This window comes from Melitaea cinxia, chromosome 11, assembly GCF_905220565.1.
Source record: "Melitaea cinxia chromosome 11, ilMelCinx1.1, whole genome shotgun sequence".
Lineage (NCBI taxonomy): Eukaryota > Metazoa > Arthropoda > Insecta > Lepidoptera > Nymphalidae > Melitaea > Melitaea cinxia.
Window position 1 is genome coordinate 13,952,750 of NC_059404.1, and position 72,089 is coordinate 14,024,838.

Below are 72,089 nucleotides of genomic sequence, written 5' to 3' on the forward strand. Positions count from 1 at the left end.
TAGCACACAAGGACTACCTTACAACCGTTCTGGTTCAGATCGGATGTATTGTACTAACTATAGTTTCTGGGCTAGAGGTTTGTCCTTGTGTGTCTTCTCATCGTCCTTCGTAAAATACGCTGTCGATCCTGATTGTTCTCTTAAACACCTAACAACGATTGCTGATCTCGATAGGGAAATTATCTGCCAACCCAGTTGACTTTGGTTTCTTACAGGCCTATTAACGTACAGGCCTTGTCCTACATAAGACGCTGTTACTTACAAATTATTATTTAGAAATATATCTTTCTTATCCTATCAAATCTGCAACAAAACGTGTCTATAAATTATTTCCTGCATGCGTAGTTTATGCAAAGACGTGTACGTAACGATCGCTTTTGTGTATGTTAAAATTGTTCATTATAAAAAGTAAAACTAACATTACGCAATTGCTTATAATCGCGCATGCAGTAATACGAACGTCCGGACGATCACTAAGGACAAACGGGTGCAGAACGAAAATAATTACAATAGCGACGCGCATCGCTGCGTCAATATCAATAAAGAAGCGCTGGCGACGATTAGAAATGTAAACCGTTCGATCAGATACCCCTCATACAGTTGCGCGATTATAAACTTTTTTTTCATATAAAATAAGGTGTAAATTACCGTATACTTTGATGGTTATAACGTACTGCAACGCACCATGTGTTACATTGCAACGGTCAACAATAATTACACACGATCTTTACGATGTGTGGACGCGTCTAACCGTATACAATTTACATGTGGTGTCTTTTTGAGATAAATGTTTTATTTGAAACGAGTAACCATAACCATCTCAATTTACGTTCATTCGTTAATACTACGCGTCTATTATATCTTTTATATAAAATTCTCGTGTCACAATGTTACTTACAATACTCCTCCGAAACAGCTGGACTGATTTTTGATGATTTAGTGTATTTTATAGAAATACTAGGTGACCCAGCAAACGTTGTTTTGCCACATATATTATTAACACCCTTAACCCCCCTGTAACTTAGGGGTATGAAAAATAGACGTTGGCCGATTCTCAGACCTATTAGATATGCATACAAAATTTCATAAAAATCGGTCCAGCTGTTTCGGGGGAGTATGGTAAGTAACATTGCGACACGAGAATTTTATATATAAGATATATCTAGGTCGCCAAACAACCGTACGGCTCACATGATGGTAAGCGATTACCGCAGCTTATAGACGTCTGCAACACCAGAAGTAACGCAAGCGCGTTGCCGACCCTATCTTCAATGTCCCCCAGGTGCTCTGTTCACCTTACTCACCAACAGGAGCCCCACAAAGGTTGAAAGCAGTATTATTTTTATAATATCCGGTATATTTATATATACCGGAGTTGTATATTTATTTGAAAATATTGTTACAAAGAAGCTTTTTGCGGTAGCTTCAGACTTTGTGGTGATTTATTAGATAGTGACGTAGCTGCCGTTTGTGCGGCGCGCATTCTCTCAATCGAGTTTGTCTTGTTAATTGGAGAGCAGCAATGTCGCTCGCTCCACTTGTGCTTATTGTTTGCGCCTTTACACTTTCTAAAGTTATCTTCGCTTGGTATCTGTCTTTAATGATCCTCAGCATTATAAAACTCCCCTGTACCTATCTGTACCTCACTGTTACCGCGTTCATGTTAAGGTCGAAATCGTGGCTCGTATCTTTTCAGCTCCATAGTAATTATTCATGGAAAGATACTGAGTTATAAGGGACTTTAAGCTGTTTACCAATTTGACTTTTACAGTTATTCGCTTTATTAATATTCTGCCATGGTTAATGTATCGCGTGTGAATATTTGCTTCCGAAAAAATTAATGGTTCTCCCCAATGATGTTGAAGAAATTAACATATTATCTATTCTGCTATTTGTATTACCTTTTATCACAAGTCGTTAAAATTAATATTGGCTATTTGATATTATCGTCGCGTAAAATTAGCGCTAATAGACCAAATTAAATTTGAATGTTTTAAGTTTTTTTCTGAAAACTTGAAGATCTTAAAGTGCTATGATTCATTTAATCTGGGATCTTGATTCAGTCAAGATTAACCCAGATTTTTTCATTTTCAAGCGTAGGAGAATTCTAGTTAACGTGATTTACAAACATTGTGGGCGCGCGTCTCTCTTCTATTGTTATGATTGTTCCAAATTTCCAACTCATTATTGACCTTAATTTGAGTTTTTTGATTCAATTATAGCATTTTATTGTAGATTTTACCTTCGGGCGCACCCAGAGCGAACATCTATCGAATACCTCTCGTATAATTGCGGTCTCCTCGGAGTTCTAATTCGTGACTCACGGTCTAGTGAAATGGCACGCGGTTCATGATCGCGCTGCCTCTTTCAATTATGGTGCGTGATATGACTCGTAGAGTATTGTTCCCGGCTCGGGTTTGTCACCGCGTCACACTCCCATAGCGGTCGCTTTCACCTTCTATTATAGGAGAAATTTCATCACGAAACTTCCATTTACGTAGGAACGTTCTCGCCACGCTGTGATCACGCACTGTGTTGAGACTGATGGCTCCATGCATGGCTCTTGACGGCTCCCAATATGAGAACGCATCGTTGCAGTGTCGATAAATACACAATCATTATATTGTCACACCACCGGTGGGTACGGCTAGGTAACGGTTCACGGAACTGGGACACAGCGACGTACATAATCCTATTATGAGCTCGTTAATATAATCCCGCTTAGAAGTTGACCTGAATATGCAAAACAGAAGAACCATCTTTACTTTGTCGTTTCAATCAATCTTTAAGGTATAAATAGATCCCAATTACAGTGTTGTCAAATTATGACACACTTTTCGCTCACCGGTCTCATTCACCACGCTGTTCAATCTTCATCTCTACGTACACTACTTAGTTTCCATCCGATAGTTTCAATACTTTGTAAATGCTATACAAATTGCTTGTATCAAGCGTATATGGTTATGTACCGCTGTGGGCATTAATAAGCAACATTTAGTTTGTATGAATCGTAAACAACGATAGATGACCGACAGAACTTCGCCCTTGAGACCTGCTCGTTAAATAATGAGGACAAATTATCCCATTAGAAGTAAACGTCAGTCGAACTAACCGCTCGTCGAATTAAGGACGATTAATAAAGCGGATGCTCTAAAACAGCCTAATAAGAAAATATGTTTTCGTCGATTATTATTATTATAATCGTTAACTCCACTTAAATACGACTTCTGTTCTCACGTTTATAAAGGAAGTTATGTCATGCATAGTTACGTACGTGGACAAAGAATAAAATAATCTTAAGAAAATTTTAATATTGCGCCATTAGAAGATTTTCGTGTAGGTATTCGACGTACATGATTAATTATGTTTCAAGTACTCGAGCCAGCGACGTCGTTGCTAGCGAACAGGTGATGACGACGTGGACATATGTATGTAGGCTACATAATATGTTTTATCAAAAAACTTGGGCTTAAAATAACACATGCGGCATTTCGAATGCTATTTTCTTCTTACTTTTGTTACAAAGTAACATCAAGTGTAATAAAATATTATACATTTTTTAGCCAAAGATATACGCTCGAGCATAGAATAAACGCTGAGTTTGCCAGAGCGAGGTACTTAAATTACGTGATCACAAATGTCCAATTTCCCGGGGACATTGCCGAGCGATGTTATCACTCGTGGGCGTTGTCACGATAAGCTCCATTTCTAAGATCTTAAGCTCGTTACACATACACTGGCATTATTAGAGAAACTGTACGTGTAATGAAGTTCGTGCACGTCCACCAGTCGTGGTTCGAAGTTAGACCACATTGTGACGACACAATCGTAGTGGTAGATTCTCTGGAACGATAGCGCCGCGGAAATATTAGTCTTTAGAGAACGTTGTGACATTTTAAAGCGCGTTATGTCTTTTTTCTACGCGGCCCGCTTAGTTAATTTACTTTCTGAGCCCTTAATTGGTTTTAGCTGTCCGCCTCGTATCGCTTTTACTTAAATGCCACTGTGCTTGAATTAATTTACTAAGTTATGCAAGATAATAAGACCTTTATGTATTTTAAGGCCGCATAAAGTGGAGATTTTAATTCTTCATAACTGCTACTAGGTAAAGTTTAAATGATTTCTTGTGTTTCGCGCTACAGTATTTGTTGTTATAATTAATTTGATAATTAATTTTTAATGATAGTAAATTTTCGCTAGATTTTTGTAGCACTTTGTATATTGTTTATCATTATCATTTATCAAATATGGATACCATGTGTACGATTATGTTCAAGGCATTATCCAAGACCTTTTGATATGTGAAGTGTTTATGGTTAATACGTAGAAGGCAGAAACCCGAATAAATTCACAAATTACTCATGTTCTAGTCATCTTAAGGTATCCAGAGCTTATGTGCTTATATGGTCTGGACTCTACTAAGTGTGCTGCCAAATACTACCAATCGTGTTGGTTTGTTGAGGTATACTTACTTATTCAATCTTTACTGTAAAAGAATTACCAAGGACTAGACTAGATATTGATTGGAAATAAATTTATATTTCGCTAGCTGACTCGGCAAACGTTGTGTAGCCGCTAAACGCTATTTAAAAATAGGGGTTGGTGGTAGAAGGGTGAAAATTTAGGGTTGTATGTATTTTTCAACGCCAAATCATAATAAAATAAAAAAGCAAATAATTTATCTAAAAATTAAAAAAAAATAGGGATGGACTACCCTTAACATTTAGGGGGATGAAAAATAGATATTGTTCGATTCTCAGACCTACCCAATATGCACACAAAATGTCAAGCCGTTTCGGAGGAGTTTAACTACAAACACCGCGACACAACAAATTTATATATTAGATTATATCATTGAATATTTTAAATAAAAAATATTAATTATAAATAAATATTTTAAGTAAAGAATATTAATTATAAATAATCTCTTCTAAAGGCAGTCCTATACCCAATCAAACCTCTCTATAGACTCATTACGTACAAAAATTTTTTTTATAAATAGAAACTTTTTGACATACAAGTAGGTACCAAGATGTTTAATTTAATACGTTTCGTATTGAAAATCACTCGTGACCCGAGCCACTGAATATTACGAAATGGGATGAAGCATCAAGAATGATTTACGGTTCAAGTGGCAAAAACATACAACCCGTATATAGTCAAAGTCTTGAACCGTATGTAAACGTAACCTCGTTTCTTTATAAGCTCCGAGACTCTCCATATATATATTGCTTATCAAGGGCGTAAAATTCTCGTCTCATTAATATGAAAATATGCTGAAATCGAATAATTTTCCCTATTGCATGTATCGTTATATCGTGTGTTAAGATTGTGTCTCAGGTGCTTAGCGGTTCTTGAGGTAATATTTTTCGAAAATATTACTTGCATTGGTATTGAGAGTGGCATTAACATGAAAATATGTCTTTTAGCAATTCGACTGCCTTTTCGATGTTCTTTGGATTGGAAGGTTTTAATAGTTAACTTAAGCCAATGGTTATACGGACACAAACTCTTGTTAGTACGTTATAATGAGTTTACTGAGAATTATTGTAGTAATTTGTATTTGTGAATCATTTATTGCTCTTCTTCACCTACGAAATCAATTTGTTGAACTCTTTAGTATATAGCCTGGTTATTGAAGAGATAGGCTATAAAATAATTATGCTTATCGAGTTAGACGTGAAGGAAGATGTATAGCTATGTCATGCTATAAATGATTGAGTCGTAGGACAAACTAAGCAAAGTTTGGTAAATACCGAAACTAAGAGCAGTTGAGACTGAGCAAAGGTTCTTAACAATTTAATTCACAATAGAAAGGACTAATCCATATAAAATAACATAAGCGTATTATTATTTTCAGTTGTAGATAATTGTGTTTGTGTACCTACGTAATGTTTAAAATAATTTACTTCCAAGAAACCTTTAATACATGTAATACGAGAATATAACAAGGAACTAAAACGAGTATTTATAAGCACGTAACCTAACAAATCTTTTAAATATTGCTGTATCATCAAATATCATTTAATGTCAGTCTCGCTCGTAGACAGATAATACTAATTACACGAAATAAAATCCACTCGAGCAATCAGAGCGTGTTTCGCATATTTGCACAATCCCGCGACCTTGCCTTAATCAGAGCAAAAATAATATCGGATACATGTATATTAGTATGCATTTTTTCATAAGACGTAGAGCTTATGACCTTGAAGGCGTGAGGGCTTGCATCGTTGATTTTTATGTTTCGTCTGATAATAGCCAATAAACAAAAATGTTATACTGAAACTTCAAAATTAACAATAAAAAACTGCGGCAACAACAGTATGCGCATTGTTGCTATAATAAAGAGATTTTTATTGTGATATCTTTATTAAAATATTTTATACATTTTGGCAACTTTTATATCGTTTAAAGCTGTATTTTTATGTTAAAAAGTTGTATCAATTGAAGTTCTACTACCATTTAAATATAAAATTATTTTTGATATTTAATATTGCTTTAGATTTAAATTTTAGTCAGTTGCATATTAGGGAAATTACATTGGTTAGGTAATAGTTATGTAATAAAATATGAAATAAATATCTTAGCTCTATATTTTAGTATTAAAAAAATATTATTAACTTTGATATTTACTTTGAAATAAAAATAATTTAATTTGTTTGTCTAAAACACATTTTAGTATTATATTTTTTTATTAGTGCCTTTGAATTCAATATATTTCGATTTTTTTTTTTTTTATTCAAGGCTCATCAACGCAAGGTACACAGCAAACTATCTAGCGTACGTACATTATGTTAAAATGTTCGTGTACCCGCAATTACAGATGGGCACAGCATTTACAATAATGACGCTCGAATAATCAAGCAAATAGTAATACATATTTTTACAATCAGTCACATTTGATTATGATTGTACAATAACGTTAGCAAAGTATCAAAACTAAAAAAACTAATATATACTATACTATATATATATAAACTAATATAAACTAACTAATATATTAGTACAATAAAATTATTCTAGATTAAAAAGAATTTACAGTTGGGCTAACTTAATAATTTAACAATTTCTTAGATCTTTAAGACAATGATTAAAAAAAACAGTAATAATAATTATAACAAATAGAGAACACAGAAAAGATCCAAAGTGCAACATAGTCAATAAATGAACAACTGTAGTTTTTTGATTAGTAACAAAACAATAAACAACGAGAACAAATATCTAAAATCTCAGAATAAACTATAATACATTATAAAATTAAGAGAGCCCCTCCATATGTCAATAGATATACACAATTATTATAAATTTCATACAATCAAATAATAATAAAAACATTAAATTCACAATCGTAATATTTTCAAAATGTCACAACGTGTTCACAATAATTAATGACCAAAAATAAAAATAATTGAAGATTAAAAGAAGAAAAAAACTTATTTACGGCTGATTTTTGATGATTTCGTCAATAGTAATAATTAAAAATAAATTTACATCTATTTTTTATCAAGTTATATAATAAATAAAGTATACCTGCAATCATTTGTAATGTCGGCTTTTATGATAAGACTAAATTACAATGTCATTCTTTAAAATTAATTAATATATTATAATATCATTCCCTATAATTAGTTAAAATTAAATATAATTAATTAAAATCAAATAATTAATAACGTCACATTATTCTGACCATTTCAATTTAAATAGAGAATAAAACACAAATTAAAGTTCAGCTGATTTAGATCAAATATTAACTGTTCCGATTTATAATATTTCCATGCTTTAATCTTATCTTTTCAGTAATAATAAATTTTTAACCGACTTCCAAAAAAGGAGGAGGTTCTCAATTCGACTGTATTTTTTTTTTATGTTACATCAGAACTTTTGACCGGGTGGACCGATTTCGACAAAAAATTTTTTTTATCGAATGGTGGTATTTGGTCCCATTTGAATTTATTTGAGATTTAACAACTACTTTTCGAGTTATATCTAATAATGCGTTTTTACTTGACGCTTTTTGCGTCGACCTACGTTGTATTATACTACATAACTTTTTACTGGATGTTCCGATTTTGATAATTCTTTTTTTGTTGGAAAGGAGATATCTCTAGTTTAGTACCATTGAATTTTATAAAAATTAATAAAATTGGATTTTTTTATTATAATATTTTATAATTTTAAAAAATTTTACCATTGAATTTATTAAATTGATGATGGGATCCTAGAGAAATCGAGGGAAACTCTCGAAAATCCGCATAACTTTTTACTGGGTGTACCGATTTTGATAATTTTTAATTTAATTGAAAGCTGATGTTTATCATGTGGTCAAATTTAAATTTGATCGAGATCTAATAACTACTTTTGGATTAATCTTTGATAATGCGTGTTTACTGGACTATTTTTTCGTCTACTTACGTTGTATTACTTGTCGATATAATTGAAGTCGGTTTTTTTTCGTTTGCCTGCAACACAATTATTAATTGTAAATAAACAAATAGATTCGAGTAAAATTTCTTCATCGTCACTTCAGCCTATCGCAGTCCACTGCTGAACGTAGGCTTCCCCGAGTTCGTGCCAGACATCCTAGTTTTCCGTAATCCTCGTCCAGACTACAGTAAGTTCTTAAACGCTAGAAAAAGATTAATTAGCGAGAAAAAATAAATTAACATGTTTAGTTACGGACGTTGTTTTAATAATACATGGTACGTTTCGGGGTTTAATTAAAGTTTGTTTTACTATGCCGTACTGTAATTGATTCACAGCGGAGAGAATATGTTATCAAGAGAAACGGTGATTATTAGTTGCTTGTAATAGCAATGTGGTCCGATATCGTGTAAGAAGGCCTAAGGAGATCCCGCAAGTGCAAGCGTACTGACCTAGAAAAGTAAAAATAAGAGGCCTATGCCCAGTTGTGGGATATTACATGCAGAAGCGTATACTCTGTGTACCTCGTATGTACCACTGAATTCTTGCACCTAAAATACATAACAAATTTGTTCAGATCATATTTACTTTGCATTATTTATTAAACGTTACAAAAATAAATCATATTAAATGGTTATATAACTGCGTTTGCTCGCAAACGAAAATATCGACTTCAATTACATCGAAAACTAAATACGATGTAGTTTTTCAATAAAACATTCAATTGAACACGCGTTACGAGGTGACTCATAAAGTACTCGTCGGATCTCGATCAAATTTAAATGGGACCACATAACAAGCACTAGCTTTTGGTCAAAAATGGTTAATCAAAATCCGTGCCACCAGTACAAACTTACGAGGTAAAACAAAAAAATACGGTCGAATTCAGAGCCTCCTCCTTTTTTGAAGTCGATTAAAAAAATAAACGTTTCACACAACTTAATATTCAACTGTCCTTAGAATTAAAATTCTGTGATAAATATTGGTAATTACTCAACATGAACACAGACCCTAAGACTAGAACCAACGTCTCAGTGGCCTTTACAAACTTTAGTCATGAGCGGATGTAGAACCCGAACTAAACTATCATTATTATAAATAAATAAAAAATAAATAAAAAAACAGTGTTATTTGAAATAATGCAAAATATATAAATTTTTTGTAACTAAACTGTATCTATGTAGAATAATAATATTATGCTAGTTATGTTTCCTTATTTAAACGCTATTAAATTTAACTTGTAATTAGTAGGATAATAATAATTCAGAACTAATCCAGACACATGTCATTTATTAAATCAATTTATGTTTTTGTTTCGCAAATTTTTCATGTATATAATAAAAATATAAAAATAATGAATATTACGTACATTAAAATTTACATGCGATATAAAAGGTATACTTCGATTTAAAAACTAAATTCACAAGGAAGTGATTATTTTCTGTCGATAGAAAGATCGAGATTAAATTGTTATTAACACTACCGTATTGTTGCAAAACGTTTCAGGTCGTCAAAGTTTTTTTTTTTTATTAAATTAAAATAGATTTCTATGAAAAATTAAGTAAAAAATGTAAAAATGTACGAAAACATTTATTTACAACTTATATACATAAGCGGAGGTTTAATCATTTCATCGTATGCCTCACTGTTTAATATTTCAGTGAGCGCAACTAGAAAGTCTTGAAAGAATTTTTGCATATAGCGTTTCGTGTAAGCGGAGCCTTGCAAAATATCCATTCACCCATATACCATAGCGCTCCACATCTCGGCGAAATAATTCTCGTCTTTTGAAATGCACGTGTAAGCGTAAAATGAAAATTAATAAGAAAGAGGTTTTCGTACGTTTTGCATTCACTATAGTCACATGTATGAAGTTACATGACCCATTTCAGTACTAAATGTATTGATTAGTCACACACTTGATGGCCTAGATTACGCGTTATACAGTGAAATATAATGACGTTTTTTATTGTGAGTTGTAACTTCTTACTAATCGATGTGCATTACTCACCGCATTAGTCATAGCAATAAAAACTATGTTTTCTTTATACTACTACTTTTCGTTCATAGTTTTTATTGGTGTACAATGTCTTATCTATTTTTGCGAATCCACCTATATTTTTAGAATGATAGGAAGGGTGATGTGAGCGCTGTCTGAATTTGCTGATAACAAGTAATATAATATATACCTATATGCTTCTTGGCAAACGTAGTGTGGGACGTCCTCCGGCCCGTTGGACCGACGATCTACGTAAGATTGCCGGTGTAGGCTGGATGAGGATTGCGGAAAACCGGGATGTCTGGCGCGGAGTTGGAGAGGCCTATGTCCAGCAGTGGACTGCAATAGGCTGGACTGACTGACTGAAGTAATATAAATAAACAAATATATCCATGAAAAAAAATAACTTTACAGCTTTAAAAAAATGTTGTGTAGATATATCCAGCATTTAAATAAAAATATTTTGACTTGCCGTTTTAACCTTACAAACATGACACAGTAGTTTGCAACTTCATTATACGTGTACATACATTTCTCCACTATCTCATAACTGTTGTCGTCATGACGTTACTACATACGACCATAAATCAAATTAGTCCTGTCTCTTGTGTTCTAGTTTTTCATAGCTAATCGATCACGGCTAATCCAGGTAATGGCCGATAATAAAGACGACAACCGTTAAATGTAGGACACGTTAGAAAATTGTTAGAATACTAGAAATGTTGTGTTTTTCTTCGATGATACCTTGTTGGTGCTCTGGTTACTCTGACTTACTGCTGCGTTAACAGATTCAAGAGCTTTTTAACAAATACTCTAAAACATGTGTAAATGTTTGTCTTAGTTGAGTATGATACCCTCATTAATTCTGGTTAATTTAAGTAATCACAAAATTTAAGTATCACAAAGTATATTGTGCTTCAAATCCGTATTTGAAGTAGGGCATGGCAGGATATATCCTGCTCAACATTTAAAGCAGCCCAACTGGGAAAGTACCCCACCTCAACCATACAGAAGATCAGAGCTAAATAAGACTGTTTTTGAATTAGTGTTGTATTTCTGTGCTAAGCAAAGTAGCCAGAGCTCCTGGTGAGCGTCGGGGGTAAGTTCTGCAACGTGCTTGTGATGCTTATGGTGTTGCAGGCGTCTACAGGCTTTTTTTTATGTCACTAGGTCGGCAAACAAGCGTACGGCTCACCTGATGGTAAGCGATTACCGTAGCTTATAGTCACCTGCAACACCAGAAGCATCGCAAGCGCGTTGCCGACCCAATCCCCAGTCCCCCCAGGAGCTCTGGTCACCTTACTCACCAACAGGAACACAATACTGCTTGAAAACAGTATTATTTTGCTGTGATCTTCTGTAAGGTCGAGGTACTACCCCAGTCGGGCTGCTCCATATTTTGAGCAGGAAATTCCTGCTGTGCTCTACCTCAGTGTAAACAGGCTACGGTAATTGCTTACTATCAGGTGAGCCGTACGCTTGTTTGTCGACCTACTTGTTTAAAAATATGTATTTAACCTAATACGTGTATGAAATATATGCAAATTTAGTCATTTTTGTATAGTAAAATAGGAATATTTTTAAAAGATACACCAATATTTAATCTATGATAGTAATCAACAATCGGATAATATTTTCTTTACTATAATGTGTATTGTACATAATTATGTACATACCAGAAGTGCAGAGCTACACTTTGTTCGTGTCGCAATAAATGTCACTATAACAGACACTTCTTCGACAGGCAGACTGAGTCTATTTCGAGAATGAAATGTGCTATTGATTTTTTTATCGTTGATTGGATTTAATAGTTTATAATAATGCAGAAATAGCGCGAATGATTTTCATAAAGTTCCGTAGAATGAAGTACATAAAAGAAATTTGGTCCGCTCGATAATACAATCGTAATAAAGTTGCCTTAGAAATAATACATGTTTTATGTTTAATTCTTTTCGTAGAATTTTACAAATAATAATTATATTTTAATACGAGACAAACTTGAAGTATTTTATTCATTCGTATAAATACGTAGTATGTAGATACATTATGTTAGATATATTTGTCGATTAAAACGCGTTAGCGCAACGGTTATAGCACTATATATTGTGGCTGTTGCGCTGGCGATTGCGGGTTCGATCCTCGTACAAGGCAACATTTGTATTGGCCATACAGATGTTTGCCGTTGTCTGGGCGTCTGTGCTCGTGTATTGTGTGTTCCCGGACGCCCAACACTGAAGTAAATCGTAGTGTGGGCCGTTGGGTATGATGCGTTTATTATATTTTATAAATATTTAATTTCATATACTTTTAAGTAATTCTATTAAATTTATAATTTTAATGACTTTTATGCTAGTATGCGCCACAGTCGGTTTCGCTATGTATATAATGTAGCCAATGCAGACAGCATATTATATCAAAAAACGTTATTTGAATGAAAATTTTTATCAAGTGACTAACTAAATGCAGTACATTATTCACAGTAGATATACCTATAGAGCTTGTAAAATCTATGTATCGTCTGTACGTAGTTAAAGCATCGAGTTCGTCCGGTAAGGTAGGTAATTAATAAACGAATGGTAGCTCTGAATACTTTTAAAGGTTGGTTCTGTTTTTAATTGTGTTAATTGTCATCGCTTAAAATTATCTGTCTGAGAGAAAAATGCCACCTATGTTAGTATAGCCGCCTAGTTAAAATAAATCTATACAAATAAATAAAATTGGAGTGTCTGTTTGTAATATTAAAATAACCGCTTTTTACGAGATGCATATGTGTGTATACACGGTACATATACCAAAATAACATTTTTTACAATTTTTGTTTGTCTGTCTGTCTGTTTGTTTCAGCTAATCTCTGAAACGGCTGGACCGATTTTGACGGGACTATCACTGACAGATATTAGCTAATGTCGTAAGGAGTTACATGGGCTTTTATTTTAGGAATTTATTTATTTAATCACTCTGCGAACTGAACAATAACTTTTTTGTTAAATTCCAAGTGGGCGAAGTCGCGGGCAAAGCTAGTTATTATATATAATTAAGTTAATATATATTTAAGTAATTAAGACAAAAAATAAATTTTATATAATTGTGTGTCTTTGAATCGAATTGTTTCTTTTGATCTAGAATTTGACTTAAAAAAAATTAAATGTACAAAGTTGGTATTTAAAAATAAAACTAATGGTTCAAGGATGTCTATTCATTCTTTAAATTTACTAGACTGCCATTTTATTGTCCCGTCATTACTATTTGAATAATTCAAAGCGATCATAAAATTCAAAATTTATCATAAAATTTAAATTTTAAAAAGTTCAATGTTATCACACGGAATATTTCCAGAAACTCGCAAAAAAACCTATCGGTTCATTCACTAATTGGATAATGGTTTAAAAATAAGTCAAAACGGAATTCCCTTAACGAGGTTAAAATTCATTTATTCTAGTGGCGAAATTGGAGAAAAACGATTTCACACTAGAGATGGGAATGTGCAATACACGGGGCTCGTTCAATAAAGTTTTTGAATTTTTTTAATTGTTACACGAGTGTAAACATCTCTAAAATATGTTTTTACTTATATGAAAAAAAGATGTCAAACCCGTAAGTCGTATATATTTTTATACTAATATGTATTACGATACATTAAAGTTTTGTTTATTTTAAGCGCTAATCAATAAATTTATTTTTGCGATTTCATAAATTCCTTTTTATTATTTCATTTGTCTTTGAACCAAAGTATTTTATAGTCTGTAATTTGTTACGCTACGATCGATATATAAAATATGAACAATTCTATAAACATATCTAAGCGGAAGGGATAATTCGAAACAGGTTTTGTGCTTAATAATTTGTTGATTAAAAGCTTACATATACATAAACATTATGCACGATAGGTATATTATATAAATTATATAAACTATATAATCATTATTAATAAAATATTTATACATCTTCTCAAGTAGGTAGGTAGGGGTCTATATAAAATAATACAAGTATTATGTGACCTCTTCAGTTCAACAGTTTCCTGTAATCCGCTGTACTGGGTTGTATTCTGGCTTCAGGCGACAACAGCCGCTTTCTTACCGTCTGGCAATAATGACCCGCAAGGTTGGGGATTAACCGGATTAGTTTCATGTTATCAATGGTACAAAAGATCTCTGTAATAATATTATGAGTATCGCATTTGTAACTTAAAGCGGAGGCTTACTTTACTTTGAATTTATTTTTGAATTTTTCGATGCCTAAAATAGTTTTGTATATAATTTTTTTACTGCACATTTTGAATAAATATTTATACGTTTTATATGTATTTATTATATATATATTATTCATATTTATATACATCTGCTATTCCGTTGCTACCTAAAACTGATGAAGTTGCTATCCTTGGGAACAGTCGGTCGTATGTGTCTGTTAAACATTTTTTTTTTCTATATTAGTATCATTAAGGGAAAAGTATAATGATGTATGTATTCACGATGCTTGTATTTATTTTGCGCGAAAAAATTACTATGAAATTTGATACCTCGGTAGTTGAGGTTCAAAAAAGACACAGGCTACTTACTTACCTTTTGTCTCGAATTCCAAAACAGGATTTACCTGTTTAAAACCGTGTGGCACCAACAGTCGAGCTTACCTCCACAACGGCCTTCAAGAGTACGCATAAATAATTCAAGTGTAGTAAACCCATTAATTAAGCTGCACATGTTTCTATCACAAACGTCGTCAGTAGCGCCGCACCACGATTCATACTATCGACGGCTACCAAGTCGGCTCCTGAATGCTAACGGGGCAGATTAGTCATGCGATGCACTTCTGTACTGTCGTTCACACGCGACCGAAGATCTCAGTCGAGATACCGTGGACTATAGAAGGACCGACGCGCGGATATACTTCGATGGCCGTTGTTCACCAGCATTGAGGTTTCATGCTCTAATCAATTGTGTGTTTGCCATTTGGTTACAAATTCCTTTCAATGAGTCTAGAGTTGTCTACGTTTTTAAATAAATAAAAATGTAAATAAACGACTCATTCATCGGCCCCCAGTAATATTAATTTAGGTACACCTGGGGTCCGGGAACACAAAGATGTAAAGCTAAAACGTCATAAATATTTTTGAATTGGACTGATAACTTCTTATATGCTGTGCTTGTCTCGTTATCATGTCCTGTTGTAGCCGAGGGCGCTGCGTGGTGCGCTTACTCGTCCGCTATTACGTGAAGTTTCATGAGCGCGGGTATCAATTTTCATTGCTTAAAATGGCTCATATTGCATCTCGGTTTTATCTGAAATATATTATATACCTTATCTAATACTATTAACTTGGTTCTACAACGAACATTGACTTAATGTAAAATACTGAAATTAAGATGATATAAACAAAATAAAACTTATGCAGGTGTATTATATCATCGATTTTAATCTAATGTTCTATGAATATGGGCACCGTATAAGGTATAATAGTAGTAGTGAGTATTATATAATTCCTTATAGAGTCTAAAGTCAATATATGTATGTATATATCGAAAATAAAACAGTTATCCTGACACTGACATTATACTTGTACCAATTAATTATTATTCATGCAAATGTCGTGCAATGAATATTCATTTATCTCTTTAACTGCTGAATTTATATTTGAATGATTGAACGGTGTGATGCGACGCGACATCGCGGATGCATAGTATACCTACTACACCAATCGAATTTCACCAATAAATACGTAAATACGTAAACTTGAAATGTAATTCATTCACAAAGTATGTTCATCCTTATATATCACATACACAGGTATAAAATGTTAACGTCTATAGTAACCAATACTATTACAAGTATCAATTTGTATATGTTTGTTCACTTATAATTGATTACAATTTTTAAATTACGTCGTAAAACTATACGAAATGAATTGGAATTAAAATAAAACAAATTCCAGTTTATTTATTATTCAATATTAAGACCAAGGAAATTATTTATTATTTAAACGTAACCAATAATGTCCGTATAGTAAGTATTCAAATTCCCACTTATTTTTATTCAAATCTAAGCACCATTAACTCAGCCGGTATCTATTCGTGATGATCTAAAAAACGCAACTATACTGTCAGGTAGAAGAGATCCTTTAATTGGTTGTCAATTAATAAAACGATGCAACGAAATACATTTTGTCCGTTTCTCAAGTTTTATGGTCTGCTACGCACCCTAATAGATTAGTTTTTTTTGTCATAACGAAAACGTTATGACGATGTTCTTTTTTAGAAAGGGATTGATAATAATTATACTATTTTTGTAACTTAGTCCCGGCATGTCTTATTTCGACTTTTTTACTTTTTTGTTAGGTCGTTTTTTTTCTTCTGCACTCATTATAACTCTAAAGGAAAACTTCTTATAACTCGAGGGTCGTTACCTTAACATATTAATAGGGACGTACATAATAAATTGAATGACCAAAAAAAATCAATACCCGATAATAACTCACGTGAAGCGAACGAGAAAATATTAAATAGAATTTATTTTCGTACAATCACATTAAAAGGTATTTAGTGTAATATTAAATCTAAACGCAACGCCCACACGATTCGGGAATCTATTTAGAGTTATAAGATGTGGTCGGATAGGAACAAGTTCCGTGCCATTACGAGAAGACGAATATTAATTGTATTTTACGACGACATCTGCGAGAAATGATTTAAACGATTCTCTGCCGGGTTACCTCGCTCGCTTCATACGAGTTGAATTCTCGAATATAATTTCAACATCGCATTAAATTATAAACCATTATTTAAGTGAAAACAAATTAACAATGAATTCAATTCTGAAATACAATCTCACCGTTGTGATACTTACACAGATATGACTTATCTGATACACGAGAAAAGTAAAAAGATATTGTATGCTTCCATTAAACTGTCACATGGATGCAAATATGGGAGATAAATGGCGAATAGCTTTTTTTGCGTGTAGATTCACGATAAAGACTCCGGCGCGGAGTGCAGTAGTGCTGTGTGACACACAAACCAACTGACACTTAAATGCATGTTTTACATACATACACCGCCTTGCTTTCCTACTCTCGGGAGCCATAGAGACGTTATGCTCACCGCCTTATTTAAACTAAGTAAGACATTGGCGCGGATCGCGATCAAAGAAAAGATTTAACGGAGATATTAACGACTTTCAGCCTTAATCGCATTGTTGGCATTACATCCAAAAAAAACCAAAATTAATAGCTCGCTTAAAATTTTTGATGGCCCTTGTAACTTTTTTGTGGTACGTCTTATACTGGTCGGTTGGTAAAATTAACGATGGCCCCCAAAAAAATAATTGAAAAGAATCGTTGGCTCAAAAGTACTTTGGTATTCATAGAGGGTGTGCTCTGCCATTATTCACACGAGAAATCTGTCACGTGGTTCGTTTATTTAAGTCTTTCATTATTTTTTATCGTAGTTTTTAGCTTTGTCATTATTTGAATAGAATATTTAGAACTATTTACAAGAAATAAACAAGAATAAAAATAGATTCACAGATATTATTTTCGAAGACATAAGAAATGTAACACAGGTGAAGTAAAGTTTGATAAAGCAGAAAATACCTCATCACTTCATCACTTCAGCCTAATACAGTCCACTGCTGGACACAGACCTCTACAGGTTCGCGCCAAAAATAGCGCGAAGTCATGTGTTTTGCCCATAGTCACCACGCTGGGCAGGCGGGTTGTTGACCACAGGGCTAGCTTTGTCGCACCGAAGACGCCCGTCTTCGGCCTGTGTATTTCAAAGCCAACAGTTGGATGGTTATCCCGCCGTCAGTCGGCTTACCAAGCTCCTAGGTGGTAGTGGAACTGTATTATCCCTTAGTCGCCTCTTACGACACCCACGGGAAGAGAGGTGGTGGCTATATTCTAACTACCGTAACCACACAGCAAAAATATACCTATCAGAAACTTTTACCTCGTCGGGTATCAATATGTTAGGTAACTATCTGACATTTTTATTATTAAACAAGTAGTGAAATATTGTTTTCTAATGTTTACGCGAATTTCACTCACTATAATGAAATAACTTTTATGGATTTTATCGCGCTTTATTAAGTTTTTTACATGCCCGACGCGACGTTTCGGATACTTTACAGTAACCATGGTCACGGGAAGACGGAAGTGACTGATTGAAATACCGATTCACCAAATATTATTTCGTAATAATGCAACAATATGTTGTTTTTCAAATTCAATCACTTTCTATCTTAGTATTAATTATTTCCTTTGTTAAAAAAAAAAAATTACACAATAATAATACTAAAGTCGATTAACTGTGGATAAGTAAGTATTATGTCATGTCAATTATTCACGAGGATATCGAACAAAGCCATTCGATACACGTTAATCGTTTCCAATGTTCCGATTGATTTAACAATGAGAGTCCTACATAATTTATGAGTTGAGTAACTCTCCGTAGTCACAGATGTGTTAGTTATTTGTAATTAATGACTATTAAGCGTTAATTGTTTTTAATTTTTAACGATGTTATTGTATTTTTTCTATGTAGGTATGTTACTGATCTTGAACTGAACTTGTTAATGAACCTTTGACCTGGGTGGCCCTTTTTCGATGATTTTTTTAATTTAAGAGCCATTTCACAAAAATCGGTAACAATCCGCGAAATTGTAATATTTTGACGTCGTTAATCTCAGTGTTGGATGCAATAATGTAATTTATATTCTTGAAATATAATAGAGCAACCTTTGTTGTAGTCCAAAGTCAGATCAGAATTTTGATTTATATTATGTGTATAAAATTATTAACCTTTTCATCAGCCTCCTCCCTGGGTAAACGGTCGCCATGTATACTTTGATGTCCTACTTTTCAATAACTTCTACGTTGAAACCATTTTAAAAAAATATCATAATATGTGGAATATAATTTTGTTGTCCACTATCATAGATTTTTATTCCATTTGTATCTCTATTAAACGATAAAAAAATTTAAAGTTACGAATATTTTCCAAATAAGTACAATTTTAAAAGCGATATTTCTCTTAGAAAACTAAGAAATTTTAACGAACTATCTTCATCAAAGTAAACTTACATCATTAAGGAATACAAAAAAAATAATTAAAAGATGTAATTATTTTTAATACATTTTATATTAAATAATAAAAAGATAGTATATATTGCCACGCATCAAGCCCGGTAAATCAGTCGAGCGCTAGCGCTCTTAGAGGTAAGGTCCACGCCAAATTCTGCGCAGCCGTCTCTTTCGCTCACACGCGCCAAGCGCCTGTTGTTATAGCGGATAAAACGCATTTGATACTTTCATAATAAAATATAAATAAAATAAACATATTACGAAAATGACTGTAAAATAATATAATGATAATTTCTGTAAACAAATGTATAATTTAATTTTCTTTTCTCACACTATCAATACAAATAGGCATTTCAATCTGTTTGTCTTGTTATTTGTTAATTAATATGTTTGTCGGTGTCGATGTCATTAAATGCTTTTTTATTCATATCGTAAATATTAGATTCATTCGTAAACTGAAAAAACTAAATCAATTTTAAAAAAAATTGTTTCATAAAATTGATTTTTTTAATTTTATTTTAAATTTATTGACTGTTGTTATATAACATACTTGAAATTTTTAACAAATTAATTATGTAAAAAACATTTTATACCATAGTTATAATTTTTATTATACATCAGAAAATGATCACGATGGTCTTTTGGTTGTCACACTATACGTACTAGCACAAAGATCGCGCGGCTCGTACGACTCGCGCGATGCGACCAAATTTACCTAAACTTGCAGAGCGTAAAATTGTGAAATGGCTCTTAAAGATGGTGCGTTTCATGTTGTCCCATTTAAATTTATTTGAGATCTGACAAGTGCTTTTTGAGTTATATCTAATAATGCGTATTTACTTGACTATTTTTTCGTCGATCTACGTTGTATTATTAATTTTATGTATGTTATAAAAGGGGAATAAACGAACAACTTTACCTGATATTTAAGTTGCTACTACTTTTACATCAAAAACCTTAGAGTTGAGGGAGCGTTGTATTTAGGGTTGCCAGATGGCAGGGAAATCCGGGATTATCCTGGAATTACGTGTCTTGCCCCGTGTCCAGGATTATATTTGACTGTCCCGGATTTCGAATACTACTAATTTTCTAGCGATTTACAAAAAATATTATCAATTTTCGTATATTTTTCAACCGACCGAATCGTAATCCTCGAATTGTCCCGGAAATGACTTGCTTGAATCTGGCAACCCTAGTTGTATTATACCTCATAAATTTGCACTAGGTGTACTGATTTTGATGATTTTGATTTAATGGAAAATGAGAGGCTTATCGAGATCTGACAAGTATTTTTTGAGTAATCTTTGATAACGCGTATTTACTTGACTATTTTTTCGTGTTGTATTACTTCTCGATGTAATTGAAGTGGATTTTTTATCGTATGCAAGAAAATACAATTTTTAAATAGTAATAATTTTTACCTAAAAATATTTTTCTATCTATATCAATAAGATATAATAAAATATCGTTGTTGAACATGACGGAAAAACTAATTGATAAATTTTAATTAAGTTTTTAAACACTATTTCTTAGAAACTTCTGTTGTTTAAATAATCGAAATCCTTGACGCTAAGTAAAGTTTTAAGAAATAACGGTTTTTTTAATCAGTTTGAGTTTTTAAAAAGAGATTTTGCTATTCTTTCTACTGCATATAATATAACAAAAAACGCAGATGAAATAACGAGTGTCGGCTGATTACGTATAAAACAAATGATTTCTGATTTCTTTTCGCGTTAATTGTGAATCAATAGTAATTTACAATTTCGAAAGCGAGCTTTCATAAATCATCAATAATTCATCGTGAAAATATTGAAGTTTAATTTTTACTTAACGAACAAATTTATGTAAAACCCCTTAACAATTTTGAGTTTAAAGTTGATTTCTGAATATTAAATTGTGTAAACGTAACATGAAACAAATTTCATATTTTGATGTACAGCTAAGCTTCTGTACATGTATGTAATACATAGCTAAGTTATTACGGCAACTAATGTTGAATTTCTCTGTTCCAGGTAAGAGATGCGTGGCTTTCGAAGGTACGATAATTTCATACTTAAGCTGTTCGGTGTAACAGACGATTATGAAACACGGGTTTATGATCTTCTATTCATAATTCATGAGCTTTTAATTAAGACATCAAGAACCGGAGGTATGTAATTTAGTGAAGATTTACTGCTTTTGTTGTTTTAATGTTACGTTTTTCTTAGTTTTGTAAGTATCTTACATGGTCTAGTTTAGAGTATGTGTGATTATACCGGCTTTTATTTTTTTTTTATTAAATCTTTTCTAGATCACGTATTCACTAATTTCTGTTTAATGGCCCCATCTATTTGAATAATTTTACACATGCAAGAGTTTCTGAAGATAGTTAAGTAAGTATAGATAGACAGATAGCTGGATGGGTAGTTGAACTTTTTACGATGTGACTTGCTCCTTATGTAATTTTGTTTGCGTAACAAATATTATTTATCCTAAAATTCGAAGATTAACTGGGTCCTGTAACATTATTTTATATGTAATATCATATTACTAAGTGTTTGTTTATCTGTTCAAGGTTTTAATTTCGGGAACTGCTAGTCTGTTTTTTTTTGCACCGGTACTTTTTATTAAGGTATATCTTTTGGTTTATACACAAACGTATGCAGTAACCCATCAGAACCATAATGTTGATAAGATAGCGTAATACTAATAGTATTGTCTCAATAGAAGTATGATTTTTTACTTTGTTCGTATCATAAGTAGTCACGAACGATAAATTAATCATGGCAATATCCAATCTAATTAATACCCGACGGACATCGCGTTACGAATAATATTTTACTTCTAAACGGATGAAATATAAAGATATTTGAGAGGAGGAACACGGCTCTCGGCGATGCTAATGCAATGATTTAACAAGTTAAGGAACTGACTGACTTAGTTACAAGTAACGAGCGCTCGAGGCGTCGCTAACACGAATAATTTACATTTGTTAATCGACCCATCTCTATAGCTTATTGTATTTACATCTTAAGAGCTCTTGTGGATAACAGTTCCTACTATAAATTTTTAAATGTATCAACTGCACCTTTGTGCTTCGAAACATTACTTTGAGTGGACTTTCGGTGAATAACTGAGTATATATAAATCATCTTTACATCAAATTTTTCTTCGAGTCGCCTGAAAATGAACAATTTGTTTGCCTTGTATTAGGCGATCACGGCGACATGCAAATATTTGTAGAATCAAAGTCACAAAATGAGTTGCTAATCTAAAGAGATAGAGATATTTAGGGAACGATAACATTAAAGCTGTAAACTGCACTTAGGTTCACTTCAGCCTGTAATACCGCTGGGCATAGGCCTGTTTCCCCATGCAGGAGAAGGACCAGAGCTTAATCTACCACGCTGCTTAACGATGCTGCTGAGTAACGATTGCTATCAGGTGTACTTGATAGCAACCGGGACCGACGGCTTCACGTGCTCTCCGAGGCACGGGGAAAAGACCCACATGAACTGCGGAAACAGGTTCAACTACAAGTAAAAATATGAACATAAAATATGAGAGTAGGTACTCGTACATATTATAAAGTGTAATTGTGACGTATCTGAGCTTCGAGTTTCTCAATTGTCCTAATTGTTGTACATTATTATGTTATATATTATTATTATGTTATATATTGTTTAACATATAATTTTGGAAGATCTTTTGAACTACTTAAATGACTAAACTAAAATTTTGAAACTCAAAGATGCACCAAGTAGCTTCAATTAAATTTATTTTACTTGTATATTTAAACAGATATACATAATTGTTACTTTCGAAATTGTTTTCGTTTTCGATAATCGTTTGCTAAAACAATACGACACGAAGATAGAATTCCGTCTCGATTATAATAGAAAATCACAATTTTCCAACCACGGGGTCGACAGCAACGCTTTCTAACTCCTAACTCTAAAACCGATTACTTTAAAAACATCTCGTACTTTCTAATGATTTTGTCATTGACTACTCTGAATAGGCTTTCACGTTAAAGGCAACATTTTTTTTTGCTTTCTCATTTGATTTTATTTCGAAGTGTTCGGAACTACGTTTGTAAACATTACAAATAATTCAATGTTTAGATATGGAAATTTAGGAAAATATTGCAAGTCACACATATTCTCCGACTGCTCTGGTGTAGTAGTGCGAGTGCCGTGTCGGCGGCGTCTAAACACCGACGGTCTCGGGTTCGATTCCCGCTCGGAGTGGATATTTGTGTTTATGTAAATATTATTTCTGATCTGGTTGTTAGTCCTTGTGGGTATTCCCACCGTGCCTCGGAGAGCACGTTAAACTGTCGGCCCGATTTTTATCATTTACACCTGGTAGTGATCGTTACTCATAGTAGGGAATATATCAGCCAACCCGTATTGGATGGAGCAGCGTGGTGGATTAAGCTCTGGTCCTTTTATGATGTGGGGAAAGAGGCCTAAGCCCAGCAGCGAGATATTACAGGCTGAAGCGTACACATATTCTCCGGACACAATTTTTTTACAAGTTGGCACGCAACCCGCACAGTAAACTTTAAATAGTCATCAATATATATATATATATTTTTTTATTTTTATTTTTTAAGGAATCTGGCCATAGTTGCTGTAAAGTATCCGTGGTCCCGTGACCATGGTTTCTGTAAAGTATCCGAAACGTCAGGTATTTAAAAAACTTAATAAACCGCGATAAAATCCGAAAAAGTTGTTTCATTATAATGAATGAATTTCGCGTAAACATTAGAAAATTATAATATATTTTTAGATTGTAAATTAATATTTCATGTACGTGGCCGTAGACGGATAAAAAAGTATTCATTTATAAGTTATAAAAACTTAATCAAGTTTTACTAATTTTAAAATATTCGTGTAAACATATATCGGCTCACTTTTTTATTAATATCAATGACATAATTTATATCATATTACATATTTTTTCTAACCTATACATCGATTTTTATCTCAAAATATTTAAAAAATATGGTAATGAACGCAGTCGTTATTAGATTTACTAAACTAGCGCAGGTCGACTCCGAAATGCTATCAAGAGTGTTATTCCATACTTCCGTGTATGCAAACTAAAATAAATACATATGTATTTATGTACGTGTAAGCTCAACCCAGATACAACATTTAAGCTAACGAGCTATATACATATTTCCTCAAGTTTCTGGTCCATTTTATTTAAGTAGTATGGTTGTATCGAAAATACAATTTTATGTTTTGAAATAACTGATTAATTTTAACGACATTTCGTTGAGAGGATTGGATTTCTGTTTTAGTCTGATAACGTTCCACTGATGAACAAAGGTCTCGTCCTCCATATAGGAGACGGCAGACGAGTTTTGTCCATCACATTGCTTCACTGTTAGTTGAAAATATCTCTACTACGAGTAAATGTCTATGATAACAACTGGGTTCAATAGCTTTATCGGGCTCACAAGGAACATTCAAGCCAGAAATGAATATATGTACAAATATCTTTCCCAAGCCGGAATCAAATCCATGAAGGCAGGCGTTAATATGTGTGATTTATTTCAATGTTTGAAAACTTTCAGTAGTATGGTGTGATAAAAATAAACATTTTTGCCTTCATTTCAGTAAAATTTTCTGCTGAATATTTTTTTGTTTCGTGTAGGTACAGAAATAAAATTGTAACGGGCTCGGAGTTTCGTTATGTGAATAAAATATAACGTCCATTAGTTTCACCTTTTTCAACGTGTACATTTCCAAACGAATATTCAAATATGAAATAGATGAAACATGACACAGTCAATGTGTTCTAGTCGAGCTGCTTTTTTAACCGACTTCCAAAAAAGGAGGAGGTTCTCAATTCGACTGTTTTTTTTTAATGTATTACATCAGAACTTTTGACTAGCTGGAGCGATTTCGACAAATTTCCTTTTAATCGAAAGGTGGTGTGTGCCAATTGGTCCCATTTAAATTTATTTGAGATCTAACAACTACTTTTCGAGCTATATCTAATAATGCGTTTTTACTTGACGCTTTTTTCGTCGACCTACGTTATATTATACCGCATAACTTTCTACTGGATGTACCGATTTTGATAATTCTTTTTTTGTTTGAAAGGAGATATCCCAAGTTTAGTACCATGGGAAGGAAACCAGGATCTGATAATGGGATCCTAGAGAAATCGAGGGAAACTCTTGAAAATCCGCAATAACTTTTTACTGGGTGTACCGATTTTGATAATTCTTTTTTTGTTGGAAAGAAGATATCCCTAGTTTAGTACCATGATAAGGAAACCAGGATCTGATGATGGGATCCCAGAGACATCGAGGGAACTTCTTGAAAATCCGCAATAACTTTTTATTAGGTGTACCGATTTTAATTATTTTTAATTTAATCGAAAGCCGATGTTTATCACGTGGTCACATTTAAATTTCATCGAGATCTGATAACTACTTTTTGAGTAATCTTTGATAATGCGTTGTTACTTGATTATTTTTTCGTAGATCTACGTTGTATTACTCGTCGATGTAATTGAAGTCGGTTTTTTTTTCGTTTGCGAGCAAACACAATTATTTCGTTTATTTTTTCACCTCTACTATGTTATAGCTTAATATTTTTTTCCTACGATCATCCCAATATAACGAATTTTAAATCCTAAAAATGCTACGAGATTTCATTTTTACCCCAAAGCAATAATAGAAGGCTTTTAGGTATTGAATCTTCACCACAATATTTTCACATATAATTGTACAGAGACAGTCTTGTTGCTGTTGAGTTAATATTTTTTTTTTAGTATAGTTATTTTGCTTTTTTTGTATAATTAAAATTGTAGTTACATGCGCGAAGCTAGGAGCCCCATGGAGGAGTAGTCTGGCCTTTTCGTTACTCCGTGACCCTCCAATTAAAGCGGCTGAAGGCACCCGCAGGGGTTTGGTCGGTATTTCACCCCCAAGTGCTGAGGATGACCTACGATTTAGGTAAATGGATTCCCCTGCGATACAAAATAAAGGATCCTATATTAGTTTGTGTGTTCTAATTTACTTACTATATATTATAGTTTACTTACTATATGTGTGTTAGTTCTTTAATAGGTTATTGTATAATAACCATATATGTTTGCAAATGAATGTAAGCTACAACCATCTTTCTGTAGTCGGATAATAATGAATACAGCTTCATCATCCAATCAGTCAGACGGATACTTGTAACGATATTATTAAACAACAATATGTCCTCGATATGCATCTCGTAATAAATTGAAAATCATCTCGATACTTCAGATAGCGACAGCGGCCTCGGACGCGTTCCCTTCGATATTTCATTCGTCGTTTCATTTATCTCCGTACCGCGATCACATGTCCGCTCAAAGATATCACCGTAGCTCTTGTTTTTTATTTCTATTCGATCGCTGTACCTGCGGGTGGCTTATCTTAATCTTTATGTTCCTGATTGATCCTAATATTCTTCATTGATAATAAAGATGATAGTCAAAAATATATCAAGGTCGTTTTTTTATCGATATTTTAATAGGTTTTCAATCAATTATAATGTGGATGTTATATAATACCATATACGTTTACCTGAATTTTTCTTTAAAGTAAAATAAAATATAACGTCTGTTTCTGGTTTGTATGGGTCGTGTTGAGCCAATACTAACGTTATTTTACGGGCTTATAAAAAAATTATAACGCGTAATACGACTACGCGTTGGCGCAGCGGTCATAGCACTGGCTGTTACGCTGGCGGTCGCGGTTTCGATTCCCGCTCACGACAGACATTTGTATCGACCATATATTAGTCATGGTCTGGGCGTTGTGTTAATGTATTGTGTGTGTTTCCGGACCCCTAACACAGGAGAAAATCCTACTGCGAGATCCGTTGAGTGTGAAGCGTTTATTAATTCTAATTCTAATTATAATATATGCTTTTATTAATGTTCGATTGTCGAAAATCGAAACGTAACCGCAAGCTTAATTAAGTGTAGCTATGCATTAGTTGATTAGTATGTCGACACTTCCTGTCCTTGAAGCGTCAAGCTCGAAGGGATTTACAAAAAAATTGTAATGTTACACGAGCACTTTCACCGAGGTTCCCTTGGTCGGTGAAAGTCTGTCCTTGAGTCCCTGTGAACAGACGGACAATACATAATGATACAATGTATACATATAACGATGCATGTACAACTCGTAATGCGTTAGGCAACTCTCTCTTATTACTCTTCGATGGTTTTAGATTTATTATTGTGATTAAGATAGTGATTCAAAGAAAACTAAGATGATTTGAGTGTATTTGTCGTTGTATAAACATGTCGTTATACTAAAAAAATTATGTTAAAAATATTAGTCTTGTTACAATCAATGAAAATCCTTATAAGAAAAAGGAAATATGTGATACTCGTATTCTTTCTGATAGATATTAAAAAAATAACAATTGACGATTAATAATTGTATATCGAAATAGTACATATATAGTAGTCATTTATTTATTTATTCATAAATACACGCTTTAATGACTATTAATAGTATCAATACCAAATGGGATACAGCCAAACCACGTCTATAAAAGTAAGGTAATTATTTATTTGTTTTTAATATTTCTATCCAGTAGGTTTGTGAAAAATATATATTTCCCGAGCGAGCATGTAAGTCGTTGACAATCAAGATAAACGATTCCCGCTACTACCGCATCAAGCGCTCATAAAAGTGACAAATGTTTATCAATAAGGCATTGCTTACGTCTATCGTCATCGAGTAATATGCACATATTTATTAAGTAAGTGTTTATAACGCGACTTTGCTCGTATAAAATGAGAAAATCGGTGTTCTCTTATTAAGACACGAGATAGTCGAAGTTACCCGTACACTTTTTTATACAGCAAGAAATTTTGCATATGCGTTTTATCAATCTTGAAGCAATATAGTTGCAAGGTGGTACCTAAAAAATAAGAAAAGTTTCTGCTGGCGATTCTGATGGACAGACGATTTTAAGTTGCGGCGGGTAGAGACAATTGCTGGAGGCGCAAGTCTATTACAAGCCTTAGTTCGGACTTGTTAGAAGTTAATATATGGACGACCTTTGGCTGACAATTACTTATTATTTTGTCTGCCACTACTAATTATGATTGTGTTATATTTTATATTAGGAGTAATTTGACACTTTGTATAAGCTGAACAGGTCGGTACTATAATATGTCGTCGACGAAGTAATAAACTAGAAATTAATTATTTTTTTAAATATTCATTCGGTGTAAATATTTATTACAATCAGGCCGTGTGAATCAAATTGGTGTTTCAAATTTATGTTTACCAATATCTTTAATATATTTTTTTTTAATTTGTACGATGGAACAGTAGTACAAAATTATATTATTGCTTCGTTCTTTGTATTTTCGTAAATGTATTCTACGAACAAACATGAACTTTGGTTCAATTATATATATGTAGAAATATTCCAGAAACACGTATTCTTAATACATGACCATTGCCTAATTCATGGGATATCTTTCAGGAGTCGAATAAACATCAACAACCGTTATATTCCTGGTTACGTCTACTTTTGTATATGTATATACATATATATTAATTTAAAATTCCAATGTATGACTGTCACATACCATTTACGAAACTTATAATGTGTTTTTACATTTTGTGTTATCGTTTCAACTAATTTTTAATAAAATTAACCAAACAAGAAGTTTTTAGTGGAGTTCGTAAATAACTAGCTGCGTTAACAGTTTTATCCGCTTTAGTTCCAAGTCCTTGTGAATATCGAAATTAATTGTAGCCTATATTTTTGAATCTCTAGTTACCTACGTTACCAAGATTCATTCGGATCCGTTAAGATATTATCGCCTTAAAACATCCATATCAACTAACGTTTATAATATTGGTAACGTAAATAAGCAAGTGAAACGTAGAGAAACAAAACATTAAATTACTTAAAATAACATAAAAATACTAAATATGTTTATTAAGCAGTACGTGACTATTAGTTTAGTAGCTCGTTATTATGATTTAAATTGTGTTAGTTGCCTCTTAAACACGGTCAAACACTGACATACATAGCGACTCATTGATATCATTCGTTGATTAAATGAATTGCAAATTAGTTTTATGTACTGTTATGTACATTTCATACTTTGAAGTAGCGATTTTATAATGTAATTAACATTTAAATATGAGCACTTTTAATACATCTTACATTCATGTGTTCGCCGAAAATATTTATATTTTAACGGAAGTTTTTACCGTATGTCGCGCATCCCTGAATTCCTTTCGATTATTTTTCGCAACTATTAACTGAACGTACATATTTTGCATAACTTAGATTTAACTGTACAATCTCAAAAATATGTAAAATATATAAAGACGGCTGTTTAAAACCCCTAGAATCTATCATAATTATGAACATAGGTATTTTAAAAAATATTAAATCGTCAGTAATAATAAATAAAATTAGAGTATCTTTAAATCTTAACGCATCACGGCTAATTTGGAACACATTGTATTTAGTTACAATCGGGTCTCGCAAACGTATTCATTTCTTAAATATATTTATATTTATTTTATCTAAAAATAATTGAATGGTATTTTAATTGACACATACAACAGATACAATAAAACAAAGAAATAAACTCGTATTGATTACAACAGTATAGAGTAACAAACAGCTGAGTTGATTTGATCATCGCGTAACGTTAAAGCTGATAACACACTCGAAATGTAAAAATAAACATGGTGACTTTGAAGTCAACAAAAAAAAAAAAACTGTTACTGTAAGCGTATGCCACGTATATGTTCGTTGTAATTGCTACTCGGAACTAGGAATATTACTGGTTGAGTTTCGTCAGGTCCTTGACAAAGTACGCCTTTAGCTAGATAGTTTTACCCTTTTTCATACGGCTTATTCTAGTTAAATTTCTTGCAAGAGCTTTTTGATTTATATTTTAGTATCCTTTAGTATAATTATTATTATATTTAGTATTATTTAGTATCCTAAATAGGAACAATGCTCTTGGTAATATTCTCGTACGTCCATAACCCTTACATATTGAAAATAGATCACCCGATCGGTTTCACCCGTGTTTATTGTTATTGCTCCGCCGTTAAAGGTCGTACTGTGAGGTTTTATAGCCTATAACGTTTATCATCTAATAGGCTATCTAAAGAAAAAAATAATTGTAAAAGCAGTTCTTGAAAGTACGCAAATTCAATAAACCTTTTAAACTTATAATATTAGACAATAGTTTAGACTATGTAGTTGTAGGCTTATATACTCGTACGTGTATATGCAATATGGTATTGGTCACTTTGTGTAATGTATCATTATACACATATAAAATGTCTTTGGCAAGTTTCCACTTATACTGACAAGTCCATCTTTCTTGAAAGAAATATTTTTCTGTATTTTAATATAGGGTAAGTGTTTTTGTGCTAATTTGCAAAAAAAAATTGACATTTTTTTACTAAAATAGCTTATCCTATTTTGTATTGTCCTTGATAATGCGTTAAGAAGTTATCTTGGAATAAAAACATTCGCCCTCATAAATGCTAAGAGCACCGTCTTTACACTACAGCTATATAAAAATATTCTCAGTACAGACAACATTGTCAAAGTTTCGCTATATACGTAGATGTAAATCAAACGACCTATATATGAAACAGCACATCACATAAACCACGAACGTGAATGCGAAGTGAGTCACTCGAAACGTATCCATTCCACCGCTCCGTAAACATTCCTGACACGTTGAGTATTTAGAGAGACATGAGGCACCTGGGGGTAAATGACCACCTGACCCATTTCCGAGCCCCGACTTTCACCGACGGCCGTTAACCCGGGAACCGACGTGCCCCGTTCCAATTTCAAATTGAAAGCTCGTCCCATTAATGCCGGCCATTAATTGGAACGCATTCCAATTACGTCCTCGTTAACTCCTCTTACGCAATTAGCTCGTTTAATGGGTCTAATGGGATGTTTGGGTTGAATGCGCTTTATAACACGGTAACCGAGTGGGTAATAAATGTGGTTTTTATTTATCTCCGCGTTACTAAGTAGCTATTTATATGCATAGAAATTTGAATGATATTGAACATTATCTTTTACTTAATATTAACTATTTTAAGAAATCAAATAAAATATACTTGTATAGTAGTAAAAGCCTATAAATGAAATTTATGTGGTAATCTTTGATAAATTAATAATGAATAAGTACAATACTTTAAAAAGAACGTCATATATTTAAAACGAACGCTTTGTAGTGAAATTGAATGAAATAATTAGAGCATAAATCGTTAAACAGGCTAACCGTGTAACGCTCGCGGGTAGATGCTCGCTCGTCACAAATGTTTGTCACGAGATGAGGAAAACAGTCGCTAGTGTATACACTTCCAGAACCTCAGCTGAGGATGTCCTATATAAGAAACGTTCGTTATAAAATGTTACTAAATATTGACATTTCAATGTTATTTAATCTTATTTTATATACATTTTTATTGTATGTTAACAAACTGTTAAATGTACAAAAGATACTTTTTGGGTTTTATTGTTTTCTGAAATGCGTACAACGGTACAAACTAATATCAAGTGTGATAAATAATTCTCAATGTACTTCAAGTTCGTAAATTAAATTTGTTTTTAATCTCATAGCTTAGTTACTTTACGATTGTAATAGTACCTATAGTAGGTATCCAAAAATAAATCTCAAGCGATTCTTACGATATCTAATATCTAACAACAAAAAACATTATTGATTCAATAATATTATTGTAGAAACAAACAATATCGTGTCGTACAGACGATTATTGTTAAAACTTTACTATAGCTTTATGTTTGACCTTAGAATAGATAATAATTTGTCAAATGCACTCATATAGATATTACGTATTAAATCGATGCGTAAGCGATTAGGCGTTTTCGTTATAAACTACTTCTATGATTAAATGAAAAGAAAAGAAATTCTTAGTACATTCCAAGTTAGTTTTTCCTAGCAAAACAAATTGGAGTAGTAGTAGTTAGGTAGGATCTAAATAATTCAATTAAGTTCAATGAATTTATATTAAAACGATATCATAGCAAGTTTTTAGTAATTTTTCAAATATTTTTACCAAAATATTGCTACTAGTTTTAAACATTTATTGAACTTGGTGGTAACCTTTTTTACCTCAACTTATCATACAATAACGCTTGTCTACGTCTTGTTCGTGCAATAAATCCTTATTATATCAATGTTATTGTTTTCCTGTTACAAAGGAATCATCGCGATGCCATATTCGACACAATGCGTTTGTTTACCGCGGTATTGTCCTATTTATGAACAAAAGATTTAAATATCTGACACCATCTAATTACGATTCAGACACTTGAATGTGCATGTATTACTAACTTACTTGTTGGTCATATAGCTTAAGATAACTTTCTTGTGTTTTTGTTTAAAATAATAGCCAATACCTTATTTGTATATATTTATAAAAGCTACAGTACAAACATTACTATTTAACATGCCTCTGCTATTTAATATGCCTCTAGATATCTACAATAAAATCTTGTTTAAATTAAACAATTACTTCCAATGGCTGAGATTAACTTAAATTTGTTTGCTTGTATTCAAATGGAAGGTACGAAAATCAAGAATTATGGTGTTCTTTATTCGGTAATACTAAATTTAATAAAAACCCAGTTAAATTTCCATTTCCATTAGTAAAAACAGGTATGTCACAGTTTTTGTGTATTTTATAAAAAAAATATATGTGATATTTAAAAATGTTTTTGCTTTTTAAAACATACCTGTAAAATTCATATAATATGAAAAGTTTAGTCGAAACGAAAGCGTTCGAAACGCAAAACGCGACGTGCTTATATAATTCCAGCTTTCTAAAAATGTTTCGTTTAAATCTAGATATGCATTTCACACTTGTAACTATTATTTAGATTTTTATATTGATCTTGATCTACCTTACCACATTACTAGATTAAATTTTGTAAAATATGAAATATAATAAGTTTCGGTAAAGTTAATTGGATGTGAATAACCAAAAGTGAAATTTTTTTCTTTCCTCGTGTACTAGCGCCGAACAGCAATTTCGTCAATTGTACAGACCTAAAGCCACTCTTGAGATTGTTATCGATGTGAAAATCTGTCATAGGATTGTTTTATGTCAAACAATGAAAGTGAAGTAATTACTAAAAAATAAACACGTATTTTTGAATATGTAAAAACATGTTCTTAAAAAAAAATCTAAAATTCTAAAAAATCTTAAATTGTAACACACTGTAAAAAAAGTTAAATGTTATAGTTTTCACGTTGTGAAACTTAACCTTATTTCTGTATGAATATGTCTACATATACACTATAATGAATTTATTACTATAACAATACATAGTGTAAATATTACTCATGACTTATATAAAAAATCATTCAATATAATTTTTAGATAAATTCAACTTCATATGTGCCGACAGAAATTCAACATCGGTTAATCATAAACGTCGCAACTGGTTTAATTCTTTTCTCTCTTCCTCATAGTACTATATTTTATTGTCACTTGGAGGTAAACCGGGCACAATCGAAGGGACGTGTGGACCTTGAAATAACCGCCGATCGACCGCAAGATGCGGTAAAACAAGCACATGTACTTAGCCTTCGAACTAAACAAGGCGATATTTATAAAGGCATGCATGAATCGAACGATAATCGTTTTGTTAATGACCCATCCTGGCACGAGTTAATTTTATATTTTGCTTACGAAAAATAAACATAAAAAGTACTTATGCATCAATAAAATGGACAATAAACTCAATTTAACAATCTGTCTTTTTATGCTTCTCAAGTCTTTTGGCTAAGATCAAAAATGAAGGATTTGATTTTTCTGACATAGAACCGCCCTTGGGATATATTCCATTCATTAAAAAAATAATAAAAATAAATCACAATTTATGCAGATATATAGATTACAACATACACTATTTTCTTACATCACTTCAGCCTATTGCAGTCCACTGCTGGACATAGGCCTCCACAAGTTCGCGCCAAAAATGGCGTGAACTCATGTGTGTTGCCCAAAGTCACCACGCTGGGCAGGCGGATTGGTGACCGCTGGGCTGGCTTTGTCGCACCGAAGACGCTGCTGTCCGTCTTCGGTCTGTGTATTTCAAAGCCAGCAGTTGGGTGGTTATCCCGCCATCGGTCTGCTTTTGAAGTTCCAAGGTGGTAGTGCCAAGTCGTAGGGTGGCTATATTCTTTGCTGCTGTAACCACACAGCTAATTACATCTTTTTTATTTAAGCACATTATTTTTCAACTGCCGCTTACTAAAATTATAAGTATACATATATCATTAATTGAATACCCTAACAATTTAGTAGGAGTGTTGCCTTTCTTGAAGCATTAATTCAAAACTTTATCGATAGATCGACAAAATAGAAAAATGTGTCTAATAATATCATATTGAAAATACTTTATTGTTAAAAAATTAATTTACTTAATGGAAATCTATAAGAAAGAAGATGTGTTACAAATTCAATATTGTTATTTTCGTACCAAAAAGAATTGAAAATATAATATTTAGTAAAGGATACAAATTAGGAGTGAAGTTCACACACCTGCTTACCGGATAAAAAGGCGTTTTCTGTCAAATTAAATGTGTAAAGAAGGTGTCTCGAATGTCATTGACGTAAAAAAAAAATGATGAAACCATTTTCTGTCGGCGATAACATTTCATTACTGAAACGCGGAATTATTAAAACCAATAAATGTGAGCCCTACTTCCTCTCCTATAATTCTTGTTCTTACTTATATTATAAATGCAAGAGCTTGTGAGGATAGATCGATGAATGCATGGATATTTGTTACTTTTTCATGCGTAAACTATGTTACTACTTTTATAATATTTTAATTAAATTTAGTACGTAGATCTTTGTGTTTTATATAACTAGGTCGGCAAACGAGCGTACGGCTCACCTGATGGTAAGTAATTACCGAAGCTTATAGACGTCTGCAACCCCAACTCCCCCCAGGAGCTCTGGTCACCTTACTAACAGGAATACAAGACTGCTTGAAAACAAGTTTTTTTTTTTTTTCTTAACCCCCCAATATTGTGGTCGGAGCCTGTATCTACTACGTTCACTTTCATACCAGTTCTATCAATCATGCCTCTCGTACTTTCATTCTTCATACTAATTTCTTCTGTCATTCATCATCTTTCGCCGATCAGGGGACCCTTACTAATTTACCTAATGCTACTTTATATTTTTCTACTTATTACTATATCTATTAAACACAGGGTGAAAGAAACAACTGTTTACTGGCTTATTTCTGTTTACAATTTTCTTATTTGTATACTTGGAGTATTGGAGTAATTTTATTTTTACATTTCCCGTCGATATATACTATCGCCGTGTAAAACATTCCTTATACATTAGTTTTGTTCTTATTTTAAACACTTATCTACTACAATTTTCTTAATTCTAGATACTTAATTTTAGTGTTTTACAGCTTAAACTTACTTACAATTATCTAACAAGCTCTTATTCTATGTACTTATTTGCCTATGCTACTACCTTGTATACTACTATATAATTGTAGCATATTTGCTCGCCATTTTAGTCCGAGACATTTATAATTTCTACTATTTTGATGAGACAAGAGCCTTTCGTTCTCCTCTGCCAGAGTCCTTCCCATACGTCCTTTCATGATTTCCTGCCACATTATTCGGCGAACGCGCGTTATGTCCCTCTTGTTCCACAGGAACTTTGTTCTGCAACAAGCTATTAAGTTTCTTCCAGATACAGAGTCCTTGCAGACTGTCTCGCGTACTCTGTGCCAGGGATGTGGAGACTTCTTTTGATTGCGCCACCGCGTCCGCCAGCACGCCCTTAGCAGTACGCAACGGACGATCTCGCCAGCTCATCCCACCTCCTTCTAACTGGGCAGGAATCGCTGAAGGCATTGTGCCCAACCTCGTCGAGCTTCGCCCTCCGACAATTCCTGCAAGAAGGCGGAATTTGCGCCGCGAAGTCCGTGCATTGTGCCTTGAGGTGTGGGCCGCCACAGTGGCTACACGCGTCTGCCGATTCCGTACAAAATTTCCGGCTATGGCCGTAAGCGAGGCACCGCGAACACTGGACCAGCGGGGACTGGTCCTCGGCCTTTACCCTCTGGAGGTCAATGTGCATGAAAACAGTATTAGTTAGCTGTGATCTTGTGTAAAGTCGATGTACTACCCTAGTCGGGCTCCATATTTTGAGCAAGGAAACTTCCTGCTGTGCCCTGCCTCAGTGATCTACACAAAGTATTGGAAATTAGGCAGGTGAATCCACGAGGTGTAGCTAGTGATTTTTAAATGTTAAAGCAATTAAAGACGATTAATGCTAAAATTAAACGATTTTATCGTAGCTTAAAAAAAAACAGGTCATAAAATTCCGTCTCGTGTGTCGAAATACGCATTTCAACACTGCTCCCGTGCGTCGTAAAATGATATATGACGTAAAAATTTAATGATCGTTTGTAACAAATCATCGGAAATCGACTCTAATGATATGACATTATGAAGCGACACAGTTTCATAAATCGATATGTTATTAAAAAACTATTATTAATAATCACTGGTTTTATTATTTTATGAGCAATAACTTTAACCAATATTACCAATTACCAATATAACTTAAGAGCTACACTAATTATTATGTCTCATTTAGAATGAGTTACTTTTACACTTTTTAACAAACAGATGCACTATGCGATTAATTTAAGAATAGAAATGACCTTGCGCCATCTTGTGACGACATAGCCGCTGTTATAAACTGATTAGGTAGAGTTAGCAAAAAAGAAATAAAAAATATAGTTAAAAATAAAAATATTTTATTAAAAAATGTATGAAATGAAATAATTTATTTTGCCTTAAGGTGATTGATTACACATACTTGACGAATGTCTATAAAATATCTGCATTTGAAATAAATACGTCATGGTAGCAAAATCACTTACAGTACAGAAATTACTAAATTCTAACATTAGGTACGTTACGAGCTTAAGTGATGTAATAAATAATATGAGCTGAAGTAATGTAATAATCAAATATTAAAATATAAACGTTTTTTCATGTGTATAAAAATTTAATTAAATAATGGTGAATTTAATTATTATTTTTTACCAAATTAATAAACCAACCACATTGAAAGCACATTTTCATTATGTTCAACTGATTATGTTTAACTGAGGTAGGGCACAAGGAATTTCCTGCTCAAAATATGGAGCAGCCCGACTGGGATAGTACCTCGACCTTACAGAAGATCACAGCAAAATAATACTGTTTTCAAGCAGTATTGTGTTCCTGTTGGTGAGTAAGGTGACCAGAGCTCCTGGGGGGATTGGGGATTGGGTCGGCAACGCGCTTGCGATGCTTCTGGTGTTGCAGGCGTCTATAAGCTACGGTAATCGCTTACCGCAGGTGAGCCGTATGCTTGTTTGCCGACCTAGTAACATAAAAAAAAATGTTAACTATCCGACTTCAAAAATTGAGGGTCTCAATTCTACTGCATTTTTATGTGTGTTACATTGCGGACGCGATTTAGAATTTTTTTGGCAATTGAAAAAATCGTGGTGACTGTCGTGCCACCTCCCCCCCCCACCCTACCGCTGATATTTAAGAATTTGGTAAATCATTATTAAAGTGACTATACCTACACAACAAATTTTTCCCTGCGACGTCGCACGCATGCTTTACATGATTTTAGCTGTTCTGTTTTGTTGTGGTAAAATATAACCTTAGTCATTCAGTGATAACGTATCATTATCCTGGTGATAGAATTTTTATGATCGGTCCAGTAGCTTTTCAGTTTATCTATTGTAATTATTCTAAATTACAAATTGATATTATTACTCTTATATACTTACATACGTACTCTTTACAATATTAGTATGGATAACGCCTCTCGAATCGAGGCTTTGTCTCACACTCGATAGTTTTTTGTTCGCTTGCAGGTGGTTTATTTTAATTAGATTCCAATACAACTTGAATTTACGACATAATTACCCGCAGTGGGAATCTGAAACCGTAGCCGCGTTTCACACAAAATATTTCTATTATTTTGAAATTATTCTCGATTCTCGTTGCTTCGACTTTTATTTAGCGTTGATTACTAAAATGTGAACAACCATATTGCGCTGTATAATTGAAGGTTACATTTAAATTTGGGTAAAAATATATCGAATACGATGTACCAGTTACCTATGTTTGTTTTTATTAAGCGTCACACATTCCTAGAAACAATTTTATTTTTCAATATAGAAACTCACAGGTGAACTGTCAAACGCAGACATTCAATAAACGTTTGCATAGTTTTCGCCTGACGTTTCTGTGTCTCGATATACATACAATTTAATACAATTGCTTGGAAAAAATATTTGGGTTAGATTTGAATAAATAATAAAAAAATATACTTTAAGTCTAAGACGATAAGACAGTATTTGTATAAAATTATGAGAAGTCACCCAATTATGTTTTCTATGCTATTTACAATGAAAAAATACTAAAAATTTATGAAGACCCCTAATTTAGGGGCAACTAAAATAACTTATTTTAAGCATATTAAGAATAATAGTACCTAAAGATAGCTTCCGATTTTGCGCTTGCCGCTACATCGCGATAAAAATATTTATAACGATAAATTAATTTAAAATATTTGTACATACGCGACCCCGTTACTGTTTTATTATGTACATAAACATGATAAGCTATTCATTTCACATTTAAATTCTTGGACTTTTTTTATATTAATAAAAACAGTGACCTTATGCACTGACTGACCTCTAGTGTGATATTTTAAAATTATTTCAATTTTTTTATTATCTACGTTAATAATATCAAACTATATATAACAAAGTACATATATTGTGTTATCGTCCCAAAAATATCCCTTGCACTTTCAAAAGCTTGGACGAGTATTACCTAAAATTAAAAAAAATAATAACCGATTAACACAGATATACAAATGATACTAGTTTTTAATTTTAACTTTATTGATTAATTTTAAGTCTCATAAAAATTTTGCTAGAGCAGCAATTTGTTAGCCGAAACAGTAAGTTGTAACCCGAAGTAGTAATTTATTGTAAATTAGTATTAGTATAGATCATTATTTGACGTATATAGTACGACGAAGTATCGTGAGATAGAGATTGCATTCTCTAGACAAGGTTAAATTAAATATAGTGCAGTGAGAGCATTGAAGATGTCATTAATACTGAGTCTTTGTGAACTTATAATAATGATTAGGTGACCCAACAGATTTTGTCCTATCTTACAAGCTGTGAAATACAAGCAGTTTAAATTATTATCGTTTCGTTTTCTGAAATTTTACAATTTATTGCATATTTTTTTTAATATAAAACTTGGAAAAAAATAGCCGAATTGGTCAAGATTTTATAGTGTTTTGCGGCTTAGCAAAACATTTAGCGATTCTGTTTTATTTATATAGATATAGTAAATAAATAAAATAAATAGATTATTTATTGTTGTTATTTACGAATAAATGTGGTGATGGGTTTCAATAACGTATATCGTGGAACGATAAGTTACATACAATACAATATCTATTAGCGATTTAACGTGTGTGTTGAATAATCAGTCTTGCAACATCGGTCGCATTGTGGCGATGCGGCCGATGCCCTAGCGAAAGTGTGAAAGTGAGAACAGCGGCGGCCGGCGCCGCGCGCGCCGACGTCCGCCTGCGCCCTAACGGATTTGTTGCACCGCACGATCCATATTTATTTATAATTACTAGGAATACCAGACGTTTGACTTATCCTAAGTGTATCGATTACCAACAGTTCTCGTTCTCAGTGCGGTTATATATCCCGATCCGCGTGTATGCTGATCCCGTAATCCAACTTGTATTCAACTATTCCGATTTTTTATTGTAAAGAGTTCAAATAATCAGCTTTTACAACGCTGTTTTATAATCCAATATGGATATAGGTACTTATTCGTATAACCGTATCCCCAGATTACAAATAGTTACTTCGTAACCTTATCCTAATATATACTCAGCTAAAGATCATTTGGATTTATGTTTAAATTCTAATTAATAAGCTTATTAATATAATATTATTGTCATTAATAGGTTTATTGCTATAAGATTAACACATCAAAATATTTTGTCTCGATAACAAACAGATAACAAATTGAAATCGAGATCACGTCCCATTAACGACTCGATCGATATTCGAACCAGTTGATTGATAAGTTTATCAACTATTGGTACATTTTTATACTGGTTCCTTATCGAGTCGAATGTTGAAAGCGTAATTAGTTTTCATTAGCACGAACTATGTAAAAAATTGTTTTTTACTAAAGCCCTACATTTGTAGTTTTAAAAATTTGCATGTTTAACTCTGTTATCTACGCACGTATCTCGATGCGTTTGAATCAATCAGAGAGTTTTCGAATAAAGAGTAGAGTTTATATTCCCATTTCAGTGATAAATATTTAATGTAAAGAGTAAGAATCGTGCTGTTTTATTGGTATTGTAATTTAAATATTCCTTTACTATACATCAAGTGGTTTTATAGCGAATAATAAACATAAACCAACATATGTTGTTGCAAATTTATCTCCTAAACTACTGCTTAATTTTTTTTTATTTTTATGAATATAGCTTAGTTGGCATATAGTAATAGTTGTTGATTCAGGCCAATTTTTTTACATGATGTAGCATAAAAATGCAAATTAGAATTGCTCTACAAACTGAGTAAAATAATATGTACCTATAGGCGCTAAAAATCCTGGCAGACGCAGTGTGGACGATCTACGTAAGATTGCTGGTGTAGGCGGATGAGGATTGCGGAAAACCGGGATGTCTGACGCGAACTTGGGGAGGCCTATGTCCAGCAGTGGACTGCAATAGGCTGAACTGACTGACTGACTATAGGCGGTCTTATCATATAATCATCATCATCATTACAGCCTATACAGTCCACTGCTGGACATAGGCCTCCACAAGCTCACGCCAAAAATAACGTGAACTCATGTGTTTTGCCCATAGTCACCACGCTGGGCAGGCGGGTTGGTGACCGCAGTACTGGCTTTGTCGCACCGAAGACGCTGCTGCCCGTCTTCGGCCTTTGTATTTCAAAGCCAGCAGTTGGATGGTTATCCCGCCATCGGTCGGCTTCTTAAGTTCCAAGGTGGTTGTGGAACCTTGTTATCCCTTAGTCGCCTCTTACGACACCCACGGGAAGAGAGGGGGTGGCTAAATTCTTTAGTGCCGTAGCCACACAGCACATATAAGTGTACACAAAAATAACTTTGTATGGGTACCATGTCTTATTCGTACTAGTACTATTCATGTGTATACTGTAAGTACTTCTAGAATAAATTTAGGTAAGTATAGGAGTAAATTAAGTTTTTTTGTATGTGCGTCTTTTAACTTAAGTTTCTCAATAATTATTATAAATTCTGTAATCGATATCGAAGATTTCATTCTAGATTTAATTCGGTTCCGTCAAGTCTAGTAATAAACAAAGAAGTAATATAATATACCAGTGAGTACAAGCAAAACGAGTAGAAAAATAACTCCGTTATAGTTTCTCGTGTTTCAAAATGATTTAAGCGATAAAAAATATAACGTGATAATATATCTAAAATTAATAATCAAATTGATTACTCTCAAGATACTGATGTGATGACAAAGTTGTGCGGAGCGGTAATTGAAGGCGATCTCCATCACAATTTGTAGACCGTATGCGACACAGATATTCAATACTTGAATAATGACAGTAAATTATCGCCTTACTCATGTAATTGTGAAGCTATCGCCGCGCCTAATGCCTGCGGTTGTGTGAACACTAAGCGGGGTGTAAATAAACATCTCAAACGTGTTTAAAATTGTGATATCATAATAGGTTTTATGTTTCACTACGGTGGCAAACCAAGTATAGTACGCCTGATGGTAAGCGGGTATTTTAGCCTATGGCTGGCTTGCAGGAGCATTTACCGGCCCTACCAGGGTTAGGGACCCTCCCCAATAACTATGACTATATTATTCACCAATGGAACAAAATACTTCCTATGCTTTACCTCGGTAGATATAAATAGGTACTTATGTCGCAATTTTTTTGTAACAGTTATATATGTACATTGCGGCGGCTCAGACACTAGGGACTCCACCTCTCTCAAGTGTCTCGAGCTATACAAAAATCACATTCATTTCTTGTTCACACGCCAGTCTAAAAATATATTTTGTAAAGAAAACTGAAACAGCGTATCCACTTTGTTTACTCGGTCTAAACACCTCTATTTTAACTGGGAATCAAAGCGGTTTTAAAAATAGGTCGCCCTTGGGCCCAGTTTCTCTATGATATGCCGTATCTGACTCAGGTTTTATGAGGAGCGTGCAGAAACTGTTATTAATGTTCGGTGCTAGCTCATCGGCCAACTCTCTCCATTGTGCCTCGCATGATGTTTCACAATCTATTGTATCGCGAAGCTCATTATTGTTAAACTGTTTCTACTCTCCGCTTTAATAACTGGCTTATAAACAGACGCATTTCTACACAAGTACCGCTCTTGTATTGACGTGTTAATTAATTCCGAATTGAACTCGGTTATTCAAAAATATGAATTGACCTACTAATTTAAATTTTTACCTAATGTTTACAATATTTTAATGAAACACCAGTTGTGTTTTATATATGAGTCACAAATCTTAAACAAATCTGTTATAGTTAAAATTTCTTGTGAATTTTAACAAGCCTAGGATTGAATCATTCACAACTGAAATGAAAAACTAACTTTATAAGATCGTTTTGACATAGTAGATACATATATAGGCTTATAAGAAGCTGTAATAAGAAGTATCAAGGAAATGCTTAACTTTTAGCACAAGTCACTATGACTGTTCAAAGGCGAATGTACAAGTCATGCTTTGGCTGTGACATAAAAATACGCCTGATGCAATTTTATTTTATGTACACACCGTACTTCAGATGATATCGTAGCTCGTTAGCGGCTTTGTGGCGCCAACGTTGTCCACGCTTTAACGTAGCACCGACGCCCGACAGGATTACCTACGAGCGGTTTGAATGCCTTGAATGCTTCTCTGTGTTAACCAACACAGAAATACTGATTTATAAGCTGTTAAGTAAAGCCGAGCGTGTGAACGCGTCAACGGGTTAATGGCAAACGGCGGTGTTCCAGGGTCTAAGTCGTGATTCAGTGACGGTAATCGATAGCCGTGCGTAGGTGAGAGACGCGCATTCGATTCGATCCGAGGATGTCTACGTTTAAATGTAATTGTGTTTATGTGTTTCAATCTCGAATCTATTTTGTTACCCCGCATATAGCCTAAATATTACCTTCTTACACCTGGCTGCTAGTAGTTACGGCCTCGTGGGCTTCAGCACCCATAGCTTTCCTAATTTTTATATACATTGCTGTGATGTGAATAATAATTTCATTTAATCAATGAGTGAAGAGAAGTTTTTTTTTTTTGGGAAGTTAATTAAGAGTATTTGCGGGCACTTTCTGACTGGCACCCTGTTATCAATCTATTTGTCTATTTATAAAGGTTTGTAGAAATTAGAGTTTGATTGTATCTACGTGATGAATGATTTTGCAGTAGGGTCTTAGGCTGATAGCATACATCGGATTATGGAAAATTTCAGGATGTCCGTTCAAAGTCAAATAAAAGATGAGATTGAGAGATGAGATTAAAATTTAAAATAGTTCCTAATAGTTCGTTATTTAGAAGAAAATTATTTTATTATCAAGTAGGTACTTTATTTTAAAAGAAATTAAGTCCTATTACTCGCATTATATATTTTGCACATGAATCTGATTTCAAGATTTATCAATGTGTGATCTGAATAACAAGAAGGTTCTATTACATTCGTTAGAATAAACGTATCATAAAGAACCTGTAAGGTCGTGTGAAAATAATATTTTCCGAGAGATCGCACGTAATCCGTCTCACGCACATTTGATTTTATCGATATCCGTCTGCCAACTCGTATGACTGTTTGAAAATTCACATCTTTAACTGTGATCGGAGAAAAAACGTACTCAAAATGGGTCATATATCCAGTAATATTTATTCCTCATATGTAAGAAACACAGGCAGATGTTTATTTTTATTTTTTTTATTTTTATAAATATATAGACTAGCGCTTGACCGCGATCTCACCTGATGGTAAGTGAAGATGCAGCCTAAGATAGTGCGCGCCTGCCTAGAAGATGCCTATTCACTCTTGATTTGAAGATACTCAAGTTGTAATTCTTTGGAAAAACGGAAGCCGGAAGGGCATTCCAAATTTTTGCGGTGCGTATTAAGAAAGAGGAAGCAAAACGCTTAGTGCGCGATCGTGGGATTTCAACCACGTAGCGGTGCACACTCAAGCGATGCCTTGCGGTTCAGTGGTAGAATGGTGATGATGGAACCAAATTGTGCAGCTCTTGAGCACACTCCCCGAAATATATTCTGTAAAATACAGACAGACAGGCAACCTTGCGCCGATGTTCAAGACTTTGTAGTCTAGAGTTAACCAGTGGTTCGTCACCGATGAGTTAAGAAAAAGAAATACTCATTATGTTTAAATAAATAAAGTACTAGTTTACGGAACGATAATTTATTTAAATCGGACAATTAGGAAGGTGCATATTTAAGTAATCCTAATTATAGTAATTTAATGTGAAGCAGCTAATCGTTTTTTAATTATGTGTAAATGTACATATTTGAACTTCAGACCAAAACTGACGTCAAAATGAATTCAACTGTTCAAAATTTATATTTCCGTTGATTTCTAAAAACAAAATTATTCGGAGATACTATTGTTGTTTAAAATATAAAAAAAATAGGTATCTATGAACGTATTTTGCGGTAATATAGTTAACTATAATTTTTGGTAGTTGTAAAATAAGAGAATTTCTAAATTTTGGTCGAAAAACTAACTCCCGTTTATGCAACAATGTAAACGTGCACAGCAACACGTAAAAATAATGTTCATTTGCTTGACGACACACCGCTATTGTGCAATATCGCCGCACTTAATATTTCGTGTATCGATTTCCGCTCTACTATTTCTCGCATTGATGGATCGCTCTCACTCTTCAAATTTGAATACTAAATCGTCGCCATTGTCTCGTCCTCGCTCTCGCGGAGGCGTTATCTAATAAGCTCTCAACAATGGATCCGCGGCCCGAGAGCGAGCGCTGCTTCTGCCGACATCCGTTACGCTCTCGTGAATTGGGTGAATGGTGCATTCAACGACGCTATAGAAACTCTAGTTTTCCCCAATTTCCTGAAATATATTCGTTTACTGACAACATTCATTTTCCTATTCTATATCGATTATTGACATAGCCAACAGAAAAGTCCAATTTTCACGGTTGCTACAGTAGATACTTTGGAGAGTAGCTGTGGATTCGCTATGCAGATTCTAGCATATCGTTCGCACGCTAATCTGGAGCGAGACAAGTTAACTGGAGCATCTAATATTTAAATGGACCAGATTTTTTAAATGAATACATGTCAGAAGACGACATCTATTTTGCTCGCCTCGGCCGTTTCCTAGTTCTATTGGAATGTAACCTTGACTATTGTGCAACAGTTCCAAATTGTATTAAGCCGTGCGTAATCAACAACGAAACTTATTTGACTTTGAGTTGAAATAGATATATCCTGTTGAATTGTGCATTATTACGAACAAAATAACCAACTACTGTTTAACGATGAAAAAACGTAACCAACTGCTCCTGAAAATAAAAAAGCAACCAGTTTGCGTAGTAACTTTTTAATAAACAATCACTGCATATTTACATAGCTATTAGAAATACAGGTCGATTTTACTTACCGCTACACTTTCGTTGGCGATATGCAAATCAGAGCGTGAGCGTGCCTGGCGTCCGTGACATACCGTCTCTAATAAAATTGGTTTAGAAGGAGTGCGCGACTGCATTTCTGTTTGCATCATTACTGATGTTATTAGGTACAAGAATTATTAGGAGTGACGCTAATATTCTCGTGCACTCTATAGCTTTCACCTAGATTTCAGCAATTTACCTGACATCTCCGGTCCTGAATTTCTACTTATGTCAGCGTTACGGTCGCTTCGTTCAACGAATAATGTGTGGGAAACAGGCGTTCCGACGTTTTTTTAATTGCGTCGGGTCGGATCTGTGATGTATTATTACTGCGGAGTCTAATGCATCTCGGGCCACATAAGTAAGGCGCCTAGCTGTCTCCGGCCAATTTCGTTGTTAATTATCTTCCGTCGCTTGGCTGACTGTAGCCGGCACGTCTGGCCCAGTATCTGATGCCACAAAAGTAGGCAAACCATGTGTTGCTCGCACATCTCGGCTATTCTCGCTTCGTGTTATTTTTTGATGCACAGCTGTTGCGGGTTCAACGACCTATCTCTGGAATCCTTCGGTTGTTTATCCCGGCCAGAGGGCGTTCGGACGACGCGGTTGATCTTAGACCTGAGTTTATTAATAAGTTCATTTAAGGCTATAAATCTGTCATTGATTTTTTTCTCCTTTGCATTCCGTACTGACGTTTGCCGTCTCGGTTACCGTAAGTTATTTTGTACAGTTATTTTCTTCGCTCAGTATTCGAAGTTTCATTTTAGAAGATATTTATAATTTATACACAATTATAAATTCAAATTTTGTTTTAATGCGTTAAAGTGTCAGTTGATTATCTAGTCTGAAGTCTACATCGTAATTCACTGTGAAGTTGGTGGTTCGTTCACGTCCTTAATTATATTTCATAGAAGACATTTATCTATACATATTAATAAAATTTAAGTGTGCCCGTGATTTCAAAATAACTGTTTTTTCAAGTGTATAAGTAACTATTTATTTACACGATACTAAAACACAAACGATTTAAAAAAAAATCTATATACAGAACAGAATAATAGAACAGAATCTCCCACGCTAACGAAGTCGCTGGTACAACTAGTTTTTTATTAATATACATTCACCACCACCCCTATATTCGTAACATCAAAACAAAATTAATTAAATACTTGTTGTTTTAGGTATAACTTTTGTGTTGGCTATTTTAGAAGTGAGAAAAGACGCTCTTCTTCAACAGTTTTCATTACACATTGGTGAGTAGTCGTGAAATAATATGACGCAGTCTGCCAAGAGCATTAATACTGTTTGAGCAATCTGATACTTTTCATTCTAAAGATATTTATACATAATTTTAAACGAATTGGTCCGACAAATAGAGAAAAGGGTTGAACATATTTTTAACCGATTTAAAAAGAGAAGATTTCACAACCGTATATTTTTTTTTCGTGATCGCGGATAACTGCGTCTTTTGTGAACCGATTTTGATGATTCTTTTTTTGTTGGAAAGGAGCTGTCTCAAGAATGGTATCATGATAAGGAAACCAAGATCTGATGATGACATCCCAGCTAAATCGAGGTTAACTTTCAAAAATCGTAGTGTTGACTAATGAGTTTGTTAATTTTGTTCGTCTACTTACGTTGTTTTACTTGTCGATGTAAATGCAGTCGGTTTTTTTCGTTTGCTAGCAAACATAATTATCATATTTAATAAGTTTAGTTGTAGACTTACTCATTTTCCGGTGTCTTGAAATTGACTTACCATACGAACATTACTTGTCGAAAATGTCAATGACAATTTACAAATGTATTTCTCTATTTTTTCAGATTAAATTTGAGTTATTTACTTACATATCTCAAATTTACACTAATATTATAAAACAAAAGAGTTGCCGTCAACACGCTTATCTAAGAATCGCGTGGATGGTCGCAGTACAAGTACAATGTTGAAAAAGTTAAGAAAAAAATTGTCCCATCATTAGGGTCATATCGTTTTCATATATCCGCCATTTTTAGGTATAAATTACGATGAAAAAATTCTATACTTTCCGCTGTTAAGCGCAATTTTCCTACATATACGGTTACGATAATTAGACCCCATTTTTTTTAGTATATTTAGGTGATGTTATAAATATTGTTTGTATTTTATATGAAGACAATTTTTTTTTGTGCAATAATCGAAATATTTTCTTAATGCAGTTAGAAAAAAGCCAGGTGTTAATAGGACAATATGATTTAACGTTTAAGAATGTTAAGTTTAAAAAAAGGTTATTGATACGGACATCAATTTGACAACTTCTGCTATACGTAAAAATTGCTGAAAAGGAAACTTCACAAAAAAAAACGGAGTCTATTTATTTTTTATTTAAAGTACTGTAACCATAAAGTTTTTTTTTTTTTTTTTTTGTTATATTTATATAAATATTAATAATAAGACTTTCAATTTACGCTACGTAACAATCTATTTTATAATTTGAATGAGTATAGCTGTAATTATTTAAGAGTGATTTTGTATATGTGGATCGTTTTATCAAAACACAATAATTTAAAAATATATGGTATGAAAAGAAATAATTTAGTTCTAAAACTAACAACCACAGTCACGTTTTGATGTGTAAGGGATTGATACTTTCCCACCTACTCTATTCTTCAGATGCCACATCATTGATACATGATTGTCACAAAGTTTCTACCAAGATATGCATGGTTTTCTTTTATCACAGAATATAAAAAAAAATTAGATGTTTCAAATTGGCCATCACTATCTATACCCGTATTATAATCATAAACATAACTTCTTTAGATATGACGGAAATCGTAACTGGCAAATTCTTTGATGCTTACACAAGATGTTACAGCCACACGCGCCTTACTGCGCAATGTGTTCCGTAGCAATAAGCGCGAACTGCTCGCGTCTAACGATAGCCGAGCTTTATAACACAAGTTGCGCTTGAGTAATTTCGTTTCCTTATTTGATGTGACGATCGATCAAAGCAAGCTAATGCGAGTAGGTATAGTTATAATATGTAGCAATTTACATATTCTTCAAAACGTATATGTGTGTGTGTGTGAGAACCTCTTGGATGTACTTATATAAGAACTAACTTCACGTATAAAAAAGAACTTCACTAAGTATAATTGAAACGGCAGGTAGTGTTGCAATCATTATAAAAAATAGTCGCTAGAAATTTTCAGTCAAAAAATATTGTATCAACGGTACGTGAACCTCGTGAAGCACCTGTAAAGGATATTTATGCTTTAGTTTACGTTTATGTTTGTCTAGCTGCGTGCTTGATACGTGTTAAGCGAACGTTGCTTTGTTCGAGTTGGTTGACAAACAATTTAGATACAGTCTCTTTTTTTGATCTTTTTGATTTTTTTGATGTTTGATCGTTTAATGAAAACACGAAGTTTTTCAAAAAGTCTTACCCCTGAATTTGTCGTAACATGGTGTACCCTAAACGTACATTTAAGATTACATATTGAACTTATTTTTCACCGACAAACTTCACCGTGATGAGTCATACAAACGTAATAACAAAATAATCGTGCAATGGAGTCTGCAATTTCACTACTGACGATAAATGATTATAGTGATTTAGTGTTCAGTTGCCGAAATGAAAAGGTTCTCATTACTAAGCCAGATGTGCAAAAAAACTCACGAGAATATTTTTTGTGACTCCTTAGACGTGTAAGAAAAACTATTGACATTTTTCGAGTAACTGGATTTAGTTTTTACGTATTTTAAATCTGTTTTTATTAATACAAATATCTAAAGGTACTTGTTTTATACGAACTATTTTTATCTAATATGAACATCCTCTTTCGAATGAACTAGCTGACTGGAATTCTGTCCATGTGTTTCCAGGAAATTACGATTTGAAAGTCAATAAAAGAGTAAATAGGTTTCTTCTAGTTAATTCTGACATTATATTAGAATATAGCTATTATTATTCTTCAAATTTTTAACCTTTCTGTAAATTATTGTACACTACACTGCTAGTGCTAAGTGCCTTTTCTGTGAAAGAAATAAATTTAAGATCAATCCGCCCCGCCACACTGCTTCACCAATTATTGACGAACGTGCTACATGTTCTCGATTTTAGTCTGAAAAGAAGCAGGTTTCCGTCGTTTACTTAATTTTGAAAGATAAATTAATATATTATTTGCAGATGTCCTTGAGTGGCAGTAACTACTTAACATCGTGTGTTCTGTCAGTTGTATCCCCCGAATTTAAAGAAAAAAAAATAGCTACTCTGTCTAGCTGATATTAATTGTCAATAATGTACTTCTTGAGAAGGAATAATAATAATTAAGTCGGGTCAGTAACTTCAAAATTTTTCCATTTGTGCCTACCATGACTAATAAATAATTATATATGTATATACCTAAACGTGGGTACTACATAGGTACTTATTATATCACATGTATCTAAATCTAATTCCAATGTGACTAAAAAAATATTTCCTCGCCACACGCCACATCAAATAAAAAATGTAATGTCAGTTATTTCGTCGTCTCGAATATTTCAAGAGGCAATTACACGAGTGAAATGTAATCCATCGTCTTATCGTATTGACTAACTGCAAATCCTTTCGACGGAGACGTGTGTAATTTTTATCTAATTATAACGTTCGCTCTCACAACGTATCATCTTCGTACGTGTCGGTTATATTCGTTTAATCAGAAAACACACATTCGCATTCCCAACACGAATAATTTAATGATATGCTTTCAAAACGTCGCTGGTTCAAATTAACTTGGCATCGCATGTCAATTTTTTTGTTGCAATAGTTTTGTTCTTTTTTTTGTCACAGTAACCAAATAGTATGATAGTATCTACATCATCATAAAGAATAGTCCGATATGAGGTTACTAATTCCAATGGAAGTAAAAAAAAATTCTCGCCATTGCGGTGAGTCTTGAAATAAACTGAAAAATGTCTCCAATAGGCTATCTGATAGTGATAAAATTCGTATGAAAAAATTACTTAACGTCTACCTGTTGCCGTTATCAGTATCGACCAAAAACGAGCAAAAAAATCACGTTCGTAATATGGGAGCCCCTTAAATATTTATTTATTTTATTTTGTTTGTAGTATTTGTTGTTATAGCGGCTACAGAAATACATCATCTGTGAAAATTTCACCTGTCTAACTATCACAGTTCATGATATGCCTGGCCTTGTGATAGACGGACGGACAGCGGAGTCTTAGTATAACAGGGTCCCGTTTTACCCTTGGGGTGCGGAACCTTAAAAATGGAGAGGCCCAAAAGACATCCCAAATTAAATTATTTCGTAAGTTACCTATTCGAGATTTCAACACATTATAGTCATATATTTATTTGACAGAATTTCAAAGAAGCCACTAAATAAATGTTAGTTCGTACTTATCGTCGTTTTGAATTAAGAAGCTTTATGGAAATCAATCCCATTTCAAGATCAAAGAGATCTAATCGTATTAAGATAGGATTTAAAGACGGAACGAAATCCGTGAAATATTAGCGGAGTATGTTTCTCAATCTACGAGCACTCGTAACGTGTAAGAGCACCGATCTCGTGCTAAGTTTATTTATTGCTACATTAGTATGCAAATGTGTGAGATAATTGACACTAAACACGTATTAAAATGTTGACAACGTGTAATAGGTATTTACAACTATCGTTAATAACACTTTCCTTTTTTTTCGTTATATTTTATTGGGTTTCAATTATTATATTCATCACATCATCACTTCAGCCTATCGCAGTCCACTGCTGGACTTAGGCCTCCACAAGTTTGCGCCAAAAATGGCGTGAACTCATGTGTGTTGCCCATAGTCACTACGCTGGGCAGATGGGTTGGTGACCGCAGAGCTGGCTTTGTTGCACCGAAGACGCTGCTTCATAATATTATATTATTTTTATGTAATAGGCCAGGGAGCCTATCTGGGAGCTAAAAGCTTAAGACAGTTTTTAACCTACAGAATAATAATAATAATAATACTCTTTATTGTATACCATTAAAAAAAAACAAAATGAACGATATGTACAAAGCCGGTCTTATCGCTGAAAGAGCGATCTCTTCCAGACAACCTTTGGGTATAAGGACACGAAATACAAACTGCAGTTAGGAAGTAAACAAATAATTGCTGTGCGAATTAGAATATTTGAATAAAGTAGGTACATACAGATAATATATAATAATTAATAAACATCCATAATAGTTACATATATAAATATATAATATATGTTAATATATGTTATTATTATAATATATGTTATTCGAATAAGAGGTGCGGTATTCATTTACACAGACAAACATTTTAATATCTTCCTGGCTTACGGATGTCGTAGCAACGATATACCTTATCATTATTAATCACATCACCGAAATTCTTAAATCCCCACGCATTCAACTTTGTCGGATTAATCAATCTGATATTTGAGTAATGAAGCTGTTCTGTTATGTACGCTCAATGTCCTGAACAGTACTGAGATTTGTTATTGTCGAACCAGGTTCTCGTCGTAATGAATAGCGGTCATACCGACGTCTTTACTGCCTGTCGGCTGCTGCTAACACGTTAATACATCTGTATTTATATCACACAAGCTTTGCACGTGTGCGTTAAAATTTTTGCGACCTCGTCTTTAGAAACAACTGGCCGATTTAAGTAAACGGATATTACTATCTAAAATTTATAAAATTAACAGAATTTTTGTCTAAATATCTTAGTCAATAAGAAGTAATAGAGAGAGGTTTTATTTATGAAAACCAGACGTTAAACCATTAGTAGCGTGTTGTAATACTCCATCTATCCTCAATTGTACTTAACGGAGATATAACAGAGGCATAAAATTGTGATAATTATTAATCACACCACCGATATTAAATTTTGAACAATTGTGTCAGTCTGTCGTTATAAGCTAAATTAGATATAAATTGAGACTATCAGTCCATCACCTTACTTGTTCAATACAATTACGTCATTTTTGTTACTGCGTATTCGTATTGTATTTGTGTTTTTAATGTTAGAATTTTAATTTCTACTTAGTAGATTAATGTTAATTCAAAATTAAAAGAGAACATAGGGTGCATATATTATGTGTGACATCTCTCATTTCGTGCAGGTTTATAGTAATTATAGAATTACTATAATTTTGTTATCTTTACAATATTACAATTGTCTTTTCCTATTGTTACTGTCCAATTTTATTTTTTATATCGTTACTCTTGTCAGGTATTTCTTCGAGGTATGAAAATATTTACTTAATTTTAATGTATTTTCAGTTCCAAATTATAACACGCAACTTTTCTCATTACCCGTCGTGGTAATTCATTCAGCAACAGCCGACTCGCTTATGTCATTTAAAAAATAATTTTCGAAGTTTTTAAAAATACAGCTTTTCGTCTTAAGTCGTAAATGATAAACGCTCGCTTATAATTTGTGGTATAGTCTGTAAACATTTAATAACTTCTCGGAATCGTGTTGCATAAACAAAGATAACATTTAAATAGGGTGTGGTGTCTGGAAGTTAAGGAACTGTGTACAGTTACGAAATTTACGAGCCGCCGTCGAATGCCTGGCCAGCCGAAAACCCAAAAAGGAGTTCAAAGTACATTGTTTCGAGAGAAGGTACTTAAACCCGCGCAAAAAAAGAAGACATAATAATGAAACCGTACTTTGTAGGTACTTTTATTTAGGCCTGTATATCTTACGATAAAATTTTAAACTTCTGTAATCTCACTTTTTTATGATTCGACATAGCTTTAAATTTCTGTATAATAAGATTTTGATCTTCAATTTTAATTATTTACTTAATTCTATTTTATGACATCGTTAGCCTCTTTGTTAGCATTGAAAAACAAATATCACAATCAGCGCGGCACTCGACACGAAACGAAGGAGGACAAACTTTAATAATATCGTAACGATAATAATGTCACACGTCTAATATAGTTTGTCTACGAAGATAAAGTTCGGTTATTCACCTTGCCTCACTTCGTGCCAGTTGAGGCATCGCATGACGGAATACAATGTGTGTATTCACTGGTGACTCGAAAGCCAAAAGTACAAAGTACGAGCAGTGCGAGTCGGGTTCACGGCCCCTGTTCCGTCGACGTGCCGTGATAGATTTATGGGTTGAACCTTGATAGAAATGTGACGGAAACGGGGCTACGAGTCTATGCGTGTGTGGAAATGGGGAGAGATGAAAAAATGTTTTATTCACAAATGCTGTTTAGTTTGGCCGTTTCGTTTTTAAAATTATCGTTATTATTTAAAAAATCTCGAACTTTTTCAATCAGCGTATACGTCAAACGTTCACGTAACAAATATACCTCATTTATCACTCGGGAAACTTGCGCATTCCATTTACCGAAGCCATTATAAAATAATTTGCGAAAGAGCACTGACATGATTATTTTTGCAAAAAAAAAATGAACGTCCGACATCAGGCTTCGGAGTCGTTACTAAAGTGTAATGGAACGGGATGCAGCTGTTCCGTCAGGTTTCTGCCCTTACATGGCTTGCGGTGATTTATACGGATCAGTTATACAATTACCCGCACTTATAACATTAAACAAGCATTATAATCGTATACTACCGGCGTTAACAGTCGCGGTTCAAGGCGCTTGATGTCCCTTCACATTCGTAAACACATCTGCCATTGAACGCAACGCTGCAACGTAATAGTTTTATGATTTTATCTATTATCTATACAAATAAATAAAATTGAAGTGTCTGTTTGTAATATTAAAATAACCGCTTTTAAATAAATGTAAATGGATGTATATACCGTATATATACCAAAATAACATTTTTTACAATTTTTGTCTGTCTGTTTGTTCCGGCTAATCTCTGAAACGGTTGGACCGATTTTCATGGGACTCACTTGCAGATAGCTGAAGTGATAAGGAGTAAATTAGGCAAATTTTATTATAGATATTTCTTTATTTTATAACTGCGAATTGAACAATAACTTTTTTGTTAAATTCCTTGCGGGCGAAGTGGCGGGCACAGCTAGTTCTATATTATTATTTTCCTTTTTATTATACTCGAATATTTGTCAAAATTAAAAAAAATATATATATATTATTCAAGTAAGCAAATGCGTTTTTGAATTGTATTTTTTTAAGAACGTAATTAATAAAACAACAAATACATATGTTAATTATTTATTATAATAGAACACAGTTTAATATGTACGTATTATGTAATCATGGAAATTGTTACATATTTCGATTCGCAATCAGCCAGAATGTAATGCTAACGAAGTACAGCCCACAACTCGGTCAAAAATACATACGGAACGAAATTCGTAAGTAATTTCGCGTCTGCAAACATAATTATCTAGTCGAAATACTCGTGTGAATCGAGTGTTTGTTTTAAATGTTTTTTTTTTATTGTCAGTGGTCTGCTTCGTTGGTTTGGTTATTTTTTTATTAAATCGTTGTGTAATAATAAAGTTTATTTAGATGTCATCTTGAAAAAAATTGGAAGTTGAGTAACTATACGCTTGAAGTTTTTAAGACGGTTATGTGATTAATTATTGTTCCCATGTGTTTAGGTTATGTTATACACTTTTCTATTTCTTTAGTTAATACAACGTTGTGTCACAGCGATCATAGCACTGTCTGTTGCACTTGTGGTCGTAGGCTTGATGCCCTCTCAGAAATATTTATGGGTTATACATGTCTCCGTCGTGGTTTGGGCGTTTGCTATCGTATTGTATGTTTCTTCGAATTACGGAAGGAGATTCTACTGACATTCTGTGAGCCGTCTAGTAATTATTCTTTATATAAGGCTTTGTTCATTTCTAAAGTTTTATACATCATGCTGGTGGTTTGTCAGGCGAGTTTCAAAAAACATGTTTGAAAAAAAAACATTACCCTTGTCATTTATAACAACACTGATTGATATTATTCGCTAAATGTTCGAAAGCCAGTTAACAGTTTAATCGTCTGTTATGGTAAAAAAAATTTTGTAATATCTTCAGTTATCTGTTTATTAATTACGATTGCATAAGTCTTACATATTTCCTATTCAAGTTACTACAATTGCACCTAAATACCATAAAATACTAAATCAGTAAATCTCTGACGTCTATAAAATCGATGTTTGATACTCATTTCGTTCTTTGATATCGTTTCATACGCTATTTCAGACTCAGCAAAACCTTGTTTTCTATTTCCATTGGCCAGTTCGTCAAATGCGGTTTTCCCGATCCGCCCGTCATTCAAGGACCCCGCGACATTAATGATCGCGTTAAACAAAACGCCCACCATTAATAAGCCATGTTATGATTAATTTTGATCATAAATAAATGTCGTTGTCCCAAAAAAAATGTTACGTCCTGTCACGGTCACGCCCTGAGCAATGATCTCGTTACGGTCACAGATTGAATTAATTCATACAATATTTGCGTTTTGGTTTTACATGCGTACAGTATGAGTTGATGTTTGTATTTGCCTATTACTTCATTTTTGTCTCATAGAAATATATTGCCTACTATTTAGGTCTCATGATAAATGAAAAAAATGTTATTGTGATATGAAAGGCAGGCGCAAATGGTACAGCGGTCATAGCTAAATTTAAAATAAATATTTGAGTCCGTTTTCACGGAGGATCGTTATATTTACTTGTGGACAGAAACTAACTACTATATGCCGTGCTTGTAATAATAAATCATTAGTATCGTAAAATGTGGGTATGTCAATATTTTTTTAATAAAAACACGAAAGTTTTCATGAAGTAATATTTTAAAGTGGTTTCTGAATAATAGGCGTGATAGTCTATTTTTATGTATGCTCTAAATAAATCATTTAATATTAATTTTGTTTATTCGTTTGCGTTCTAGAATACAAAAAAAAAAAAAATTAACTGTCTTTATTATAACCGTTTAACGTCCCCACGAACAAAGTGCCAGGCATAGTAACTTGTTTACAAACAAAACACAAGATTCTAAGAAACCCATAAAATGACCATAAGAAGCTATAAAAATCAAATATAAAACAATTTAATTACAACTTTAGTCGAGAAAACTTCAAAAAATAGTTTCTTAAAAAAGTACTTGGATATACATGCTATCCTCGTGTAAAAGTAGGAAAAAATAATACTCGTCGGTATTGCCAACTATTAAAGCACCGTTATAAATATTAATATGAATAAATTGAAAACAGTTAGCAAATTAGTTGAAAAAGCCTTTATTTAAACTATTTTTTGGATAATAATGATAAGAAAAGGAAGCCATGAAAGTTCGACTCGTACATTGTCAAGCTATTTTAACAAGAATTTTTGACTTGAATTTACACATTATCTCCTAATTATTAATAAAACTAATGTTTTAGTAATAAAAATAAAGCTGAATTACAGCAACAACTTATGAGTACACTTTTGAAAATCTATTCGCAGTAATGCATTTAAAACTAGACACTAGGATCCAAAGCTCTCTAGTGCTTTGTTTTTAAGCACCATTTACAGAATTTTAAAACTACTAAATCTATCGAAAATAAATTTTATTCAGGACTGCTGTCTGATGTACAATGTGAAAATTTCCAATTAAAATATTTTACGTAAAATCGACGTAGCTAAATTTTAGAGGTGACTGGACTTACAATTAGCCTTAAGTTCGTTAAAATTAAATTTATCTTTTATATTTATGTGTATTTCTTTTGACATTTATATATAACATATTGGGCTTTTTTTCCATCCAACTCCTACATGGAGAAGGAGGCCTATGCCCAGCAGTGGAATAGTGTCGGTCAAAAACCCGTGTTTTAATCGTTGCGCCAACGCCGTGGCGTCATTTTTTTTTTATTTATTATTAGTAGAAGCATATAACTATTGCAAAAATAGAAATAGTGATGACATACGATTATTGTCTAAACAATAAGAAACGTAGTCACGATTACATTAAAAGTAATTTTCATACCGTTTTAGGTGTACGCTTAAGCGAATTGCCGAACACGTGTTGAATTTTAAAAAGTCAATTCTATTCAAAGATTATTTTTTCAACATAGGAAGTCCTAAAACGGGACGCGATGTGAATACCGATACAAAGTATTTTTAGGACGGATGTGTTTATGTCGTTTTTTTTTTGTTTTTGGTTTTATATGTGTATATAAGGAATATGTTATTTACACGTGACTTATCGCAACTATGACTTTTTTTATTAAAGTATTCGCCGCCACAAGAACTATTAATTAATCTACTTGCAAGTTTTACTATGTTTATTATATTATTATAAAAATTTTCAAAATTCATAATGATGTAAAACGTGAAATAGCTAAAGAAATTAACCGCTGAATACATTATACCTACTATTAATTACAGTTTTTCATAATTAGTTTGTTAATGTAATCCATATTCATTTCCGTTAAAACTTAAAAGGTAGAGAATTTATCTATTTGTGAAGTGCAAAGGCGGTCTTATCACAGGTAGTGATCTCTAACAACCCTGTAAGTAAAGGAAACAATTAACATTAACAAATACATTGTGCAAAATATAAAGTTTTGTATAGTCAGTTTCTTAATATCTTTAATATAATTATTTATAATATATAAACAAAATTTTTGGTGGTTAGCTTATAATTTTTTTTTTATACCACTAGGTCGACAAACAAGCGTACGGCTCACCTGCTGGTAAGAGATTACCGTAGCTTATAGACGCCTGCAACACCAGAAGCATCGCAAGCGCGTTGCTGACCCAATCCCCAATCCCCCCAGGAGCTCTGGTCACCTTACTTACCAACAGGAACATAATACTGCTTGAAAACAGTATTATTTAGCTTAGCTTATATTTAGGTTAGCTTATTAATGTAAACGATGCGACTCAATGTGATGCGATGTCGTGCGACTAACCGCCTATTTCACGTGAGTTATCTACAACACTGACTGCATGTATACAGGCTTCTGTCAGTCGTTTTTAAAGTAGCAACAACAATTAATATGTCAGATTTAAGAAAAAAAAAATCGAGTCAAAATAATAAAATTTAGACAAAGTTTATCAAAGTAACTGCAGAAACACTGTCAATAATAAAAAAACAAACAACTAAAAAAAAAAATGCCAATTATACACATATAAAATTGTTAGAAAATGCTAAAGATTGAAGAATTTTAAGTGATTACAATAATGTCATAAATATCATATATCATCATAAATCATTCTAGAAGACAATAATTACCGCGAGAAATGACGTACTATAATCATAATCACAATTATATTAAATCAACACAAAATCGTGGGGTTAATTGATTCGTGTTCATTGAAAAGTAACTGAAGCAATAATTCATAATGGAACGTAATAAGATCGAAAACAAATAAATTAAAATGTAAATACATTAAGTTAAAATAAATGAAAAGTAATTAATATATTCAAAAAAATGAAAATAGGTTCAATCAAAAAGAAGTCATTCCAAAATTTTAATCGTAATATTATTTTCTTGTTGATAGATTTAGCTTCTCTCAACAACTGTAAGGCTTTTTTATACATGTTTTTCGAGTCATTAAAAACATCGAGATTTCCAAAATGGTCCTTATCACGTTGGACGCCATGACGGACACCATATGTCCGACAGCATACTTTCGCCTGGGGCCACACCAATAAATCGAGAATCGTCAAAAAATTGTTAAGGTGTTTTTCTGCAAATATTGTCAGCGAAAACCTCAAAAATAATGGGCGACTGACGGAAACAGTTATTTACCCATTATTTTCCAAGATCTCAAGTAGCAGACACCAGCTATAACATTTTTGGAAACAATTTGTTAAAAAGCCTATAAATTCAAAGTTTTCGATTTTTTTTTTTTGTGCTATGTGGCCTTATTGCACTGTGAGGCCGCGCGGGTCACTTGCCTTAGTAAAAACAGTCGAAACACTGTCTGTCGGCTCCCTAGAGGCTTCTGAAGTGATCGAGGGCATGCGGACACATGGTGTCCGACACGGCCTCTTGGACCCAATATAATGGCAGTCACATGGTGTCCGTCGCGGCCCACTGGACTAAACATGGTTTTTGGTCTGGCGTTCAACGTGTTATACAATCGAGTAATTCTAGAAATAATTGAGTTATTGCCCAGATTTGTGTGACTTCTTCTTACTTCGAAAACCCTCCCACAAAATTGCAGGCGCATCTAATGTACCGCGTAATATATTAAATAAAAAGGTACGATCTTTTATTACTCTAATAGAAAGAGTATAGAGTCTAAAGCGTTGCAATATTTCACTGTAGTTATTTAAGCAATTGAATCCTGAGCTACAAGCAAGGTCTCTTAAGAATACTTTTTGTACTCTTTCTATTCGCACCTTCTGAGTAATATAAAAAGGTGATCGATCAGATATTACTGCACTACTCCAAGATACTGCGTACATAATGATTAAAAATTCTATTTTTTGTCGATGAGTTCCTAAATAACCTGCCGTGCCGTGAAAAAGTCCAACATCTTTGACGCTTTAGTCAGTATACTGTTATTATGGGAAACAAAAGTCATCTTACTGTCGAAGATTACCTCACCTCACCTTACCTAATTTTTTCTGCCTCTACCGATTCATCTTAAAATAGTTTATATAAGTAATAAATATTTGTATTTCGGTATGTATCTTTATATGTATTTGTTAGTATGTAGTATGTTACATTTTTTTAAATATATAATTTTTTTATTATCTTTTATTTATTAATTTTTTTGGAGTTTTTTTTTTTCTTCTTAAATACTTCTTGCACTGTTTGCCTCGCTATATGAAACACTTACTCATGACCCTGGGTTGACTGGAAGGAATTCGCGACGTCGTCTGCCTGAACGCTACACAGCACCAAAAATACCTACGATTATATACCTTTGTTTTTGAAATCTCATAGATGACGCTGCTTTAAAATTATCTTGATACTACTTATATTCATTTAATTATGTTTATCGGCTTAGTTACTTATATTGCGTGATTTTTATAGCGTGAAGCTAGCTTATATAGCATGGTTATCAACATAATAACAACAACATTCAAATATGCGTCTTGCGCGTTGAGGAAATAAAGGTTCACTGCTCGTTCCCGGTAGGTGATAGCATGATAATATGTAGCCTATATGTTGACCCGACTTCTTAATAATATTCGTGCCAAATTTGAAGTAAATCCATGCGGTACTTTTTGACAGACAAACAGACAAAAATTCTAAAACCTATATTTTTGGCTTCGGTATCGATTGTAGATCACACCGCAAGTATTCTTTTAAAAAATTATTTAATGTACAGTTTTCTACCATTTCATTATATGTATAGATGTATTTTTGAGTGCAATAAAGTATATATATATTTAGTAATGTCGTGTCCATAAGCAGTTCAATAGAACAACTTTAAAATATCTTATCCATTAAAAAATAATAAAATATATTTTTAAACATTTTAATATAATGCACAAGCTTAAACTCGTCCACGTGCAGGAACTAGTGACACAAGACAGTCGTTTAAATTGACCCCGGGTTAAAGAAACCATTCACAATACAGTTGCTTGAATCATTCAAGTAATATTTAAGTCAAATATATAAAAGTTGACAGCAATACACAAATCACTTTTTTATATTTGAGTACCTATCTTTAATACGATATATTTTGAGTTTTTGACCTATTAAGAAAATAAATATCCAGTTTTGTAACTTATAATGTATAACTTTATATATTTACATAGTGCAATTTCGCTAAGTACATTTTATACTAATACTCAAATTTTGGACCAATAATCAAGTGAAAAATGCTTGATTTTTTTCCTAGTACAAAAGTCAGCTTTCCGACTGTGTGATGTATATTAGCAAATCACTTTTATAGTTGGATATTTTCAAGTCGTTGACTTTTTTAGTCGTTGACTTTTTTAGTCGTTACGATTTCGTCCGTAAAATCGGCCCTGCGACCGTCGTAGTATTAATAGAAACTTTAAGTCAAAAGACTCGAGTTAGCAGTCACCGCACGATCCTCACTTTCACTGTCTAACCATCAATCTCGACTGTCACGCCTAAGGAAATACATTAAGATACATTAGAGCCAGCGTGTTTTTGTTTTCGAAAAAATATCTAAAGATTTATGTGGCTTTAAGTCATTCAACTTATCGGAGCCGTCCATCTTGATAAGTTGCTTTCTTTCATCACGAATTATGTAACTTGATTACGAGTATCTTGCCCTCTTAAGCCGATATTCAAATGTCTTTTTCGCTATCTACTGTCTGCGGCTACGTTTGCGTTGAAATTATTTGTCTTATTTTACCATCGTAAGATAATTTATTTATTGAAGTTTTATTCTAATTCAATAAAATAAAAAAAATTGTGATAATTTTTATTTACTGATCCATTATAAACTTGGGATGAATGTTAATTCGCCTATTACACTGGATTTTGACGAAATCTTCACCCCTTACTTTACCTGCGTAAAGTCTGCACAATTTAGCAAGGATAGAATTATTAAAATATTTCTTAATAGGGTATTTCTATTAGAAAAGATCAAATTTCGCTTATAGTTTGTATATATTACTTCAGCTTATTACAGTCCACTGCTGGACATAGGCCTTCCCAAGTTCGCGCCGAAATTGGCATGAACTCATGTGTTTTGACCATAGTCATGACGCTGCGCAGACGGGTTGGTGGCCGCAGGGCTGGCTTTATCGCAACGATGACGCTGCTGCATTGTCTTCAGCCTATGGATTTGACAGCTAGCAGTTAGATGATTATCCCGCTATCGGTCGGCTTTCTAAGTTCCAAGTAGTGGAACTGTGTAATCCCTTAGTCGCCTCTTACAACACCTTCGGGAAGAGAGGAAGTGGCTATATGCTTTACTGCCGTAACCACACATAATATTATTTACAATTATTATACTTAGATCTTGGTTGGTCTAATGTTGTCTGGAAGAAATCGCTTTTAGTGATAAGATCGCCTTTGTACATCTTTCTTCGTATATATCACTTTTTGTAACGTAAGAAACGTAAGAAATCGCTTTCAGTGATAAGACCGCCTTTGTACGTCTTTCTTCGTATATATTACTTTTTTGTAACGTAAGAAACGTTACGTTTCTTTGTGGTGTACAATAAAGAGTATTTATTACTATTATCACTATCCTGTAAATGTCAACAGTTGTGATTTCGGTCAGAATAATAGACTTCTGTCTTTTAACAAAACTAAAAAGAGTCCTAAAGGAAGTCTTTGTTTTCATAACATACTCCTGTTTAATGTACTTTTAAAATTTATGTGAAAATTACCGGTTACAAAACAATTTAAATTAAATTATGAGCATGCTTAGACCTGAAGTAATAATTTACAATAATCATTGCCATTCACAATGCAAGTTCTGCTTTTGACAAGAATGGAGAGAAAGTACAATTTAATATTCACTTAGCGGGTAATTCGTAATCAAGTCTTTACATATTAACATACCCATAACGTTTTAATTGCCTAGTAAGACCTGGTTCTGTTCTCAGTACTAATATTAATATAAGATTTAAAACTTACTGTTTGTGTTTCAATGAGCTACTTTTAGAAAGTGCCAGTTCCGTTTAAAAACTCTTTATTTAAGTAACCCATTTAAAATGAAAAATATAAGCTGTAAAATATCATGTTGTGACTCATCCGGCTTTGATAATAACGTTTATCCCTCAAACTAAGTTAAGCTAAAATGGCTTTAGTTTAGTTTCCTGCAAATAATCTTTTAAGCTTTTGCTTTTCGTTGTTTGTCAAAACTGTTATCTAAGACTTATTATTATAAATGTTGTCATCGTTACAAACAGTGCTAAAGTTTTATCGTTCTGACATTAACTATAGGATGAGCAAACAAAGATAATGATATCGCTTATCATTACGCTTGTCGCTATCGTAATAGTCGTGTTGCCGATGGCTCTTTTGAAACAGTTCTGCGTTAAATAAAATAAATACAAAAAACTGTAAAGGTTTTTATAAACTAGACATAAATAGCATAAAAAATCGTTTAAATTAAAATAGTGGTCACATTTTCAACGAAATGATCTCTTGTTCCTGTTATCACAGCTATTGTAGTTCGTGTAAAAGATTCGAGATAAAGAAAGATTTCATAGATAGATATCTTCACCAGAACTGCTTCTAATAAAAGCAAAATTCGTCGAAAATATTTTGCTCGTTCAGATCCTGTATTATGTATTCCGTCGTTTATTTCTCTAAACTGGAAAACTAGTTTTTCTTTATTTATATTGGTATTTTCTTTACGAAGAACACTGTTACTTAAATATAGAGATACTTAGACTAACAATAATAATTCTGTTATAAAATATTTGCTTATCCTATTAATGTATTTTCAAGACTGTTATAAGTTGTATGTTGACTGTATAAGTTGTTTGAAATACATAAACAACGAGTGATCTTTTAGTCAATTTTACTGAAGTAGTTACCAATCTTATAATAAATTTCATGATCTCGACAATGCCTATGAGGTTGATAGAAGAAAATTCTAAGACAAACTGGGTTAATTGAATGCGTAGCCATCTGACGTAATCCGTTTGAATCGAAGGGAAAGCTAACTTTTCCCAGGACCAGCGGTTGCTTTCGCAACCAAGCAAAATCTAAGTCTAGACACTACATTCGACCCAATTAGCATATTTGTAAACATGGTTACTAACGATTTATTAAAATTTATAGCTTAAGATGAAGTCGTACAAACGTTTCTAGTCGAAGCGATTATATTTATTTCCAAACGACTCAAGCCCTGAAACATAACAAATATGGAAATGTTGGTAACAGGCCGCGAATGCCTCTTTTCCAGGTATGGAAAAGGAATCGATGCTTAATCTACAAATGCTTATTGCGTTCGTGTTGACAAATGTATTTCGCAAATTCAAATTCAAATTGAATTAAAATTAGTATCATTGTGAGAAACGTTTTATTTCCAAAGTAAAATTCTAACGTCCATACAATGTATAACTAAACTATCATGTTCGGCATCTAAGTAACTCTAAACCATGATTGTAAATGATATTACGTAAATTAGATGGGAGTTACAAAGCGCACTGGCTCGTATCTAATCGTCGCCGCATAAAATTAAACTTTAAATGAAATGAAGAGATGAACAGATACGTAAAATAAAGATTTTTTTTACAACAAAAAGCCGATGTTTATGTCGGTACGACTACCGGCTTCGTTGGTTTTGATATTGTGTCTTTTAAATTAGCCCAATTGCTTATTTTCTTCGGCCTACTTACTATTAATCCGATTTCACTATTTTCGCTAATGCGTCGGTAAATTCGTTTCGAATTTATTCAACACAATCACTCAACTTTCTACTCATGACCATGCTTTTACTCGTAATGTAAATTGTTTCGTACTTATTTTAATGTAAAATTGAGGGACTGCTCATGGGGCTTCCTGCGCTAAAGTAAATATGCTAACGATCTATTGTTACTTTCGAATGCATGATTTGGTTTCGACAAAAAGTAGATTGGAGGTCAAATTCAGTAGCGGTCGTCTTGTTGTTAAGGCATATCGAAAGGATTGTAACGATGCCGTCACGGATTAGGTGTTTACACAAAATTTTAATACCGACTGTTGGAAAACATCACTGACCACCCGTAACTGATGACTCTGACCTAATCTTCGATATTTCTTATTTTCTGAAATTGTAATTTCGAATGCGCCATTGATAAATATCGAAACTTAGAAATCAAGCCTAGACGTATTCCTCAATTTACCCCTTTTATGGAGTAGCATAAATCTGTCGTTGTATTATTTTACGATTCTAGCGAAGTCGACGCATAAATAAGAGGCGAATAATCTCTTAAAGTAAATGTTTATATTATGTGGAAATAGGACTTTGTGTTATAAACTAAGTATAGTACCGTAGGTAAAAACTTGAGGAGATAAGGTTCATTATAAATTCATGTGCTTTATGAAATGGGCTCTGCCAACATCGGTAACCGAGTATTTAAAGTGAGGTACGCTCAATGTTGGACGGTATTAAACGTAGCGTGCGTGATAGCCATCTACGCGTCCGAGCAATTGCCTTGTTTGTCGTACAGGGCGACTAGGAACCATTAGTTAAGTTCGCTATCTACTACATTGGAGGAGGCAAATGAATAATGCACGGTAACAAATCCGCCTATGACTATAAATTAAATACAAGTTCACTAAATATTTTCTTCTCATAATGTAATAAATTTTACGTCAGAATATTTTATCTATTAGTAAACGAGATCGACGTAAAAATAACGCATACTATTTTGCAGAGTTTACACTTAATAATTCCATGTTTTATGTAAATACGACAGATAATGTATACGGACGTGCGTATCTCTGGAATGAAAGTCGTTTTCGACATGACGCTGACTCCGTGGATAAACCGACCCGACCATTTGTGACATTTGATGAAAGATTACACTGTTTACCTGCCTATCCTACTAAATCCCTTGTGAATATAGTGTATGATTATGACTTCCTACCAAACAGGTCTATCTTGACAATGTTATCGTTTCATTTATATGCCCTTTAGTATTTTAACTAAAATGATACTTTGGGAATGGAAACGTTAAATAAAGCTATGTGCTTTTGTTATTTATACACGTGTGCGATTTAAAATTAGTAATAAGTAAATCAACAATGTTTGCTGCTAGTTCGTTCACCCTATCACCAAGGTCTCGCTTAAGCGATATTTTCGCGTCCACACACTCACATGCGCATGTTTATGCACATTTTCAAGTACGATGCACTAAGTTGGAGGAATGGGAGCACGTGATGGGAATACAAGAGCGTCTATCTGTCTGTCGGTCAGATATTATCTGTCTGTAAACCCTCGTTGATCCCGGTCACTCCCCCGTGAACAAATTGAATCCTCTCGTAAACTCGTATCGGGTAATCACACACTGCGGGATCACGGACTCAAAGGTTCTTATGTGGGCAACTATCGATCATTCGATTCTGACTGTTCAATGTCATAGGTGTTCTGAACGACTCGTTCAATTACGTACGACATTGTCCCCGTGTACAGGCTGTAAATAACTCTATGTTTAATTCCCTATGCCGCTTGACAAATGGCGCCGATTAATTTACATCGAACGTTTTGTTAAAGGACAATTTGTGGTAAATAAACTTTTGGAGCTAAATTTAGAGGTCCATTAACGAGTTCTCATATTATTTGTGATAGGTTTTTTGATGAACGTAAAAATGTCACATTGATTTTTGTTAAGGTATGTTTTTCGTGTGGCATGGTTATTTTCCGAGTCATTAAATATTGTGTGAGGCTCGTGAACGTTTCCCACGTGGACGCACGCTTAGATTTTTTGTTCCAGTAGCACGTCGGTCATCATAACGCGTTTATTATCTTCGTGGCCTTGGCCATGAACGGTTGTGCAGAGGACAGCGCGTTTGTACGAATGTATGCTTAATATGGACAAATTATTTTATAACTAACTGGATAAAACTACTTTTTTTTTGTTTATTATGATACTAAATAATATAAGCATGGAAAAAGGCCTTTGCCTACACGTGTAAACACATGTTAGTTTATTCATTATTTATACACTTTAAATTTCTGGATTTTCCATTTTTTTATATTTTTTATAATTGTAATTTTATAATATAAAACGTACACACGTGACTTTTTAGAGTCTTTTTCTGTAACGTTGGTAACTTAGTTTACAAGCCCCCTGCTGCGGTCACCAAAGCAGAGCGAACCACGTTCACCATCGAGAATATCTCTAAGTTATAGCAAAGTAATCGTGGCGTCACCGCACCAATAATTATAGCAAAAGTTCGTGACAATCGCACGCTTCGTCGCCTAATGCATATTTGAATATTATAATAAAATGTACGTGACTACCGTTCAAAGGGTAACACGTCATTTTGAAGACATCGATAAGTAGAGAAATCGTAAACGTTTTGTCACTTAAAAAAAAAATCATTATATAGCTCAAAGATTTCGTTCTTTTATATAAACCTATGACAATTTTATTTCATTGTTTTTGTACACCTATTCTAGATGTACAGAACATTATTATAATATTATACTGTAATAATCAAACTTTTTAAACAGTTTTGAGGGATTTCGGTATAGTTGAATAATTTGTTAATTTAGTAGTAAATAAAATAAGTAAAACAAATAAAAATTGTTTCTTGTACGTCTTAAAGATCGTCGTATGGTTGGTTATATTTTCGTTTTGTTCAACATATTTTTTATAGTTGTGTTCTAAAATAAAATAATAAATACAGTCTGGCCTAGTTAAGTTTGGTATTTCTATAATATACTAGCTGGCCTGGCGAACTTTGTACCGCTTTATTTTTTTTTCTTAAATATAATAATTATATATATCAAAATAAAATATAGCCTATCATTCAAGTTGGATCATACTGCACAAAGTGTGCTTTGATTGAAATCGGTTAAGTAGTTTAGAAGTCCATCGCGGACAAACAACGTGACACGTAATTTATATATATTAAGATTTTATTTATTTATACTTACTTTTTTATACACAACAACTACATGATGCACATTGTAAGATAGTTACTGACCGTGTAGTACAGTAGGCGGACTTGTGGCTATATAGCCAGTACTTTTCGACAACCCAAAACTATTTTAATACAACCTGCTTAAGTTGTATTATTACCAGTTTTTAGTGGATTTTAAGCAGAAACTCCAGCTCGATGTTTCATTTAAAATTCTCAGGAACTAGTTACATCTGCCGAAGCTTCAGATTGCCTGTTACCGTTTTATAGGACGTCTAATCCCAGTGTCCATTTAGGTCAATTACATCAAACGTTCATTCGAACTACCTTCAACCGGTCCGTATTTTACATTCGCTGAATCAAATGCATTCTTCACAAGTTAATCGAGATCGCAGCTGAGTTTTTTTTTTTTGTGGCTTTAATCGTGTTCTTCTATTTTTGAAAGTCTGTATGTTCTTCTAGTTTTGGATCAAATTTTTATGGATTTTTACAAATCGAGCATTACCAAGAGAGGTAGAAACAAAAGTTAAAAAGAGAAGATTTGTGGTTTCCGTATCAAGTTACACTCCGCTTCAAAAAGTTTTAAAATGTCTTCCATTTACAGTTTTAAAAAGTATAGTTACGTAACATAAATAGACAAAAAAGGTATATTAAACCTTAATATTCAATATTAAAAAAAGAAAAGTAAATAGATTATTCTATAAAAAAATTAAACAACTGACTAGGTAATTTATATCCGGATCCGTGTAGAATATAACAAAAACTACGTACTTAATTATTGTTATTACAGTGTTTATGTTTTATTTTACTGATAAATACTTACGTTTTTTACCGGAATCGTTGTATTACAACGAAATAATCGGTTAGTGTTATCTTTACATTGTAAACACACGTAAGAAGGTTTTTATTTGTTATTGTATAATATCTATTAGATTAGTAATATATGCGTATAGTGAAATGGATTAATGTATGTAAATGAGAAGTTGGATGATTGTATTTTAGCAACTATATAGTTAAATATAAGTCAAGGAATTAAGTAAATGTAAGGAATATTTCCTATGAAATATAATCTTGTTGTTTTAAGAAATACCGCTTATAGATTATAAGGTGTATATGTATAAGGTAGATGTGTCGTAAAAAGGCTAATAAAATCATCAATTGATGTCTGCTCATAAAAATACATAAGCAGGTTTTAAATTAAATTTCTCTATATACAGTGAAGATTGAACTGTAATCGAAATGCAAATTGAACGCACAGCGCTCGGTCGTCTGTTATTAAATATTTTTTCGATATATCGAAACGTGTATGTATGACGTCAGAGTGATTACATCATACTTATTTCGCGAAAATAACACACTTTAACCAGTCGATGCTTGGAGATAAGATCACCGCGTTCATCGACCTGACTCCCAAAGTTATTATTATTTCAACCCCCTTAATAATCTTTCGTATTAAACTTTTCAACTACAAGTGAAAAACATTCATTCAAACCGCGTGTTAATTGCACGTTAGCCGTGTCTAGATTCGCCTAGACTTTATTTAATCAGATAATTAGTTATCCACGGTCATCGACTCCCGAGCTTATAACAACTACGTGTCAAAACGTTTCAAATGCTTATGAGAATTTTATTATTTAGCAAGTTTGTATAATGCTTTTATATGTTTCGTTTAAATTTACGTTTAATACAAAGTAATAAATATTGAGGGGTCTGGAATTTAAAAAAAAAATATATATACACAAAATTTAGATTCTGCATGCGTTAGTTTTAATATTTGTAATGCGAATATCGTAATGCTTACGTGTAATAAAAATTGTTATTTTAAATGTTATCGGAAAGGCATGTAGTAACAATGTAGACAGAATTTTATTCCAGTGACGTCGGCCATCATCACTAGTATGAAGCTTCTTGTTATTTTTTATGTTACTCTTAATCCTTTTTTTTTGCATATAACATTAAGTCGGAGAAAATTTTCTTCGTATTTTACTGTGGTATTTTATATAGTAAATCAAGGTGAGATTTCACAAAATTTATTTACATTGATTGTAATATATGTGCACCGCTTTCTTGCTACTATCACGTAGGTAGAGACAGGATTCCGTTGGTGCAGAAATTTTGGGAATTCTCATTAAAATACCGCGACAAGTAGTATTGACAGTCATCTCTTGATGTTCACTTTACATTACCTAAGATTATAAGATTAATATAATTATAAGATAAGATTCTGAACAGACCAAAACAGATGGAAATCTGAGTGTGCAAGATCGGGGCTGGATACAGTCAAACCATCTGAGTTTTCGTTGAGTGGCTAAAGTCGTATGTGGTTGGGCGTTGTGAAACACCAAATATTTTCTGTTGGTTAATTCTGGCCGCTTATTGTCAATTTCTTCCATAAGTCTCTTCAGCTGTTGACAGTAGAAATCTGAATTGATGGTTTCGGCCGGCGGTAAAAGCTCATAATGAATGATGCTTTTCCAATCCCACTATATACCCACCATCACCTTATTACGTGTCATCCCGGGTTTCGCGATTGTGCAGCTTGACTGACCTTAACCACGATCTCTTTCGTACATTATCATCGTAGGTCGTCACCAGATCAATCGCTTCAAAAATGGCTTAATATCATTACGTCTCAAGAGAGGATCGCAAATGAGTACATTAAGTTTCTTTCAGTGAGTTCATGTGGTACCCATATATCGAGCTTTTTTCTATAGCCAGCCTTTGTTTTAATGGGTAAAAACTATTTTTTGGTCAATTCTTACAACTTCAGCTAATTCGTAACCATTGTCGTCACGTTTATCTATAACTGGACGACCAGAGCGAACTGACACTGCATTAGGTATATAAACTTCAAAACAAATTTTTCGCGGCTTGAGTCGCATTTTTTTTCATTTTTAAAGTAAAACTTTAAAATGTACCGAATTTCTTCGTTGTATCCACTCATTTTTTCGGATATAATATATACAACCAAAAAGATTTCATTGCAACTTTTTTACTAGAAAATGCGAAAAACTTTTTCCCCGACCTGTTATTAAAAGGAAAAGTAAGTGTCCGGTAAGCACTTTAATTTTTAATAATTTGCTTACAGTATAAACTCTATTTTTAATCAAACAGCTTATAAAGTTAAATGAAAACGTTTATAAAGAATCTACGAACTAAAAAAACACAAAAAACGGTAAAGCAAACTAATTATATACGCTAAGTATGTATTATATTCGATACAAAATAGTTGAGCAATAAATAGTAATTACACCATTGACCAATCACTATCTTGAAATGTTTCCGTTATATCGTCCTGTCAATTAAATGTAAGGTTCTCGTTCTATTATAGGGGTATGCAGAAACAAGCTCGTAAATTTTTT